Raw genomic sequence first — 72,089 nt, 5'->3', positions numbered from 1 at the left:
ACGGGGAAAGGTTATGGTATTATGGTACAAATGTGTCCATAGGTAACCTTTGATCTTTGAAATTGTCAATGAAGTTCCTTGTCATTCCTCTGTTCTGTAAATCCATCATTACACCAGGGATGCAGCAGGGAAAAGGGAGGAGAGAAAGCAGGAATAGAGTAGAGTAGACATAATGCCATAAATACACAGTATACACTTACTTACATGTAGTTGTACATTGAAGTACAAAAATATAAGCAATTATGTACGTATGAAAATATACAGTATGAATTACTTTAAAATTCCTGTGTCAAACATAAATATTGGAAAATACAGTAGTCATCATGTACATGTCCAGTGCAATTAACCAATAAGCCAGTTTAGTCAGCCTAGGGGGCAAACTGCTGCGTATGGAAGTTAAACCTACACATGTCTCACGCATGCCCATGCAGGAACATGCCCAGGTGGAATATGTATACTGCACACACACAGTTAATATCACAAAATGAGGTCAACATGCTATACAGTGACTTGCAAAAGTATTCATCCCCGTTGGCGTTTTTGCGTTACAACCTGTAATTTAAATGGATTTTCATTTGGATTTCATGTAATGGACATACAAAATAAATAACAGAAAAGTTGTGCATGCATATGTATTCACCCCCTTTGCTATGAAGCCCCTAAATAAGATCTGGTGCAACCAATTACCTCCAGAAGTCACATAATTAGTTAAATAAAGTCCACCAGTGTGCAATCTAAGTGTCACATGATCTGTCACATGATCTCAGTATATATACACCTGTTCTGAAAGGCCCCAGAGTCTGCAACACCACTAAGCAAGGGGCACCACTAAGCAAGGGGCACCACCAAGCAAGCGGCACCATGAAGACCAAGGAGCTCTCCAAACAGGTCAGGGACAAAGTTGTTAGGGTTATAAAAAAATATCTGAAACTTTGAACATCCCACAGAGCAACATTAAATCCATTATTAAAAAATGGAAATAATATGGCACCACAACAAACCTGCCAAGAGAGGGCCGCCCACCAAAACTCATGGACCAGGCAAGGAGGGCATTAATCAGAGAGGCAACAAAGAGACCAAAGATAACCCTGAAGGAGCTGCAAAGCTCCACAGCGGAGAATGTAGTATCTGTCCATAGGACCACTTTAAGCCGTACACTCCACAGAGCTGGGCTTTACGGAAGAGTGGCCAGAAAAAGCCATTGCTTAAAGAAAAAAAGAAGCAAACACGTTTGGTATTCGCCAAAAGGCATGTGGGAGACTCCCCAAACATATGGAAGAAGGCAGAGAGACTAAAATTGAGCTTTTTGGCCATCAAGGAAAACGCTATGTCTGGCGCAAACCCAACACCTCTCAGCACCCCGAGAACACCATCATGCTGTGGGGATGTTTTTCATCGGCAGGGACTGGGAAACTGGTCAGAATTGAAGGAATGATGGATGGCGCTAAATACAGGGAAAGTATTGAGGGAAACCTGTTTCAGTCTTCCAGAGATTTGAGACTGGGACGGAGGTTCACCTTCCAGCAGGACAATGACCCTAAGCATACTGCTAAAGCAACACTCGAGTGGTTTAAGGGGAAACATTTAAATGTATTGGAATGGCCTAGTCAAAGCCCAGACCGCAATCCAATTGAGAATCTGTAGTATGACTTAAAGATTGCTGTACACCAGTGGAACCCTTCCAACTTGAAGGAGCTGGAGCAGTTTTGCCTTGAAGAATGGGAAAAAAATCCCAGTGGCTAGATGTGTCAAGCTTATAGAGACATACCCCAAGAGACTTGCAGCTGTAATTGCTACAAAAGGTGGCTCTACAAAGTATTGACTTTGAGGGGGTGAATAGTTATGCACGCTCAAGTTTTCAGTTTTATTGTCTTATTTGTTGTTTGTTTCATAAGAAAAATTATTTTGCATCTTCAAAGTGGTAGGCATGTTGTGTAAATCAAATTATACAAACCCCCAAAGAATCAATTTTAATTCCAGGTTGTAAGGCAACAAAATAGGAAAAATGCCAAGGGGGGTGAATACTTTCGCAAGCCACTGTAACTGCAAGGTCTCCCATGTTCCTCAGGTACTGAAGACATCGAACAGAAACAGAGGTGAATGAGGGAAACATGATCCAAAGACAAGAGGAATCCAAGTCACATAAGAAGATATATAAAATCAAATCCAATTTTATTTGTCACATGCGGCGAATACAACAGGTGTAGACCTTACAGTGAAATGCTTACTTACAAGCCCTTAACCAACAATGCAGTTCAGAAAAAATAAGTGTTAAGAAAGTATTTACTAAATAAACAGTAAATAAATAAAAAAAAATATGAAAAAAATAACAAATTAGAACAATAGCAAATACTTAAAGAGCAACAATAAAATAACAGTAACAAGGCTATATATAGGGGGTACCGGTACAGAGTCAATGTGCAGGGGCACAGGTTAGTCGAGGTAATTGAGGTAATATGTACATGTAGGTCGAGGTAAAGTGACTATGCATAGATAATTAACAGAGAGTAGCAGCAGCGTATCATCCCTCTATTCAAGGTACAGAGTCAGCTAGCACTTTGAGCTGACCTGCTTTCCATCTCCACTGATCCACCTGAACATCTCTGTCTCTTTCATTCCCTTTAAACCATCTCACCCACTCGCTAAATCCTCTACAGCTAGTGAGGAAGCATGACTGGCGTTCTCATAGTGACAGTCACAGATCAAAGCCAGGAAGTCAGTGGACAAAGACAGGTGACACTGGAGTGTTTTCCCAGTGGGGCCATGCTTCTAGAGGACAGAGAAGAGGACCGAATGGGCAACAACGCAGTCTTTCTACAGGGCACAGGCTACTAATCCAGAACAGGCACAAGAAATAAACTATTCCAGAGACTACTGCCAGAGGCCTCCCATGGTCTCATGAGAGGGTATGATAGAGTAGGTATGGATGAGAGTAGAGATGGGAAAGTTTTAAAAGCAGACATCTCTGGTAAGTCTCTGGACGTCGCACATCCAGAGCACAAATTTATAACAGATTAGAATTGGCAGAATTGTGTTAATGAACTAACTGTAGGGTCTGTTGCCAATTAGCCACACCATTTCAGTGTTCATGAGTTCATCTCGTTGACTCAGAGATTTACAGATCAACACTTTGACAGATTCTCTCTCAAACAGATAGACAACTTGATGGACATTGGTTGTTTAAGGACAGATTTGTGTCCTGTCAGTGACAGACGGAGGACAAACAAGTAGGCACTCACCCAAACCTTCAGACTCAAACAGGTAGGTCTCATCCACACCAATCTTCCGACACCAGTAGAGGAAGTTGGCAGTGTTGTCCCGGGCAAAGAAAGAGCCAGAAGTAGCATCAGCTCGCCAATGAATCACCCTGCGGATGAAGGGCTGGGGAAAATATCAATATCAATTCATTTCTGGGTAACAATTAAGTACCTTACTGTAATAGTTTTCCATTTAAAAAAATCCAAAAGAAACAGAAATTGCTTTTAGCAAAAAAACGATTTCTCAAGCAAGAATTTTGCTAGGACTGTTTGGGAGTGGTTTGAATGGGGAGGGGAAAACTGAAAACTAGCTGTTATTGCCAGAGAGGTTTGGAACTCTCTTTGATATTGCTCTATTAACTAATGTACCGCCTGGTGATGATACCAGGCAGGCCAAAACTCGATCCCACCAAAACAGGCTGTAATTTCAGGCGGTCTTTTCAAACAGCTCTTACACTAAAAGGGCATTATCATCATTTTCATAATTTCACAGTATTATTCCAACCTCATAGTGTGGAAATATATATAAAACACAAGAAAATCAAATTTTTGACTGCACGCCTTTAACTAATTAACTGCCTGGTGATGTCACCAGGCAAGCCAAAACTCCACCCATGCAAAACCTGCTGGTTGGAAGGTCCTGTGTAGATTGTATTTTCAACCAGCAACTATCAGGAAATAACACTGATCACATGTTTTTACTTGTTTACAGTGTTAGTTTCATCAGTTGTTGAACAATATGATAGTTTTACTTATGGGTGGTCCCAGTCAGTATCAGCAGCACTCTGAGAAGGGGTGAGGAGAACCATAGATGGTGACTTCAAAACCAGAGACTCAGTGAAAAATTGTCTACTTTCAAGTGATGGTTAGGTTTCAACATAATTTAAAAATTGCAGATCGTATCTTTAGACTGAGCCACTGATATATACATCCATTTGTGTGCCGTAAGTAAGTTAATGAAAGACAGATATTCTTAATTGTGATCATGTAATGTATGGTGTCTATGGTCATGTATGTTTGTATCCTACCTTGCCGTTGCTGGCTTGGATCATCCTCTCCTGTAGCTCCTGGGCCAGCTGGCACAGCAGAACTCCATTATCCAGCCTGTCCATCAGGCTGTCAGCTGTGACCCCAGAGTCTGTGGCGAGAAATGTCAGTCACCAACACCATGCTAAGCAGGCCACAGAAAGGAGAGCCCATATGACATCAAATAGTGGTACTGTATCATGGTGTGCTTTACATCTAATAATGTTTTATTTACTTATACACTATTACTAAAAAAATCAGCTGTACATGATAAGTGACTATATAGTACAGTGAGGGAAAAAAGTATTTGATCCCCTGCTGATTTTGTACGTTTGCCCACTGACAGAGAAATGATCAGTCTATAATTTTAATGGTAGGTTTATTTGAACAGTGAGAGACAGAATAACAACAACAAAATCCAGAAAAAAGCATGTCAGAAATATTATAAATTGATTTGCATTTTAATGAGGGAAATAAGTATTTGACCCCCTCTCAATCAGAAAGATTTCTGGCTCCCAGGTGTCTTTTATACAGGTAACGAGCTGAGATTAGGAGCACACTCTTAAAGGGAGTGCTCCTAATCTCAGCTTGTTACCTGTATAAAAGACACCTGTCCACAGAAGCAATCAATCAGATTCCAAACTCTCCACCATGGCCAAGACCAAAAAGCTCTCCATGGATGTCAGGGACAAGATTGTAGACCTACACAAGGCTGGAATGGGCTACAAGACCATCGCCAAGCAGCTTGGTGAGAAGGTGACAACAGTTGGTGCGATTATTCGTAAATGGAAGAAACACAAAAGAACTGTCAATCTCCCTCGGCCTGGGGCTCCATGCAAGATCTCACCTCGTGGCGTTGCAATGATCATGAGAACGGTGAGGAATCAGCCCAGAACTACACGGGAGGATCTTGTCAATGATCTCAAGGCAGCTGGGACCATAGTCACCAAGAAAACAATTGGTAACACACTACGCCGTGAAGGACTGAAATCCTGCAGCGCCCGCAAGGTCCCCCTGCTCAAGAAAGCACATATACAGGGCCGTCTGAAGTTTGCCAATGAGGAGGAGAACTGGGTGAAAGTGTTGTGGTCAGATGAGACCAAAATGGAGCTCTTTGGCATCAACTCAACCCGCCGTGTTTGGAGGAGGAGGAATGCTGCCTATGACCCCAAGAACACCATCCCCACCGTCAAACATGGAGGTGGAAACATTATGCTTTGGGGGTGACAGGACAACTTCACCGCATCAAAGGGACGATGGAGGGCCGTGTACCGTTAAATCTTGGGTGAGAACGTCCTTCCCTCAGCCAGGGCATTGAAAATGGGTCGTGGATGGGTATTCCAGCATGACAATGACCCAAATCACACGGCCAAGGCAACAAAGGAGTGGCTCAAGAAGAAGCACATTAAGGTCCTGGAGTGGCCAAGCCAGTCTCCAGACCTTAATTCCATAGAAAATCTGTGGAGGGAGCTGAAGGTTTGAGTTGCCAAACGTCAGGCTCGAAACCTTAATGACTTGGAGAAGATCTGCAAAGAGGAGTGGAACAAAATCCCTCCTGAGATGTGTGCAAACCTGGTGGCCAACTACAAGAAACGTCTGACCTCTGTGATTGCCAACAAGGGTTTTGCCACTTTGCCAAGTCATGTTTTGCAGAGGGGTCAAATACTTATTTCCCTCATTAAAATGCAAATCAATTTATAACATTTTTGACATGCGTTCTTCTGGATGTTTTTGTTGTTATTCTGTCTCTCACTGTTCAAATAAACCTACCATTAAAATTATAGACTGATCATGTCTTTGTCAGTGGGCAAACATACAAAATCAGCAGGGGATCAAATACTTTTTTCCCTCACTGTAGCTAACATACTTATTATGTAGGGCGTTATATGTCATTACACAGGTGTTCTTGTCCTGAGGTTACTACTCACTGCGATGACACAGATGTACTATATTGTTCTGGCATTATTCATGACTAATGATGAGGGTGTTGCTCGGGAGTAATGGGATTTGCATTTTTATTATGCCATTTTAAACTGAAGCATTTTGCCTTGTTAATTGGATCTTATTATTAACGACATCATTCTCATGCAAACTTCCTGGTTGTAGACCTAGAAAATACTTATGTGTGGCTTGCATTGTTGCAAATTGAGCCCTATGTGTGAGTGACGGATATTATCTAGTCATCTCCCCGATCCAGACACACACAGGCTGTGACATGTTCAGGCCCTTCCTGACTTCCTTCCAACAATATTGTTCCCCTGGAATCTTAACAGGGTTCCTTTCAGTGACCAGACATGCAGGGGTATTTCAAGGATTTAAGTTAATGTGTGCCTTTCCAGTTCAGAACACCAACCAATAGCTAGGTCCCCATTATCCAATATAAAAAGTATGATCCAATTTAATATCATCGCATAACCAGTATGTCCTTCGTGACATTTGAAAAATGACACCCTTTATTGATGTTCAGAATCTGCAAAAAATAAGCCTGTTGCACAATAATCTAGCTAAACCCCAATGTATCAGATTATCTTAGTCATAGTCTAGACACCTTCCTTGTTGTGGTCCTCTGTAGCTCAGCTGGTAGAGCACGGCGCTTGTAACGCCAAGGTAGTGGGTTTGATCCCCGGGACCACCCATACACAAAAATGTATGCACGCATGACTGTAAGTTGCTTTGGATAAAAGCGTCTGCTAAATGGCATATTATTATTGTTAAAAGTGTTTTAAAAGCCCCAAACCCCAAGATGGTTACAAGTTAGTTGCAGGTGTTTTGTAACAACATAATAACCATGTGAAGGTCACCCTACCCAGAAACGTGTTGAGCCAGAGAGCCAGGTCCTCTCTCATGGGCAGCAGGCTGGCCTCGTGGCGGCTGGGGAGCCATTTGGTGTACTGCTGTGGGCTCTCCAGGCCAGGCCCATCGTGGCGTTGTTTGGGACTGAGGAGGCAACTTATTCCGAGCCCAGTGAGGTGTATTGGACTGTATTGGTTGTCCTCTCTTTCCACCAGACTGTTCATGGTTCCCTCCTATTTTGCCAGCAGGACAGGAGGAAAAGAAGCTGTTAATGTTGTAGTTCATTCATATTTTAAAACATTTTGTATTGTCACTTTTCTAGATTTGCAACATTTGAATATGTCACTTTAATGGAGGGAGTTGGAGCGCTTATTTGGGGTGAGGCATTTCTATCTGTAAATCAGTTCTTTGTCAGAGTGGCGTCTACCTGTCTGTCAGCCTCTGGTACAGTAGGTTTTCCTGGGGTTTCCATATTTTCTGTACATTTCTAGTTGTATACGTCAGGACAGCCATTCTGTTTAAAGTTTTAATAGCCTACTACAGCAAGAGTTCAACGCAACTCAATCAAGCTCTGGCCTCTAGTTCAGTTGACAGTAAATCTAATGGTGTGGAACTCCCTCATTGACACTAACCAGGCCTAGGAGCGCTCCACACCTTCCTCCCAGAGCAGGGGCCAGGACAGGGGCATACAGCTGAGACAGGAGCCAAGAGTGGGCCAGGACGGGGGGGCCTATGAGAGTCATCAACAGATCACAGTAGGAGGACTGTCCACCAGACTCCCACATGAGCGGAAAGGTTTGGAGTTGGTGGAGGACCGGACAGGAGAAGGTTTTGGCACAGGTAAAACTCGTAATGGTCTTCAGTGTGGAAGCCAAAAGCATTGATGTTCCACATACAGACAACCTACTAACCCACATAAACACTATGGACCATGTATTCACAAACATACAAAATACATGTACTGACACAAGAGATCACACAGAGAGCCCACATACACACAAATCTTCTCACAAACATGAACACACATGCACCAACCTTAAAACATCCAACACACAAACATTTGTCATAACTGTTAGTGTAACTGATGCCAGGGAAGGATTTAATAGACCAACATCTAAAGCCAAGAGCGAATCCCCTGGCACTATTCTATGCCTCATTTCTCCTCTTTCCAGACAAGTATTCATCATAAAGGCCAACTCCATGCAGAGACATACTTCAGCTTCCCGTAATCCCCACAGTTAATCTGCAGGGGTAAGAAAACAACACGCACCGGGGTTGCAGGGAAGGACCGAAGAAAATATACTGTCAACATCAACAAACACTAGAGTGGAGTATTACCATAAGATGACTGGCTTCTATGGCATGTACCTTTTAACATCAGATGTGCCGTTCATTTCAATTGCCAAGAAAATGTGAGTTCTGTTTAAAGTCACAGACTATTGGAAGGTAAAACAAACTGACTGCTGACAGGGACGTAACCCCCACAGACCCCATCACTCTAATTGTACTGAAAATAGCCTTTGTTGATAAGATGCACATGTTCACACAGTATAATTTCAAGGTAATGTCCTATTGTCTTCAAATATTGACCAAGGAGCTGTCATGCTGTCACATAGGCACCCACATGAAGAAATACTACAGTACTTCCTATAGAATTCTACAGTAAACTGAAGTATACTGTATACTATACTACACACTGTAGTATCCCTCGATCGATCATGTGTAGTACTTACTATAGAATGTTGTAGTATACTATAGAATACTATAGTAAATACTACAGTATTATCCGCAATAAAACACTGTAGTAAATACTACAGTAATGTCTGCAAAAACACTACAGTCCGCAAAACACTACACTTTTTAAACTATAGTAAATACTACAGTATTTAATTTGCATAAACCCTGCCCATTCCCTTCCCCATATCACAATTTGTGCCATCCATAAGTGAGAAACCTACATGACAAATATAGACCATATACTGTAAGTTATAGAAAAGAGCAGAAGCGCTGAACTATCCAAGCTTGTAGCGTCATACCCAATAAGACTCACGGCTGTAATCGCTGCCAAAGGTGCTTCAACAAAGTACAGAGTAAAGGGTCTGAATACTTATGTAAATGTGATATTTCTTTTTTTGTATTTTTTTATAAATTTGCTAACATTTCTAAAAACCTGTTTTCACTTTGTCATTATGGGGTATTGTGTGTAGATTGATGAGGGAAAAAAAACTATTTAATCAATTTTAGAATAAAGCTGTAACGTAACAAAATGTGGAAAAAGTCAAGGGGTCTGAATACTTTCCGAATGCACTGTACTATAGTTAACTGTAAATACTACAGTATACTATAGTAAACACTACAGTGAATCATCTTTAAAGTTCGCAAAAACACTACAGTGAATACTATAGTATTTATACCATAGTATGCTATAGTATTTTTTCATGTTGGCAGAAAGGCCTACATGGTTTACGCAACACAAGCCCCAGGTTAAGGGAGACACCTGGGAGATGTGTGGAATCCAGACAGGTAGGAAGGAGGAGGAATAGCTGCTACTAGCTATATAGTCCATTTGCTAGTGAAAGCAGGTAGATGGCGTAGCAAGCACACAACCTACAGCAACAGTAGTAGGTCAATGTACCAACAAAACCCTCAACCATGGACAGATCAGATTGATGATCTTGTAGACTCACGGTCCCTCTATGTTCGTCTTAGTGACCTTAGTAGGGTGGCTTTGTAAATGCACCATACAGGCGTAGGTGAGTAGGCGGAGCCCTGTCTGCCATGTATGTGGTTGTTTTTCAGGCTGACCGCCCCGGGCCTGGGAGCCTCACGCTCTAACAGAACACACAGGTGCCACATTCACACCTCTACTACAGGACAATCCAGGGCTGGGGAAAGAGGGCAAAGGTCGCTGGCCTACCTTTTAGACACAAGGGGTCTTTATACTCAAGTCCAAAAATACATGCACACATACTGTATGTACACCCACACACACATGCACACGTACACAGACACCCACACATGCAACCATACTGTACACAAGTATACACAGACACACACAAGCCCATACCTGCATTGATATTATGTAGGTCTCCACCACTTCATTTATCTAGCCCTACCTAAAATCTCTTTAGCTAGCACAAGACTTCCTTCATTTACATTTTGGAGCCTGTTACTGTTCTGCTTTATTCATTGACTGTGTCTTACTGAGAGGGAACAACCTCACAGGGCAACAAAACTACCCATTAGGGGGAAAAAGTTTGGAATTCTACTGGTAATATCAAACTTAAGAATGTGTGTAGTACGTTCCTGTAATGCAAAAGCGGGCCATTCAAATATGTGAGCATACATTGAAATTGACAAGACTGATTGATGGTCTGCTTCCATTTGCCCTAGCTGGCCCTAACCTGGGCTCTCTCCTGGGGATGGGTCTGATGGCTCTGATGTCTCACATCTGGCACCGGTAAACAAGTGTCCTTTCAACAGGCTGAGAGAATGTTTTCATCTGGATATTATAGTACCTCCTTTCAAGCTTCAAGAGTTTGAGCAGAAAAGACCTCAAACTGACAACTGCTTGTCCTGACACAAAGTCAATTGCCAACGGCAGTGTGTGTCACTGTGTTGTGGTACGTACTTAGAGAGGCCCTTTTCTAAACAGCAATGACTGTCAAGTGGAACTAATTGACCACCAAACAGCCAGAAGGCTTTTTGTGGCAACTATGAACACATATCTATAGATGAGACTTTCAGAGACTTCCCCTGATCTAAATATCAGTTTTCAAAACTATTCAGAGATCAACAAGATGGGCAATCTCAAGTTGATGTCCAACAGCATTGCTGGAAGCTACACCATTCTAAAGCAGCATTTGAACAGAGATCTGGTGTCCCCAAGTATCGAGTCTCAGATCGAAACAGCTTAACTGGGGTAATGCAACCCTACTGAACACTGATATTCAAAGGGTTGGTTGGAGGGTAGGTAGGCTACATCTTGCTGGGCTCCAGCCCCGGTGCATGGCTCTCCCTCAGCTGGTTCCAGACTAAATAAACCCCAGACCGGCAGATAGGATTGTAAGGTCAATTGCCCATCGCTGTTTATGCACCTTGAACAATGGGGCTTTGCTCTAGAATTCCACTGGGAAAAAAAAAAAAGGAAAAAAAAAACTTCCCCACTAAAATCAAACAGAAAAAAAATGATTTTTTGCATTTATAACATAAACATTTTAAATTAATTTTAACGTTTAGCAAAGCAGCTGTCATTTAGCATCTATTACTTAGCCACCACCATCCTCATCAATGACCTTCATTATTAAATATTAATAATATCTTAATCAACTTTTTGCATAGAAATAAAACATTAGAAAGAAAATACTTACAGAGTCAATGAGTAAGTAAAACTGTTCAATAAGTTCCTCCAGTAATAATCAACAAAGAGACTGTGTGTGTCGGCACAGCAGCACCAAACATCACTTACAGGTTATCCTCTCAGGTCCGCTATATGGAAAATGTACAATAAGAGTGTAGGCTACCTCCACTACTCAATGAAACACCCCTGTGCGTCTTGTGAATGCTGCTGGTGTCATCTTACAAGTTGTAGGTGTTCGAAATACCGCTGTCAACGACGTTGTGACAAGGATAAGAAGTTATTCATTTGTCGAGGTCCAATTTCAAAACTTTTCACGACTGTTTTGTTTGATGACTCCACCTTATTGCTAGCCTACATGGAATGGATGTCGCGCCAAAAATCTAAAGACACGAGGTGACACGTCTGAATTTCAAGATACTGCCTGCACATAGTAGTCATAAAGACCACCCACACAAGTAACCCCTGCACGTTTTAATAGCAGATGGAGATTATTAAAGTCTCTGCGGGAAACTTGCTGGTGGAGGACTGATAAAACAGTGGTGCTGAGTGCTCAAAGCAACAATGTTCACTACTCACCATGAGACAGGGAACATCAGCGATGACTAATGTAGGAGTTGTAAAGCATTTATAGTGGATTCCAGGTACAACATAATAGGAATTTGCGCAGTGACTAATTCAAGTCTGCCTTTTCTCTAAGGTCTATGTCAATATGGGTGGAAGCTCAGCTACCCAAGTGAAGAGGAAATTCAACAACTTTTGGACAGTGGAAATTGATTTAAAAATATATATATATATTGTCAAAAATAAACCAACGTGTTTCGTCCCTTTCCAGTTTTACCTATGGGTTTTACAGATTAATGGTGCCATTTAAATATTAGTAAATGGCCTTGTAGGGATTCGGGGACATAGCCGCTGGTTGTAGGGGTGCTGAGGGTGCTGCAGCACCCTTGATAAATCACAATTAAAAACACTCCTGTCAAAAAAAAATGGCAACACCCCCACCCCAAAACATCTTTCCATGTTCATGTTCAGGGACCAATCACAATAGGAATAAACAAATACACGTTTTTTAAATATATATCGTAAGCCTCAATCTGTAAAAACCCTGATGGCAAAACTAGTTGGTTTTACTTAAAGAGAAAATAAAGAAGCATTTTTGTCATCTTCCACTGTCCTCCAAGAGTTGCTGAATTTCCTCTTCACTTCACTTTGCTTGGCTGGAGAGCGAGGTAGCGGCAGTGGGTAGAGCTTTTTAAGTCAACTTGACATGGTGGCAAATTCAAGATACAAGAACCATTTGAACAGTTTACTATTACAGTGGATGAAGGAGCAGAAAGTGCGTGGAGATGTAGAAATGGACAGGGAAGAAGAAGGGAAGGAGCTGAGTGTAGAGGGAAGCTGAGTGTAGAGGGAAGCTGAGTGTAGAGGGAAGCTGAGTGTAGAGGGAAGCTAAGTGTAGAGGGAAGCTGAGTGTAGAGGAAAGGTAAGTGTAGAGGGAAGTTGAGTGTAGAGGGAAGCTGAGTGTAGAGGGAAGCTGAGTGTAGAGGGAAGCTGAGTGTAGAGGGAAGCTGAGTGTAGAGGGAAGCTAAGTGTAGAGGGAAGCTGAGTGTAGAGGGAAGCTGAGTGTAGAGGTAAGCTGAGTGTAGAGGGAAGCTAGGTGTAGAGGGAAGCTGAGTGTAGAGGGAAGCTAAGTGTAGAGGGAAGCTGAGTGTAGAGGGAAGCTAAGTGTAGAGGGAAGCTAAGTGTAGAGGGAAGCTAAGTGTAGAGGGAAGCTGAGTGTAGAGGGAAGCTAAGTGTAGAGGGAAGCTGAGTGTAGAGGGAAGCTGAGTGTAGAGGGAAGCTGAGTGTAGAGGGAAGCGGTGTGGTGAGGAAGATTGGCTCACAAATGTGACCTGATGAGAGTGAGGATGAATTTCCTGCGGTGGCAGGTGCAAGGAAAACCGCAGAGTTCGGGCCTCATCCCGATGATGACAAAGATGATTCTGGCCCAATAGGAGTGAGATTTTTTGGAGAGAATGGATCCTTGCCTTCTGGCTGATCCATATGTGGTGTCAGGATGTGTGGAGAAGAGGGTGGGGACTGTTGAATTGCTGAAGGTATCTGGAAGTGGACTTGTGATGATTTTTTGTGTCTTCCATCCAGATGGAGCAGACGCTACGCACCACGCGCCTCGGGACAAGACCTGTGACTTGGTTTGCTCTCCAGAGCAGGGTGCCGTTGAAAGGAGTGATAACTGGAGTGGCGTTATGTGTTGAAATTGACCGGCCTCAAACTCCAGTACAGTGGGTGACGGTGTAAGCACCTATCAAATTAGTTGCGATCCGCCAATACAAATTTAAAGAAGAAGAAGAACAAGGCAGTGTTCCCTACACCAGCTACCCTGGAAAGTTTAAAAGGTAGCGAAAAGGGCGGCTTTTGACATTAGTTTGAGATATAACATACAGAACGTTTTGAAAAGGTGTGGATGGAGACACAATTAGTAAGCTATTTTCTAAACCATAAGTGTCAGGTAGGTAGGCAACTACAAGGCCAAAATCCTAAAATAATATAGCTCTACTTTTCAACAGTTTTAGCAGTAGAGGGCACTGTTTATCATTGATAACCATCAAGTAGGATGAGATCTATCATATGTCCATAATTCTCAACCAGTTAAGCAGAGCATAGGCTACAGCATTGCATAGATTACTGTACTAATCCACTCAGTTTACACATCATAATAAAGCAAACAGTCTTGACAGTTTGGTTCTTGATTTATCTTGCAGGTCTGTCTGTAGCCTATGACAATTATGGAGTGTACCCACTGTATGCTAGCCCATTATAAACCATTCTCCCAGTATTCCCACCTCCCTGTTTCCTGACGACATCAGCTGGTAAACCAGCTATATTACATCCTCTCTCCCGCCCCTGTACCAGGCTCATTAATATCTAGTTTATTGGTGCTGAAGCAGAGGGGAGGGGGTGCAGACGTAATTGCACTTTTGGCAAAGAGAGGGAGGGGTGGGGGGATACAGCTTAAGGGCAGCTATCCATCAGGTGTGCGCTGAGGCGCTGACATGTTAATCCCTGTGAGGAGGAGGGTGCGGTCCCAGCTAGGGTTGATCCACCACTCCTTCCCAGGGGACAGGTCTCTTGTGCCCATAAAGCCCACCAGACACACCCCTTTCCAGTTGCCACCAGCCCATGCCCTAATTTGCACTGGTTAACATTCAGCCCATCAGACTCCTGTATATGTGTGTGCTTGTTAATGAGAGAGAGAGAGAGAGAGAGAGAGAGAGAGAGAGAGAGAGAGAGAGAGAGAGAGAGAGAGAGAGAGAGAGAGAGAGAGAAACATATTTACATAAACAAATGTTTGTCTGAAAGATTGCTTTGAGAGAGATTTGAAGAAGCTGACCTCATGATGGACAGATTGAAGTTGGGACTCGTCTCATGTGACCTGAGGAATCAATCTGTGTGTGTGTGTTGGCCATGCTGCCAGTGTGTTAAAGGCATGTTAAACCCATTTAACAATGACTCAGAAGCACGAACAGAGTTCATTAACAGTAGAGCGTCTGGAACTCAGCCTAGATTTCAACAGGAAGGCTGCTGTTGTTCTTTCAGTGTACTGCTATGTACAGTATTATACAGTAGAAAATATGTACTATAATACACCTTTTTATATATAACAGCGTGTTTTCATTGTGGATTCCTAAATGTGTTTTGCGAAATGTCCTATGTGAAATCCTTCAAAGTACATTTTAATTTTGCAGTAAAAAATGTACTACAGTATTTCTGCTTCAGATGTACTGTTAGAGGAGAATTTATTGGAAGTGAAACTACCCTGTTAAAAACATAAGCGCATGGTTCTCTGTTTTTACAATGGCTGAGGGTGAACTGAGATTGCTTAAAAAACAATGTTTCAGATACAGGACATGGATCAGTGAGCAGGACCCTGACAGATGGCATCACATGTTGCCAAGACAACCAGAACCATTAGTGTCTCCCCAAATATGGTGTAGGTGGGTGATGGAAATCCAGGAAACCCTGTGCTGTGCATCACTCAAATTGGTCCCCAGGGTCAAGAGAACCCGTGCTCCATCAGATGGGTTCACACGTATTAAGTATAGACCAATGTTTCATCGCTCTGTGAAATTAGAATGGACAGATCTCTTTTTCAGGGGGATATGCTGCGCTCAAGTAATTACATTTTTGCCGTAGAAGTTAAATGTGCAATGTTTTAATAATCATGCATTGTTGTTTAAGCATCTAGTTCCAGATCACCCCATGTAGGATGACTGAGAGAGCATGTCCTGGACCCTTGAACTTGTTAGTAATGTTTCACAGACTAAACACTGAACACAATCAGTGGAAAAACATTGCCATATTAAATGCCAGTCAGAAAGTATTTTCTACAATGTCTGTCTTTGTTAGAAAAAATGAAGAAGTACTTTATTATTTTTCACTATGGCTGTCAAAGGAACTTATTCGTTTTTAATCAGCTTGCTGTCCTCTTCTTAATTAACCAGAGCTTTGGAAAATGCAATCAACCTCGAGGACAGCAAAGGAGTGGGTGTGAGACGTTCATAAAAATGTCTAATGGATAACGTGTCAGTCCTGCCAGACAAATGAACCTGATATTACTGGAGCCTGGGCTGCCAGGGCAGCAGGTCAGTAGCTGCAGGGTACAGTTGTAAAGTAATTACACTGGCTGTCTGCTTTGTCACAGTTTACTGCTGTGGCAGCCTTGGACTGGAAATTACAAATATTTCAATAGGGATCGGAATTTGACAAACTAAACTATCCAATGGCATTATTTTGGTGATTGAGTCATTGTGTTCTGCAGAAATATAACAATATTCTTCTCTATAGCATCTGTAATATATTTTAGATACAGTATACAGTATATGTTCATGATCCTGCAGTGTTTGAACCAGCCGCCAGGGGGAGATATAGCTACTTACTTAGTAGACTACTCAACATACTAGCCAAGAAAAAGGGAGGAGAAATGTCTAGAGGGACAGCAAATGATATCCTGTGTAGAATACAAACAGTTCTGCAAGGATTGTCCATTCCTGCCAAAAGTGGATGTATTGAAATATATTGGTGAATCATTTTAAGTAAGTTAGTACTGAATTACTTCTCTCTCAGTTCTTTCAAATACATTTATCCATTGTGGCTTTCAAGTTCCAGCCTCACCCCACATAGCATTATAATGACTTCATTATAATGGACTATTAAATTGTATGACATTATAATACAACCAACACATCAAATTCAAGTGAAATTTCAGCTATTCCCTTTTCAGTATATTCTTCATCAGAAATTAACCAATCTTTCAGCAAAATAATACAAGAAAAACAAGATTATTGAACCAACCTCTGCATGACTGTTGGTCTCCAGCACCAAGGTTACTCAACAAAAGCTTTACTCCTCCACACTGTGCATTCGTTCATTCATTCAGACATTGGCTGCTCCATGAGCCATTGTATTCTCCATGAGCCTGTTCTCTCTGTCACTGGGATGCCGACCACTCGGTTTTAACAAGATTATCCTGAGAGCGTGGAAGCAATGGAGTGCCACTGAAATGTAATTATCATGTGATGGAGTGCTTGTGATGGCTATATTATCACTCCTCAGTCTCTTAACCCCTGTCATCAGGTGAGGGATTAGACACCTGGTCCTTGTGTTATGACCGATGGTGGAAGCCTGTTTAAACATGTTGGAGGATACCTGGACATGATGAGCAAACAACCACAGGCTCCAGGGAAGGTCCCAGCTAAGCTTCCTCAGGACAGGTGTCTGTGTGCATGTGCATATGGTTGCAACTTGTCCTCTTATCTGCATTCACGCCACTTGGCCTGAGCAGAGAAAGGAAAGCATGATTTCAGCTGTGCCTGTGGTTTCAACACTCTCTGTCGCTGTTGCAGTCTTCCTGCTCTCACTCTCTCACTCTCTCTCTCACTCTCATTCTCTCTCTCTCCTCGACCCCACAATCTCAGAGTATCTCATGACAACCGGATTTCTCCCTTCTGCCTGTTTCCTTTTCCACAAGTGTGTGGTCTCCATGACAACCTAGCTCAGCTTTGGAAAGATGGACAAAAGGTGTATAGAAAAAGAGAACTAGACAAGGACACACAAATATTATACATGCACACATACACACTTAGTCATGTACTGGATGTGTACTGCCATAGCTAATACAGACACACACAGGTATACTGCAGTCTGGAGTTCTGATGAGCATCCCAACACATAGGGACACAGACCCTCACTGAGTCTCACTGAGTCAGGGTTTGTGTTTAAAACTAGACTCCCTCACAAGGTAGAGATAGACGTGTAGCGTTGTGGTGCTTTACAGACACCAGCACATATTCACTTGGTTTTACAACAAACTAGCACTGACTGCTCTGCATCTTCCCAGTCCCCTTTTGTCCACCCTTATTATGTGCTTCATTTGCTGTCCTTAGTCAATGGGGAGGGGGCTGATAGTACTGCACGTACTGTACTGTAGGCACCCACTCTCACAGAAGTACCTAGGTCTGTGGTGACATCACAGCCTCAGTATACGTGGCCAATGGGAGTGCACGCCTCTCTCCCCGTTGTCTCTCATATACTACATGTATGCTGTGCCACAGCCATCTGTTCCACTACATTTCTCACTACTAATTTCCATTATTCTCAATATGTGTCATATCATTTACTATGTTTCTCTGTTTGTCTGTCTGTCTCTCTCTCTCTCTCTCTCTCTCTCTCTCTCTCTCTCTCTCTCTCTCTCTCTCTCTCTCTCTCTCTCTCTCTCTCTCTCTCTCTCTCTCTCTCTCTCTCTCTCTCACTCACTCACTCAATCACTTTCTCACTCATTCTCTCACTCCCTCACTCACTCATTCAGTCACTCACTCACTCACTCACTCACTCACTCACTCACTCACTCACTCACTCACTCACTCACTCACTCACTCACTCACTCACTCACTCACTCACTCTCTCCCTCTCTCCCTCTCTCTTTCCCTCTCCTCCTGCCATCTCTCCGTCTGTTGTCTGTGGTCCCCTGTGTTCCTGGCTCCCAGACGGCCTATTGGTTGGCTAGACTCCAGGGGTCATGTGACGTGGCGTCATGCCACAGCCAGCTACACACGACACAACTCACTTTCATGAGGGAGCTGCATCAATGCTCAGGGAGCAGTCAGACGGACTAAACAGGCTTTTCCTAACCACACTTCCTCCTTCCTCCTTACTTCCTGCTCTTACTCCCTCTCCCTCTCCCATCCATCCTTCTTCCCCCTCCTTGCTCCCCACTCCTCCCTCCTTCCTGTCTCTCCTTCCTCCACACTCCTCCCTACTTCTCTAAATCTCCCCCTTCCATCATCATTTTCTCTCTAAACAGCACAAACATGTCTGCCAATACTCATTCAGGGGACATCATTTTCTCTGCAACAGTAACAAGACAGTTAAGCATTAGGTCTGTGAGAACAGCGTGCCTGTTTATTTGAAGGAGGGGAGTGGCATTATGTAATCAATTTGCGAGGGCACTTTGAAGAGCTTGTGCACCAAGCTGTTAAAGCAACATCAACTGTCCCAGAATGCTCATAATGTCACTGAAAGCTAAATGACGAAAGACTGTCAAGCATTCTTGTCAGGCCTATGTGCAGAACAGTTTTCCTTTCATGGTCACATTCTGTCTGTAGGCAGTGGGCACTTTTATTTGCAATTGAAGGCCTGTGCTTGACTGACTTGCTGAAGCCTTCGAGACCAAAGAAAATACTTTTAAAAGACTGTTTTCACAGCTGACACACCAACCATGCAGTGCTGACTTTCAATTTGAGAGAGAGAAATGGAGAAAGAGACAGAGAGAGAGAGCAGGATGTCTCTGAGGGGAGGCGTGTGGATTGACAGCCTCAGCCAGTGTGGGCATTCATCCTGTGTGATGTGTGGTCAAGGCAGTGTGAAGAGAGCATCATTAAAATCAGTTTATGTATTTATTCAGGTGTCTAGGTACATTGGAAGAGCACAGTCTGGTAATGGAGGAGTTTCTTTGATAAGTACGCCAGTTCAGTGTCCGTGCCAGGCTGTTTGCGGTCGAGCTGCAGGGAAGGGTTGGAAGGAGTACTGAGGGTGAGGCTAAATGCTTGGTGTGTGTGTGTGTGCATGCCTATTGGTGTGCATGCCTGTGGGTAGGCGGTGTGTGTGTGTGTGTGTGTGTGTGCGTGTGTGTGTGTATGTGTGTGTGTGTCCGTGCATGCCTGTAGGTAGGCAGGTGTGTGTGTGTGTGTGTGTGTGTGTGTGTGTGTGTGTGTGTGTGTGTGTGTGTGTGTGTGTGCGCGTGTGTGCGTGTGTGCGTGTGTGTGCGTGTGTGTGTGTGTGTGTGTGTGCGTATGTGTGTGTGTGTGTGTGTGTGTGCATGTGTGTGTGTATGAGCGTGTGTGTGTATGAGCGTGTGTGAGAAAGAGAGCTAGATAATGTCCGGTTGCAGTGTGACTAATTTCATATCATGTAAGACCTAGCAGCTCTGCAGTGTCTGAGTCACCATGCAGTGACAAACAGATAGAGGGGGGAGGGGGGGGGGCAGATGAACAGGGAATGGACATAATGAGAGAAATACAGCGGCAGTGGTCATACGTTATCATATTATATCGATCTGACTCATTTTGATTCTCATCGTGACCCTTTTCTGATTTTGTCACCCACTGTACACATTGTGCTCTGACACCTTTATCTAGCAAGCTCTGTGCTGATTTCTATAGTCCTGTCTTGGTGTCAAGACGCTATATTGTCTTTGTCTATGAGAGAATCAGACTGCACTTCTTTCTCGCTTCAGTAAATGTCAAGGCACTGTCCCTTGTGTGCCTCCCCTTGTATGTGTTCATTTTCTATGGTTTGTTCCCTCTCACTCATAACAAGGTGTCTGCTCTCACACCTTCCGCTCTTAAAGGGACAGTACGCCCCAGCGGTGAACACCATGCTCATTAAAGCAGGACAGAGAAAAAGGAAAGCGAGCGAAAGATTAAAGTGAGTTGAAAACTGAGGACAGAGGAAGAGAGACAAACCAAATGGAATATAAATCCAGAAGAAATTAATGAACATTGATCAGAAAGCTCACGGAATAGCCCAGTGAAAATTGGAACGCACCAAAACGCTCATATTAAAAATGCAAGAAAGATGGAATCATGAAGCTGAAAAGACAGAAGACAATTAAAATCCTTTGGCAGCACATAGTGTATCTGCCAGGAGGAAATAGCTATCCATCTGGTTATCTGAGTGGCTGTAACATTGATAGGATGGTAGGCCAATTGGTGTGTGTGTGTAATCTTACAATGAGTGAAATTACAGGGTTGGTGAAGCCCCCATTCACTGTGTTTAAAGGTAAATTACAGGGTCAGTGACGTGAAGAATGAGCAGTGTTCAAAAGAGGACCACCTGCACTTACATAGACATACACACAACATTGGAAATCATCACTCAGTCAAGTTTGTGGATACAATATCAAACCGTATAATAGAACCCATATACTGTAGAGCCCATTCAGTCCCTAAGTACTACATTGTGCTCCATCCTAACACTGAACAAGATGGGAGACTGTGATACTGTCACTCCTCTTCCTTCTCTGAGATCCCTCCATCTGATGTGTCACCTCACTGTGACTAATGAAATCAGATAGAGAGGTGTGATGACAACATTAAATCAATAAAGCATAGAGGGAGAAAGTGGCGGAAGGGACTAGGGTAGGCGGAGGGGACCAGGGACAGGGACAAGGAGGAGGGCAGTGTTTGTGAGTGTGGGTGGTTGTGTTGGTTGGTTGACAAGTGAGTGGAAAACATTTGTTTGAAAGGAAGAGAAGGTCATTCTATGTGGCCCTGTAAAACTAGTTGACTTATAATGCTGGTGATGTGTAACACAAGTCACAGACAGTCTTGTTTTGTGTTTGTCATGGTAAAATATGGCAGTTTGTAAAATGTCTATAACATTGTGATGCTTTCTTCATTTCATATCAAATATCCTTAAACTAGCTGAGGTTTTTGAAGACCTTTAGTGGATAGAGTGAGTTATGGTGGGGGCAGATGTTTGTGATTGAATCCAATATGCAACCTTTCCCCATGTAGTGTTATTAGAAAGCCTCCTAAAGCCTCCTTCAGCCACTCCTCTCACTTTTTAATGAGATTTGCAGTGTGCCTGCCTGTGTTACCCAACTGCGCTGCCATCGGTGACAGCCAAGAGGACAAAGGGAGGCCTAATGCTAGGGGTTCAGGAGAGGCCCCCCTACCCTCGCGACCCTCCACCCCTCCCTACCTCCCATCTGGTGAAGAGCTACTGAGAGCCTGAGAGGCATGCAGGGCTGAATGAGAAGCCCTTGGCAGTAGACCCCCCCATACACACGTGCCTAAGCTCCATTAATTGAACCCCCCCTTCCTTTCTACTCTGTCTACTTCTCCTGTCATTCTCCATCCCCTACACATAGCTGTTTTTTCCCTTTCATTCCTCAGTTGGCTGTCCAGTGCTGAAACAGATCATTATGCCATCTCCATCACCCAGAAACTTTGGTGCTTTTCTGACATGCATTGGTTGTACATGCAGGTTGTTGTCTTCCATCCTCTCTTCTGTAACATGCTACCACATGGTCATTCCCTTGGCATGAATAATGCAAGGCTGAATGAAGCAGTTCCCTTCTATAGATTTTCAATGCTTTTCAGATGTTATCCTAGAAAACCCTTTTCTGTTTCTAACCATGTGATGCATCCTCTCCTTTTTATTTAGTGGTACATTTTGATGTGATTTTATTTATAGGTCAGGATCATCTCTCACACTGAAAAACATCCCCAAACCCATATTCCCAAACCTGCTGTGCCTCATTCTGAAAAATGAATGCTTCTACCACTGAACCAGTGTCCTTGAATCCTCTTATGAGGACATAGTGCGAAATATTAATTGTCACTTTTACCTTTCCTCTTGAAAAACATGTCCCTTCTCTTCCCTTCTATGTTCTCTTCTATCCTGTACAAATCTCATTTGATGCTACTCTAGGTGCAGGGCTGCACTACAAACACTGGCATATCCTTTGAAGACTGCATTCACTGACATTCTGAAAACAGTACGAGAGACAGTATTGTGTGCAACAATATTACTAATGGAAAACTACGTACAGAGGTCAGTTCTTTGAGCAGGGAGAGGAAAGCACCTGTCCATCTGTGAGCGTGCGTGAGTGTGTGTGTGTGTGCGGGCATGTGTTTGTTTGTTTTGATGCTTGTGGGCAGACAGGTATTGTTTATATGTGTGTGTTTGTGTGATATTAGGCAGGTCTTGTACAGTGTGATCTGAGAGGGAGCCAGACGAAGCGGAGAGCGTACGTCTTCAGCCCTCTAACCATTATCGTGCCACGCCCCAGAGACTTCCCCTCGGCTTCGTACCTGTGACGCACATCTCATATCTCACACAGATGAGGTGGGGCCAACACCTACCAGCTGGGGTGATGCAATTCAGCAACACGTGCCAATCCCCTTCACTCTCTATCACGTTGCCAGAGCCAGAGGCGGGTTCTCACCCAGCCAATCCAGGCCTCTCCCCTGCCAAATATGCATCCTGCCTTACTATGATCATTCATGCAACACTGTGAAAAAGTCACGTGGCCCTTCATGACTGAAGATGGCTGGGGAGAGGACATGCGATATGCTAGAGGAAACCGGGACATTACACTAATAAGATTCTACATTCTATTGTTCCAGTCTGGAATCTAAACGACAGAGTTCATTCAATTAAAAATCATTTGCTAGCTTCGTGTTTTATTGCACCAATGTAATGAAACCTCCAAATGATAGATGAGATCTGTAGCAGTGGTCTATTGGAGAGGGTGTCTGTGTGGGTTGGACTGTTCATGGCGCTTTACTACTGACAGTTCATTCATTCATTCATTCATTCATTCATTCATTCAGTGTTTTATGCACAGAGGTGCTGAAATGCATGATAGCTGTGCTTCTCTTTATCCTCTCTGGAGGTGTTGTGTCCTGGGACAATGATTTCAGTAGCTCCTCCCTGTATCATGGAGGCTGTATGTGGAGAACAGGGTGTTATTTATGAAGCCCAGAGGGTCTCATAGGCTCCAGTGCTGCCCCAGTCATCAAAGAGTGATTTTGGCTTCACATAGCCTCCCCTCACGGTCCCCTGGGGCCCCTGTATCACCTGCCCCCAACCCAAAGATGAGCAGTCATCTTTAAACCACTGAGCATATGGACGTACACTCTCTTATGTAGCTACACCCTCTGATATGCACTAACACCACACACACACACACACACACACACACTTGCATAATGCATACATGTACATTTACACACCACGTACACACACACACAAACAAACCCACACAGACACTTCCATTTTGCTCTCTTGCCTTAATAATCATATAGGACAGAATAGGGATAGACAGTGTAGGTATAATAGATGGATTGATGGTCACACGGAGGGTTATGGGTCAGTTCCCCTGTTTGCTATGAGATGAGAACCGTGACCGTTCTGGCTGGTTGGCTGGGAGAAAATATAATTTAAGGGGCTGGTGACACATTTATCGAGCCTGTCAAATTAACGAAAGCAATGGGCTGAGCCAGGACATGGCTCATGGTGTAATTGCAGGGTATCTGTGTCTACACGCTCCCTCCCCCTTGATTGTTTATCCTCTGCTGATCCAGAAGGTGCCATCAATCACCAAAGGAGCTCCGCCCCCATGGCTTCTGCAAACATCCTGCTGTTTAGCAGAGAAACCAGGAAATATGCCTCACAGAGCCACCAAAAAACAGACATCACTAGTGTTGAAAAAACTCTCTAGTCCTGTTCCTGTGTACTGGTACCTTTCATCGGGTGTTAAATGCTATTGAGCAGCAGCTGAAGATATATTTGATTTAAAGGTAGCAGTTTGGTTTGCTCCAAGGCACCAGTCAACAGTTGACAATGTGACAAAACTACGTATTGACAGCTGCCGAACTGTAGGCCTATTCTATTTGGAATTAGTTTATCTACTAAATGGAAACAAAGCCAGGACAACAGCGGAATGTTAACACATAGTTTTACCTTTGTTGAGTTTAGGGGAAGGGGCATGAATAATGAATTAATCACAGTTAATAAAGTTGAATTGGGAGTTAGTCATCTCTTCAGTTGTAAATGAGTTGGTGAGTAGAAGGTAGCTAATTCAATTGGCATGACAGGGTGACAGGATTCTCTGTTAATGCACAGGCACATGCTGAGACAAAGGGAAGTCTAACAGAGACAGTAACCTTTCAGTTTCTGCCAATATTGATTTGAACTGAAGGTCATCTTTTTACTGACTGCTGGTATCAATTAGCAGTGAATGCAAGAGGAAAAGCCCTCAACAATTCATCTGTGCCTTCTAAGCAACCATGCTTAGCAATCACGCTGGTCTTCAAAGCAACCTTTTAACAATCACTCGATCTATCAATTTAACAATCTGTAAAAAAAATATATAAAAACTTGGTGTACCAGTTTAGTGATGAATGTTACGAATGAGGAAATATGTCCTGCACCTGTTTCATAAAGAGTGTGGTGGGTCTCCCACCATGAGGGGGGCTTCAGTCCCAAGGGTCACTCTGAATCGAGCAGTTCCTCCAAATAGCCCTATAAGTGCTGCTCCTCCCTCCCATCTCCATTAAGAGGTTAGAACAGTCAATACTACGAGGGACTGGTCCATTGATTTCACTGCAAGTCAAAGAAGGAGAATAGAGAGGGAGGAAGGAAGGGTCCTATAGTGGAGAGGGGTCACCATGTCCTGTAAGCTTTGTGCAACACAGACTCTGGTCATATGCAGACATCATGCAAGGTATACCATAAAGCAAATTATCTTGGAGAGAGGGCTCTCTGGAGCAAGCATGTAACTCTGAAGGACCATTGTATCGATGTTAGTAGTCAGACACATTAAGCACTTTCCCCTTTGGAATCCTAAATACAGCAGTTGGACTTAAAGCCGGGCTTCTTCATCTGCCTATACAGACATTACTGATTGAGCTGTACGATTGTGGATGTGTTCACACAAATACATACACATACAAGTTATGTTTTGTTCATTAGTTTTTTTATAAAATGGATATATAGAGCATTTCATTTTGACATCAACAAATCTCTCCATTGACACAGCAAAATAAGCCATAGAATCACACTGTAACTTCACTCAGAGGCACAAAACAGGAAGAAGGTACCATTACTTCATGTTATACATCTGCCATTTTTGTAAATGTTAGATCACCTTTACAGACAATCTTCACGTCATTGAATATTGCAACAATGGAAGGGGGTTAGGTAGTTAGAGACAGATGGTTGAAGGGGCACTAGGGGTCCAGCCACTAACAGAACACACATCAATCAAACCAACAGGGTTTAGAGAGAGAGAAAAAACTGAACAATAGCACACCCTCCAAAACGACCACTGGAAACTGTACAGAACAACAACGGATGCGCAGACACCAACAGGAGTGGAACCATAGAGATATGGAGAAGGACATCATCCATGTCTCAGGAATGGCCCAGGGTATCATTCTCTTCTGGTGAGCAGTCCCCTCACAAACTCCTTGCATTATCAGCATGTCAAAGAGCTGTGTGGAGGACTCTAACTACATAGATTTTATATTTTTACAAGTACTTGTATTTGTTCTTTTCTATATTTGATATCACAAAAAACACGACTTGAAACGTAAAAGAAACACTCTAGTTACATATGCTAGTGTTTTACATTTTTCAATGGTTGACAACAACTGTTACCATGGATTTATTGCTTTGTACACTGAGTATGGTTAGCGCCACCTGGAGAGGCCTACAGAGGCCTTCACTGCAATGTCCAGCAATTCCCTTAATATATAGCCCTCCTGTTCAAACCCAGCTCGACACGTTACCTTTGGTTAATTGTGCAAAGAAATTGACACATTAGTAACAGTTTGAGAGACAAAATACATTTTGTGAAATAAATAAAAAAGTAAGAACATTCAGACTACGGCTTTGTTCCATGCATAAATACATTTCCATAAATACATTGTGAAGTGCTGACTTTAGGTCTCCACAGACAGACAGTGAAAAGCAGGTTTAGGTCCCTGACACGCTACTGAAACCAATGATGTATATAAACCCTGGATAGCTGCGCTTTGTATTGGCCAATGAGAGGCTTTGAAGCCACCGGTCGGCCATATTGGCAGTCCTCCATAGGAATGAATGGAATTCTACAGTATTTCAATTAAATGTTTTGAGGCCAAAATTACATTTATTTAAGTATTCTTTGTTGATGTAGCGGGGACAGTAACGTTAGAACTTTCTAAAAATTATATTTTTAAGGAAAATGTTTTTAGATATATATATATATTATTATTTTTATGTTTAGCTCACATAATATAATTTAAAAGTATGCATTAAGATTTCTGTAATAGAATAAACATGGCAAAAACAAATGTAGACATAAAAAAATGCATTTCTATAGCTTCCAAAATATGTTCTTTACAACGTGGGGGAGTGCCAAGATGGAGGCGCGGTGGCTTCTAAACAGAGCCCCGTTAGTCATCTAGTGTATATATAAATCATTGACTGGAACCCAGTATCTCTACACTGGTCATTCCCACTCTTTACACACTGGCTAAATCATGTCTTGCTGCTCTTTTGATTGTCTACCTACTCTTTTAGGAATGGTAAACGTTCAATGTGACATACATTATTCAGTAATGCTCTAATGTTTTTAAAAGTAGACGTAATATGAATCTCACTCACCAACTGGCTAATTGTCCTCCTGGACTGGCAAGGTATAGTTTTCTTTAACAACATTGTCTGTCTGGATCACTATCCCAGTCTAAAAATTTTCCCTTTTCATTAGCAAAACATATCTCCTGCTGACTCAATCCATTTGGACTGTCTGTACAGTAAATATACTGATTGGCTACTTCTGGATCGGCTGGCTGGTCTTTCTCTAGTCTAAATGCTAGCCTGAATTGTCTTTCTCTGCATTGCACAGGCCCTTGATAGTGCCGGGCAGCATGCCGGCAAAATGGTACTTCTCCTGGAAAATATGGCAATTTCTTTATATTGTCCATGTGCTCTTATACATCATAGTTCTATTTCTTTAGTCACCATAGACAAACATTACCTTTAAACAACAACAAATCTCATTGAAATGCCTTGAAATGACTTGGAATTGACCAGACAATAAAACGGACATAATGATCATAAGTATTACATAACTGAGTTATGAACGTTTGTAACCTCCAATCCTACACTTTTAACAACTGATGTAACATTGTTATAGGCATGAAATCGAGAGCTTGGGACTACAAGGTTCTATCTGCAAAAATATGATTCTGAGATAATTGGCTTCAAAGTTCCAAACCCTCATTGGTTTGAATGGTGTCAGCAACTTTTGAACTCAACAACAGGAATTGGAGTATTTAGAGTATTATATGGGTAGAGAACATTGAACAGAATAAGGCTATGTCACTAACTCAATTTGACAAAAATGGAGATAGAACCATATAGTCCCAAGCTCTCGAATTGGTACTGTAAACACATGAGCAACGCTTCATCATTTCTTTCTTTCATGCATCTTAACAGACTTTTACATCAGCTGGTGAAAGTGTTATGTCGTTCTTCAAAACGTTATTGTATCTTTATGCCTCTTTGTGTTAAAGACCCAGTTTTACAAACACATAATAATAACAAAATAAAATGATATTGTGCATTAAAAGGACACACTACTTTCAGTGCATTCAGAAGAGATACTGTACAACCTAAGACATACAGTCTCATTCCTGGTTAAGACCCCTTTTCACACTGCAATGGCTGGCTCATGAGGAGTTGTAACAAGAACCAGTTAGGCATGATGATCCAGGATGCCAGTTAAATATTGTCTGATCGTACATAACAGGCTTCTACAGAATGAAGAAGCTCAGATTGATGAGGTGGAAATGGTTCACACTTACACACAATTGCACTCCAAATAAATATATCTATAATTTCTATGCATATTACATTTACAAATAGATCTGCCAATTTGATATGTGTTATATCTCTATAGTATTTTTTTATTTGTACAATAAAATTATCTTTTGAAGTAATTTTATCTTTTGAAATAATGACTTGAATTTGTGCAAACATACAACAATGGATTGTTATCTTTTTTGTTTGGTTTTTGACTCGTTTCGTCTAAACTGGTAAACACTACAAAATAAGTCTACCGTGTGATGGTCAGTGTGTCTGCTGTCTCTAGGAGTAGTCCTGGTCCTGCCTGTAGCCGTACGGCCCTCCCTCTGCCTCTTCCTGGACAAACTCCTCCTTCTTATCCCAGCCATCGGCCCAGCCCCCGTTCTGCGTAGTGGCACCGTACGTTTTGGCCGGACCGCCACCCAGGGCACCGTAACTCTGGGTGATGTCGCCCGTCTCCTCTGCCAGCTCATCCTCATCGATGAAGCCACACTTCTCGTCGCTGGTCAGCTCTGGGTCGGCCCACGGCTGCTTCTCTCCAGAGGCAAAGATGCCATAGAAGATGACTCCCCCATAGTGAACCAGAGCAGCGATGAGGAACACCCACTGCCACTCTTCTCGAGTCTGCATGGGGACAGATGGAATATAAAGTGTTTTATACAAAGTCACAGAGATTTGTAATTCTATCCGATAATGAATCTACATTTAATCATAATGTTTTATGGACTTTCCAAGGGTAACAGAATGTCTTACCTTGTTTTTTGTCATGGCACCTACGATCAATGGGCATACCATGCCAGACAGGGTGCCCACACCGTTGGATATGCCCATAAGGATACTGGCATAGCGTGGAGCAATGTCTAAGTGATTGACGTTGAATCCTGATGGAAAGAACGATCAGAATGAAATACAAGGTTTTAAGTGTAAAGTTACTCTCTATAAGACAGATCTCTAAGACAACAATTGATTAGCACTTGATTAAATAAAATCAAGGGATTATAGTTCTTGTGGTTTAACTAATTTCGCTATAACTTAGACCTCGATTCAATCAGTTTGAGCGTAAACCCGCTTTGGCCGACATCCGCATAGCGACTGTTGTTGGAGGTGTAACTTTAGTGTCACAAACCACCCCCTTCCTTATTATCCCCACCGTGTTAGAAGTTCAACACAGTGATATAAAGTTTAGGCTTCTAATGCATGTTTCCATGTTCATTTGGATGGGGGATTCATAGCCTATCAGTCTAATCGAGGTGTAGACAATAGATCATCACGCATTTGAGTGTTTGAACTTGTAACGCAGCTGCATGAACTTCTAATTATAAAGTCGTATTATAAAGTCGGTTGGTTTCGTACTTGCATCCAATGGCAGTGTCCACGATAAGCTAATGCAAGGAGCCGCTTGTGGATTTGACAGTTCTAACGCAGTTCTACCTCCGACACCGCCAAAACAACCGCTATGTGGGTGTCGGCTAATGCAGATCTGATTCTAGAATCTAGCCCTTAAGGTCTCTAGAGCTTTTGCTCATTCTTGGTAGGTATTAAAAACTACCATTAGTAATGACCTTTTCTCTTTAATTAAGAACATGTGTCCCTTAATGGAGTACTAGTATGTGGATGTATCAAAACTACTGAAATATCCAAAACATAATATAAATGTAATGGAAATGAAATTGCGATGAAAAACAAAGCACCATGCAGCCATCTTGTTGCAAAGGGAGTAGCTAGCCAGCCAATCTCCTCCCCCACACTGAGTGTCCTCTGTAGCTGCACACAGCCAGCCTGTATGGCAGCTCCTCCGGGACTTGCGCTGAATTATTAAATACTCCAGGAGAAAGCCCAAGAAAAATGAGTAGTAGTGAAACCAAGGTCTGCCTTGGAGCCACAAGCATCAGCTGGAATAGATGCTTGAGGAATGTGAGAAATCGTCCTTGTTCCCTTTGTAGCTGGATATTACTAATTGCAAGTCCTTAACCACACTGCTAACCCTAATGCCTAACCCTAACCTTAAATTAAATCCAAAAAGCTACGTTTTGTTTACTTGAATTTTGACAATAGCCAATTTTGACTTTGCAGCTGGCCCATCTAGAGAAAATCGCTGGCAAGATTCATGACAATAAACGTCAACCTGCAATAAATAGTGGCCATTCTAGACAGAATCTACAGTGTAGTTTGGAGATTTGTTCTCTTTCTACACAGAGTAAGGGAGGAGTCTCCTACAGGCAGCTGTGATCTATACTGGCAGACTCTCTGATACCATGTATTTAACAGGCACTGACCTGATATTGCAAATCCACTGAAGCCCACAGCAAGGACCAGGAAGGAAATGGCCACCGCTTTGGTGTGGGAAAATCCCACTACCAGCAGCAACGTAGCCTCCATGCCAAACCCTGCAGAGACAGACAGTCACACACATGCTACAGTAACCCAGGGTCTATGGGCAATCACAGTTGCAATTTAATTACACAAATACACAGTCAGTCCCAAACAGAATTGTTTTGCTACAGTCATTGTATCACGATCATACAGATTGTGTAAAAACATTATTATTCTATCAAACACATTTGGATATACAGTTGAAGTCGGAAGTTTACATACACTTAGGTTGGAGTCATTAAAACTTGTTTTTCAACCACTCCACAAATGTCTTGTTAACAAACTATAGTTTGGGCAAGTCGGTTAGGACATCTACTTTGTGCATGACACAAGTCATTTTTCCAACAATTGTTTACAGACAGATTATTTGACTTATAATTCACTGTATCACAGTGGGTCAGAAGTTTAAACAGCTTGGAAAATTCCAGAACATTATGTAATGGCTTTAGAAGCTTCTGATAGGCTAATTGACATCATTTGTGTCACGATCGTCAAAAGGAGCGGACCAATGCGCAGCGTTGCGAGTGAACATGATGACTTTATTATTTAAAGCAACCACTAAGAAAACAACAAATGACGATACGTGAAGTTCAAATACTGATACAGACTAACAGCAACACGGAAACAATAACCCACAACACAAAGGAGAAAACATACAGAATATATATGGCTCCCAATCAGAGATAACGAGCCGACAGCTGACACTCGTTACCTCCGATTGGGAGTCATCGACCAATCACCACATGACACAAACAAAATGAAACTCACCCATCCCCAACACCACCAAATGAAATACACCCAAACACATGAAAATGAACAACCCTGGCTCAATATAAACGTCCATAGAGCCAGAGTGTCACAGTACCCCCCCCTAAAGGTGCGAACTCCGGGCGCACCAACATCAGGACTAGGGGAGGGTCTGGGTGGGCGTCTGTCCATGGTGGCGGCTCTGGCCCCGGTCGTGATCCCCACCCCACCACAGTCACAACCTGCTTCGGTAGCCTCCTCCTAATGACCACCCTCCAACTAACCCCACCTGGACTAAGGGGCAACACCGGACTAAGGGGCAGCATCGGCCTAAGGGGCAGCACCGGGATAAGGGGCAGCACCGGGATAAGGGGCAGCACCGGGACAAGGGGCAGCATCGGGCTAAGGGGCAGCACCGGACTAAGGGGCAGCACCGGACTACGGGGCAGCACCGGGCTAAGGGACAGTACCTGACTAAGGGGCAGCACCGGACTAAGGGGCAGTACCAGGCTGAATGGCGGATCCCGGCTGGTCGGCTCTGTCGGATCCCGACTGGACGGCTCTGGCGGATCCCGGCTGGACGGCTCTGGCGGATCCCGGCTGGACGGCTCTGGCGGATCCCGGCTGGACGGCTCTGGCGGATCCCGGCTGGACGGCTCTGGCGGATCCCGGCTGGACGGCTCTGGCGGATCCCGGCGGGACGGCTCTGGCGGATCCAGGCTGGACGGCTCTGGCGGATCCCGGCGGGACGGCTCTGGCGGATCCAGGCTGGACGGCTCTGGCGGATCCTGGCTGGACGGCTCTGGCGGACCCTGGCTGGACGGCTCTGGCGGATCCTGGCTGGACGGCTCTGGCGGATCCTTGCTGGACGGCTCTGGCGGATCCTGGCTAGACGGCTCTGGCGGATCCTGGCTGGACGGCTCTGGCGGATCCTGGCTGGACGGCTCTGGCGGATCCTGGCTGGACGGCTCTGGCGGATCCTGGCGGGACGGCTCTGGCGGATCCAGGCTGGACGGCTCTGGCGGATCCTGGCGGGACGGCTCTGGCGGATCCAGGCTGGACGGCTCTGGCGGATCCTGGCTGGACGGCTCTGGCGGATCCTGGCTGGACGGCTCTGGCGGATCCTGGCTGGACGGCTCTGGCGGATCCTGGCGGGACGGCTCTGGCGGATCCAGGCTGGACGGCTCTGGCGGATCCTGGCTGGACGGCTCTGGCGGATCCTGGCTGGACGGCTCTGGCGGATCCTGGCTGGACAGCTCTGGCGGATCCTGGCTGGACGGCTCTGGCTGCTCATGGCTGGCTGACGGATCTGGCTGCTCATGGCTGGCTGACGGATCTGGCTGCTCATGGCTGGCTGACGGATCTGGCTGCTCATGGCTGGCTGACGGATCTGGCTGCTCATGGCTGGCTGACGGATCTGGCTGCTCATGGTTGGCTGACGGGTCTGGCTGCTCATGGCTGGCTGACGGGTCTGGCTGCTCATGGCTGGCTGACGGATCTGGCTGCTCATGGCTGGCTGACGGATCTGGCTGCTCATGGCTGGCTGACGGATCTGGCTGCTCATGGCTGGCTGACGGATCTGGCTGCTCATGGCTGGCTGACGGGTCTGGCTGCTCATGGCTGGCTGACGGATCTGGCTGCTCATGGCGGGCTGACGGATCTGGCTGCTCATGGCTGGCTGACGGATCTGGCTGCTCATGGCTGGCTGACGGATCTGGCTGCTCATGGCTGGCTGACGGATCTGGCTGCTCATGGCTGGTTGACAGATTGGCTGCTCATGGCTGGCTGATGGTGCTGGCTGGGAGGCTGGCGGTGGAGGCGGACCCCAGCCTCGGATTGCAGTCATCACCTCCAGCAGGGCGGCTCCCATCTGCAGGAGCTGCTCTTTCTGGTCCCGAACCTGAGCTTCCAGTCTAGTATGGGCTGCGTCGGCTCCTGCTGATTCCATAGCAGGTGTATGATTCTGTCTGGCGGCAGGCTCTAGCGGCTCCTGTCTGGCGGAAGGCTCTAGCGGCTCCGATCTGGCGGACGGCTCTGAAGGCTCATGGCAGACGGACGGCTTTGCAGGCTCAGTACAGACGGGCGGCTTATGCAGCGCTTGGCAGACGGGCAGTTCAGACGCCCTAGGGCAGACGGCCAGTTCAGGCGCCGTTGGGCAGACGGCAGACTCTGGCCGACTGGTGACGCACCCCGTAGGATTCGTGCGTGGAGCAGGAACAGGCCGGGCTGGGCTGGCGACGCGCACCTTATCCCTGGTGCGAGTGGCCGGAACAGGCCGGGCCGGGCTGGCGACGCACATCGTGGACCTGGTGCGTGGAGTAGGAACAGACCGGTCCGTACCGGGAACACCCACCACTGGCCTTAACTGGGGATCAAGAACGGACCGGACCAGACTGGGAACACACTTCAGTCTCTCATGCCGTGCCACAACAACTTCCCTCCTTCCACTCGCCAATGGCTCCCATACTCCGTTAGCCTTCTCTCCTTTTCTCCCTGTGGCAGCCTCCTGCTGCCCAGCTGCCCAAGCCATGTGCCCCCCCCAAAAAATTTCTTGGGGTTGCCTCTCTTCCACGGGCTTCCAGCCTTGCCTTCGCGCTGCCTCCTCGTACCACCTCCTCTCGGCTTTGGCTGCCTCCAGCTCTTCACGAGGGAGGCGATATTCTCCCGGTTGTGCCCAAGGATCCTTTCCGTCCAATAACTCTTCCCATGTCCAGACCCTCGGCTCCTGGACACGCTTGTTACGCTGCTTGGTCCTTTTGTGGTGGGTTATTCTGTCACGATCGTCAAAAGGAGCGGACCAATGCGCAGCGTTGCGAGTGAACATGATGACTTTATTATTTAAAGCAACCACTAAGAAAACAACAAATGACGATACGTGAAGTTCAAATACTGATACAGACTAACAGCAACACGGAAACAATAACCCACAACACAAAGGAGAAAACATACAGAATATATATGGCTCCCAATCAGAGATAACGAGCCGACAGCTGACACTCGTTACCTCCGATTGGGAGTCATCGACCAATCACCACATGACACAAACAAAATGAAACTCACCCATCCCCAACACCACCAAATGAAATACACCCAAACACATGAAAATGAACAACCCTGGCTCAATATAAACGTCCATAGAGCCAGAGTGTCACAATTTGAGTCAATTGGAGGTGTACCTGTGGATGTATTTCCAGGCCTACTTTCAAACACAGTGCCTCTTTGCTTGACATCATGGGAAAATCAAATGAAATCTGCCAGGACCTCAGAAAAAATATTGCAGACCTCCACAAGTCTGGTTCATCCTTGGGAGCAATTTCCAAACACCTGAAGGTACCACGTTCATCTGTACAAACAATAGTATGCAAGTATAAACACCAAGGGACCACGCAGCAGTCATACCGCTCAGGAAGGAGACGCCTTCTGTCTCCTAGAGATGAACGTACTTTGGTGCGAAAAGTGCAAAGCAATCCCAGAACAACAGCAAAGGACCTTCTGAAGATGCTGGAGGAAACAGGTACAAAAGTATCTATATCCACAGTAAAACAAGTCCTATATCGACATAACCTTAAAGGCCGCTCAGCAAGGAAGAAGCCACTGCTTCAAAACCGCCATAAAAAAGCCAGACTACGGTTTGCAACTGCACATGGGGACAAGGATCATACTTTTTGGAGAAATGTCCTCTGGTCTGATTAAACAAAAATATAACTGTTTGGCCATAATGACCATCGTTATGTTTGGAGGAAAAAGGGGTTGGCTTGCAAGCCGGAGAACACCATCCCAACCGTGAAGCACGGGGGTGGCAGCATCATGCTGCGGGTCTGCTTTGCTGCAGGAGGGACTGGTGCACTTCACAAAATAGATGGCATCATGAGGAAGGAAAAGGAGGTGGATATATTGAAGCAACATCTCAAGACATCAGTCAGGAAGTTAAAGCTTGGTCGCAAATGGGTCTTCCAAATGGACAATGACCCCAAGCATACTTCCAAAGTTGTGGCAAAATGGCTTAAGGAAAACAAAGTCAAGGTATTGGAGTGGCCATCACAAAGCCCTGACCTCAATCCTTTAGAAAATGTGTGGGCAGAACTGAAAAAGCGTGTGCGAGCAAGGAGGCCTACAAACCTGACTCAGTTACACCAGCTCTGTCAGGAGGAATGGGCCAAAATTCACCCAACTTATTGTGGGAAGCTTGTGGAAAGCTACCCAAAATGTTTGACCCAAGTTAAACAATTTAAAGGCAATGCTACCAAATACTAATTGAGTGTATGTAAACTTCTGACCCACTGGGAATGTGGTGAAAGAAATAAAAGCTGAAATGAATCATTCTCTCTACTATTATTCTGACATTTCATATTCTTAAAATAAAGTGGTGATCCTAACTGACCTAAGACAGGGCATTTTTAATAGGATTAAATGTCAGGAATTGTGAAAAACTGAGTTTAAATGTATTTGGCTAAGGTGTATGTAAACCTCCGACTTCAACTGTAATTGTGCATGATGTGCTGAAGGGGCTCTCTCACCTCCACAGTTCATGATCTTCCTGACTGTAGTGGTAGACAGAATGTTCCTGCTGCGTAGGTAGTCAGCCAACTGCCCTCCGATAGGCACAATGATTGTCATCACCAAGTGGGGCAGGGCAGACACCATGCCAACCTGAGGACAGGAACAGTTGCAATGAACATCAACATAGAGGTATTAAAAGGTATTTAAGTCAGATAGAGCCTAGCACAACATTTTCACACATCCCTCACCTAGGCCTTGAGTACCATACCCCAGCAACCCTGTTTGGTTAGGCTGGTGCCCTATCCTGGGAACGCTCCACTGGTCTCACCTTGCTTATCTCAAACCCAAACACCTCCTCGAAGTAAGCCGGCTGACTGATAAGCAGTAGGTAGAAGGTCCAGCTTCTGCAGAAGTTGGCCACGATGATTGCATAGACAGGCATGGAGGTGAAGAACTTTTTCCAGGGGGTCTTAAATTTCTACGATGGAGCAAAAGGGAGGAAAATACATGAGTTACCGGTGAAAGGGTAGCAGTGGTGAGAAAGAGAGAAACACAACATGCATGCAGTCTATAGAGAGTGCCTGTCCGCATATTCTGCAAGATTGATTGTATATTTGAAACAATTTAAAAGTAGGCTAAATTCTACAGCCCACACTTCTATGCAAAATATGAATTGTTGTTCAATATTTAGTTTATCAATAGATTATTGGGTTTTGGAAAGTATTCAGACTCCTTGACTTTTTCCACATTTTGTTACGTTACATCCTTATTCTAAAATGGATTAAATCGTTTTTTAATGACAAAGCAAAAACAGGTTTTTAGACATTTTTGCAAATATATTAAAAATAAAAAAACAGAAATATTACATTTAAATAAGTATTCAGACCCTTCACTCAGTACTTTGTTGAAGCATCTTTGGCAGCGATTACAGCCTCGAGTCTTCTTGGGTATGACGCTACATGCTTGGCACACATGCATTTGGGGAGTTTCTCCCATTCTTCTCTGCAGATCCTCTCAAGCTCTGTCAGGTTGGATGGGGAGCGTCGCTGCACAGCTATTTTCAGGTCTCTCCAAAGATTCGATCTGGTTCAAGTCTGGGCTCTGGCTGGGCCACTCAAGGACATTCAGAGACTTGTCCCGAAGCCACTCCTGTGTTGTCTTGGCTGTGTGCTTAGGGTCGTTGTCCTGTTGGAAGGTGAACCTTCGCTCCAGTCTGAGGTCCTGAGCGTTCTGGTGCAGGTTTTCATCAAGGATCTTTCTGTACTTTGCTCCGTTCATCTTTCCCTCGATCCTGACTAGTCTCCCAGTCCCTGCCGCTGAAAAACATCCCCACAGCATGATGCTGCCACCACCATGCTTCACCGTAGGGATGGTCCCAGTTTTCCTCCAGACGTCACGCTTGGCATTCAGGCCAAAGAGTTCAATCTTGGTTTCATCAGGCCAGATAATCTTGTTTCTCATGGTCTGAGAGTCTTCAGGTGCCTTTTGGCAAACTCCAAGCGGGCTGTCATGTGCCTTTTACTGAGGATTGGCTTCAGTCTGGCCATTCTACCATAAAGGCTTGATTGGTGGAGTGCTGCAGAGATGATTGTCCTTCTGGAAGGTTCTCCCATCTCTACAAAGAAACTCTGGAGCTCTGTCAGAGTGATCATTGGGTTCATGGTCACCTCCCTGACCAAGGCCTTTCTCCCCGATTGCTCAGTTTGGCTGGGTGGCCAGCTTTAGGAAGAGTCTTGGTGGTTCCAAACTTCTTCCATTTAAGAATGATGGAGGCCACTCTGTTCTTGGGGACTTTCAATGCTGCAGACATTTTTTGGTACCCTTCCCCAGATCGGTGCCTCGACACAATCCTGTCTCAGAACTCTCCGGACAATTCCTTCAACCTCATGGCTTGGTTTTTGCTCTGACAGGCACTGTCAACTGTGGGACCTTATATAGACAGGTGTGTGCCATTCCAAATCATGTCCAATCAATTGAATTGACCACAGGTACACTCCTATCAAGTTGTAGAAACATCTCAAGGATGATCAATGGAAGGATGCACCTGAGCTCAATTTCGAGTCTCATAGGAAAGGGTCTGAATACTTATGTAAATAAGGTATTTCAGTTTTTTATTTTTAATACGTGCAAAAATTTCGATAAACCTGTTTTCATTTTGTCATTATAGGTTATTATATGTAGATTAATGAGGATTTGTTTTTGTAATCAATTTTAGAATAAGGCTGTAACGTAACAAAATTTGGAAAAGTCAAGGCGTCTGAATGCTTTCCAAGATTAAATAGGCTATGATGTTACGCTCCTATCACACAGCAATACTGTAGCCTACCCATACTATCAAAATATTTTACATAAGGCCTCCCGAGTGGCGCAGCGGTCTAAGGCACTGCAGTGCTTGAGGCATCACTATAGATCCGGGTTCGATCCCAGGCTGTGTCACAGCCGGCCGCGACCGGGAGAACCCATGAGGTGACGCACAATTGGCCCAGCGTCGTCCGGGTTAGGGGAGGGTTTGGCCGGCCGGGATGTCCTTGTCCCATCGCGCTCTAGTACTCCTGTGGCGGGCAAGGTGCATGCACGCTGACGCGGTCACCAGTTGTATGATGTTTCTCAGACACATTGGTGTGACTGGCTTCCGGATTAAGTGAGCAGTATGTCAAGAAGCAGTGGCTCTCGACCTCTACCGAGTCCGTACGGGAGTTGCAGTGATGGGACAAGACTGTAACTACCAATTGGGGTATAAAAAATATATAGAGTAAAGAAAATGGCTGCTGTCAAAATTATCACATTTTATTGATATCGATATTGAAAAGAAGTGTGTGTAATTATTAATTATCTTTTTTTGTGAGTTTGATTTTCAAATTGTTTCTAGTAAGTGAATTTCTCAGGAATAGTTAAGTGAGTTGTAATATTTTTTTATAAATAAGAGCTTATCAAGAAATGTAGTGGACACCCAGATGCAACTATGTTTTTCCCCATTTGTTCATATTTACATCCTAATGACCACTACAGAGGACAAATGCACACTTACAATAAAAGATAAATAACCATATAAAAAAATACATATACAGTGGGGAGAACAAGTATTTGATACACTGCCGATTTTGCAGGTTTTCCTACTTACAAAGCATGTAGAGGTCTGTAATTTTTATCATAGGTACACTTCAACTGTGAGAGAAGGAATCTAAAACAAAAATCCAGAAAATCACATTGTATGATTTTTAAGTAATTCATTTGCATTTTATTGCATGACATAAGTATTTGATCACCTACCAACCAGTAAGAATTCCGGCTCTCACAGACCTGTTAGTTTTTCTTTAAGAAGCCCTCCTGTTCTCCACTCATTACCTGTACTAACTGCACCTGTTTGAACTCGTTACCTGTATAAAAGACACCTGTCCACACACTCAATCAAACAGACTCCAACCTCTCCACAATGGCCAAGACCAGAGAGCTGTGTAAGGACATCAGGGATAAAATTGTAGACCTGCACAAGGCTGGGATGGGCTACAGGACAATAGGCAAGCAGCTTGGTGAGAAGGCAACAACTGTTGGCACAATTATTAGAAAATGGAAGAAGTTCAAGATGACGGTCAATCACCCTCGGTCTGGGGCTCCATGCAAGATCTCACCTCGTGGGGCATCAATGATCATGAGGAAGGTGAGGGATCAGCCCAGAACTACACGGCAGGACCTGGTCAATGACCTGAAGAGAGCTGGGACCACAGTCTCAAAGAAAACCATTAGTAACACACTACGCCATCATGGATTAAAATCCTGCAGCGCACGCAAGGTCCCCCTGCTCAAGCCAGCACATGTCCAGGCCTGTCTGAAGTTTTCCAATGACCATCTGGATGATCCAGAGGAGGAATGGGAGAAGGTCATGTGGTCTGATGAGACAAAAATAGAGCTTTTTGGTCTAAACTCCACTCGCCGTGTTTGGAGGAAGAAAAAGGATGAGTACAACCCCAAGAACACCATCCCAACCATGAAGCATGGAGGTGGAAACATCATTCTTTGGGGATGTTTTTCTGCAAAGGGGACAGGACGACTGCACCGTATTGAGGGGAGGATGGATGGGGCCATGTATCGCGAGATCTTGGCCAACAACCTCCTTCCCTCAGTAAGAGCATTGAAGATGGGTCGTGGCTGGGTCTTCCAGCATGACAACGACCCGAAACACACAGCCAGGGCAACTAAGGAGTGGCTCCGTAAGAAGCATCTCAGGGTCTGGAGTGGCCTAGCCAGTCTCCAGACCTGAACCCAATAGAAAATCTTTGGAGGGAGCTGAAAGTCCGTATTGCCCAGCGACAGCCTCGAAACCTGAAGGATCTGGAGAAGGTCTGTATGGAGGAGTGGGCCAAAATCCCTGCTGCAGTGTGTGCAAACCTGGTCAAGACCTACAGGAAACGTATGATCTCTGTAATTGCAAACAAAGGTTTATGTACCAAATATTAAGTTCTGCTTTTCTGATGTATCAAATACTTATGTCATGCAATAAAATGCAAATTAATTACTTAAAAATCATACAATGTGATTTTCTGGAATTTTGTTTTAGATTCCGTCTCTCACAGTTGAAGTGTACCTATGATAAAAATTACAGACCTCTACATGCTTTGTAAGTAGGAAAACCTGCAAAATCGGCAGTGTATCAAATACTTGTTCTCCCCACTGTATATTTTCTTTCACCCCAAACACTTGTTATGTTATGTAAAAAAGAAAATAGGAGGCTAATGTAACGTAACATACCATTGTAAATAGTGTCAGTGTCAGAGATTGCCCTGAGACCATGTTGTGTACTTACAGTAGCCAACATAGGCCTACTTCAATGTAAAATATCAACTTTCGACTATATATTATAAACCGTGATGCCAATGGGATTACAAAACTTGAAATATATACAGTGCATTCAAAAAGTATTCAGACCCCTTCCCTTTTTCCACATTTTGTTACGTTACAGCCTTGTTCTAAAATTACATTATTTTTTCCCTCATCAATCTACACAGAATTGCCCATAATGACAATGCAAAACAGGTTTTTCAAATTTTTTTGCAAATGTATACAAAATAAAAAACAGAAATACCTTATTTACATAAGTATTCAGACCCTTTGCTATGAGACTCGAAATTGAGCTCAGGTGCATCCTGTTTCCATGATTTGGAAAGGCACACACCTGTCAATATAAGGTCCCACAGTTGACAGTGCATGTCAGAGCAAAAACCAAGCCATGAGGTCGAAGGAATTGTCCGGAGAGCTCCGAGACAGGATTGTGTTGAGGCACAGATCTGAGGAAGGGTACCAAAAAATGTCTGCAGCATTGAAGGTTCCCAAGAACACAGTGGCCTCCATCATTCTTAAATGGAAGATGTTTGGAACCACCAAGACTCTTCCTAGAGCTGGCCGCCTGGCCAAACTGAGAAATCAGGGGAGAAGGGCCTTGGTCAGGGAGGTGACCAAAAACCCAATGGTCACTCTGACAGAGCTCCAGAGTTCCTCTGTGGAGATGGGAGAACCTTCCAGAAGGACAACCATCTCTGCAGCACTCCACCAATCAGGCCTTTATGGTAGAGTGGCCAGACGGAAGCCACTCCTCAGTAAAAGGCACATGACAGCCCGCTTGGAGTTTGCCAAAAGGCACCTAAATGACTCTCAGACCATGAGAAAAAAGATTATCTGGTCTGATGAAACCAAGATTGAACTCTTTGGTCTGAATGCCAAGCGTGACGTCTGGAGGAAACCTGGCACCATCCCTACAGTGAAGCATGGTGGTGGCAGCATCGTGCTGTGGGGGTGTTTTTCAGCATCAGGGACTGGGAGACTAGTCAGGATAGAGGGAAAGATGAACAGAGCAAAGTACATAGAGATCCTTATTGAAAACCTACTCCAGAGCGCTCAGGACCTCAGACTGGAGCAAAGGTTCACCTTCCAACAAGGACAACAACCCTAAGCACACAGCCAAGACAACGCAGGAGTGGCTTCGGGACAAGTCTCTGAATGTCCTTGAGTGGCCCGGCCAGAGCTCGGACTTGAACCCGATCGAACATCTCTGGAGAGACCTGAAAATAGCTGTGCAGCGACGCTCCCCATCCAACCTGACAGCGCTTGAGAGGATCTGCAGAGAAGAATGGGAGAAACTCCCCAAATACAGGTTTACCAAGCTTGTAGCGTCATACTCAAGAAGACTCAAGGCTGTAATCGCTGCCAAAAGTGGTTCAACAAAGTACTGAGTAAAGGGTCTGAATACTTATGTAAATGTGATATTACAATTTTTAATTTTTAATAAATGTGCAATAAATTATAGAAATCTGTTTTTGCTTTGTCATTATGAGGTATTGTGTGTAGATTGATGAGGAAAAAATAGAATTTCATCCATTTTAGATTAAGGCTGTAACGTAACAAAATGTGGAAAAAGTCAAGGGGTCTGAATACATTCCGAATGCACTGTATAGCCTATCTTTTTGGTAGGCTACTAAGTCCAATTCAATGAGAGATGCGCATGGTAATTTGTTGTATGGCTACTTCAGGAATATGAACCCATCACGGCTAGATAAGGTGAGGAATTTATTCTGCAATGGATATGAAAATAAAATAAATAGGAAACTGATTCCTATGTCTATATGTTAGATTAAACAAATAAAACACATAGATTTTCACTCCACTAGCAGAGATGCGCATACGCATGGTCTAAAGTTTGCAGGGAGGTGAGCACATTCTCACAAGTTAGATTTTTATTAATGTCAACTTTTTTGGTGTGAAACTGGCGCATGCGCATTTAGGGGTATATTTTGTACTTACTAGCGGTTCATACATGAGGCCTCAGGCGAGCAGAGATCAAAACACGCCTAAGTAGAAAGTGGGGTATAGCACCATCTCCCAATTTAATACCATAGGAATTGATTTGAGGAGAAGTGGACTTTGAAGACTTTGAGAACTCTGTTCTAATATCACTCAGAAAATATATTGGCCTACTATAAAACTTTGTCAAATTTTCACACTGATTTTGATTATTTCACTGAAACAGAGAAGCAGGGCATGAGGTTAGTTGAGTGAAAGTTGTTTGAAACCCTTCAAACAACTTTTATTCAACCAACCTCAAGCCCTGTCCCTCACCTCAGCAGGGCCCATGAGCTTGGCACTCTCCCCGATGCTCTCCTCTATGTAGACACGTTCCTCCTGGGTGATGGTAGGGTGCACAGCAGGACTTTCATACGACACCAGGATCCAGAACATATACCAGAAGATCCCAAAGCACCCTGCACAGTGATATTGAGATTGTTACACAGGATAAATAAAATATGGGTTGTGGATTATGTAACTATTCCAGTCATTAGGGGTCCAAGCACAAAGCTACAGAAACCCTATTATAAATGTGTATTAATCGTGTCATTGTTGTATGTGGACACGTGAAAAGCTTAGATTGGCCTATATGAAAACATGAAATTCTTAACAGGCAGCCTGATCTTTCAGAAATCCCCCAAAGACTAAACCCCAGACAGAAAGGCCAAATTCATCTAGTCCAGGGAGAGATGGAAAATTATTGGAGAACAGACACACCAAAACATTGGGGAGAAATCAATGGTCTGGACGTCTGAAAGCATCAGCAACTAGCTTTAAAATCTCCTGAAGATGATGTACTATACTCAACATATTTTCAAATAGGTTGTTGGTTAAAATGTGATGAAGATTTTAAAAAAGAATTTAGAAAAGATTGGAAGCTATATAAAAAAAAAGAAAGAAAGTTGAAAACTCTATATATGCTCCCAACAATTGAATCGGTAAACCTAACCAACGTTTTGGCACGCAGTGCCTTCTTCAGGATGGGTGTGCATCAGCTCATGCTTTTTCCATTTGGAAGCTATAACATCGGCATGGAACTCTATCATACCATAGAGATAGAATACAGAGGACCAGCCTGAGTACTGCACCAGGATCCCTGCTAGAGGCATGGCTATGACAGCACCAGCATAGGAACCTGCAAGAGGAAATGGTAGAGAGGGGTAAGAGAAGAAGGAAAAAGGACATCTAAATAGTCAGCAGTACAACTACTGTACCTCTTGCTTCACTACCATAGTGTGACAGGTAAGATAAGATACTATTGAAAATAATATTTACCACAGAAGGAGGTGGTAGCCAGGCGACTCCTCTCCAGAGGGGGAGCCCACTTACTCCAGATCCCATGGCAGGCTGGGTAGGTCACTCCCTGGGTAGGTCACACACACCACAGAACCATGAGCAACTAAGAGTAGGTAACTGGTTTAAACTAAATAAATAAATAATACTGCTGCTATTATTATGAAGTTATAATTAATAAGATGGCCAGAAAATTCTGATGATCCTGCTCCTTATGGCAATAGTAATGGATTCTAGCGACACTGCTTAACACTTAGTTTTTAGCATTTTATTAGGATCCCCATTAGCTACTGCTAAAGCAGCAGCTACTCTTCCTGGGGTAAACACAAAACATAAAACATGACATAATACATGTACACAAGTACATCACAAGGACAGAACTACATCCATTTTAAGTATACACGCTTTCTTACATTTATGCCTTCATAATCATGTGATTCATAGACACTATTGAATGCAAGTGCAAAACACTAAAATGGAAATGCAATAACAAGGAGGTGCATTGCAAATAGGTTGACACTTTTCGTTAAATTCCCCTGATGTGAATATAGCAACCTTGTTCTGCTAAATTCCCTTGACGTGAACAAAGCTACCTTGTTTCTATAGTTACCACCCTTAATAATGGATATCCTGGGGTAAAGCTAAGCATAGACTTTTTACAGTTACAACACACAATGGGTTAAAACATCTAATTAAAAAATAAGAATAAATGTTTTATTTGTCACATATAACTGCAGTGAAATGTGTTGTTTTACAGGGTCATAGTAGTACGGCGCCCCTGGAGCAAATTAGGGTTAAGTGCCTTGCACAAGGGCACATCGACACCTTGTCAGCTCAGGTATTCGAACCAGCGACCTATCGGTTACTGGCCCAACACTGTAACCGTTAGGCTACCTTTCCTGGGATAACATGTCATCTCTTAAACTGGTAAGCCTTTTGTTACAGTTACCACCCGCTATGGGTTTCATTAGGTAAAATACAACATTTATGAACATGAAATAACCATGCACTGAGCACAGACATCAATTCAACATCTAGTCCACGTTGGTTCAAATTACATGGAAACAACGTTGATTCAACCAGTGTGTGCCCAGTGGGCAGGCCTTAAATCTTGAGCCTTATTACAGTCTATCGCCCTTAACGAGATAGCTGAGATATAGTGTAATGTGTTACTGTACCCACTATGGGTTTCATTAAGTAAATGCAACATTCATTTGTCATCTTAACCTTGTCTTCTAATCTTTCTTCACATGTCCTTCAAATACTTCCCCCATTTTGGCTCAACTGATTAATACATATACATTTTTTTAAATAAAAAACACGAGGTTGCACAGAACCATTTTAAAGACTAATTGTAGGAAACTGTGTGATACAAATAGATGGTTTCAAACATAGATTGTCACAGAATAATGGGACAAATTGTAAACATAAGACATACTAATAATAGATTGGCCTACACTGAGCTGACAATCACTTGAGGAGATCCTACCAGATATGAGCTGGCATGGTTGTAAATCAAATATGATCACAAACAAAAACCAACATTCTCTTTTCATTGCCTTTTTGATTAACATTAATAAGAGACGCAGTGCGCTGAGCTAACTGATGAGCCTCTCATAACACTGACAATGCTGCTGCCATTAAATGTTAATTAGCTGCTAATTGGAACAGAGTGTGCTATTGGAAAATGCAATCTGCATGGACATGCTAGGAGGAGATTTCTCCTAGCTATCCACTGAACTGATCTGAGATCACTATACAGTGTATGGATCACTTTTAGGTCCTCCTGTATGCACATGGAATGTATACCACTCCCAACTTAATTCATTGTGCACAATTTACTGAATATATCCAAAACACTGAAGCCTTTCCTTACAGAGACAAAAACAAGACATAACCAGATTAGCCTTTGTCACCTGATGGCTCATTCAAATCAAGAGACAGACGTGGGCACTGGGCACAGATGTGAATTCAATGTCTATTCCACGTTGGTTCAACGTAATTTCATTGAAATGACGTGGAAACAACGTTGATTCAACCAATGTGTACCCAGTTGGGAGCTACTGGCCCAGTTTCACCTCAGCCATCAATGCCAAACATGTAGATGTGCTGTTGTTATTGAATTACACCATTCATTATCACAAGACATTCATCTGAACCCTATGTATATTACTCACAGCCAATGCAGCCTATAGCCAATTATTTTAAAATAATTATTGCATTGAAAGTAGTTAGTAATGAGTCAGGGCTGTGAGCATAAATACACATTTCCATTCTCTGCAAGATAATGGACAATAAAGTATTATTCTAAAATTCCATCTATGGTGTTCAAAATGATTCTCAATGGTTGGCTCTGCTGCCAGGATGGTGTGTCGGTTTAGCTGGATGTGTTGTAGCCTGCCCTTCAGTATCAACACGGCATCATGTTTTACTATACAAGGCAGCAGCTGCCAACATCTCATGTTTCACTATGCCTACTGGACAGTGGATTTATGAGCTGCTGATGTATCAGCACATTGTCTTTGGGAATCTGATTCTGGCTAGACCAGCATTTTCTTAACTGTGGTGTTACTACCAGAGAGCAGAGCAGATATGTTTCAACAAGTTTATTGGTTTATTCTGATCCCTATTAGCTTTTGCCGAAGCAGCAGCTATTCTTCCTGGGGTCCACACAAAAACATAAAACATGACAAGTAACAACCCACCGGGCACACACTGGTTGAATCAACGTTGTTTCCACGTCATTTCAATTAAATCACGTTGAACCAATGTGGAATAGATGTTGAATTGACGTCTGTGCCCAGTGGGAAAACACTGATACACTGATAGACAAGAACAGGCACACAAATGTAAAATACAACGATATACAAACAATACAACTAAATAATAATGTGCGTGTTAGAGTGTGTGTGTGTGTGTGTGTGTGTGTGTGTCATTTCACAGTCCCTACTGTGCCATGAGATGTTGTTTTATCCATTTATTTAAAGGTAATTTTGGTGTTTGCTTGAGTAATTGGAGATGGAAGGGATCATGGCTCAGGATAATACTGTGCATTGCCTTCAATTCGTTTAGGACTTGGGGACTGTGAAGAGACCCCTGGTGGCATGTCTTGTGGGGTATGTATGGGTGTCTGAGCTGTATGTTATTTGATTATGCAGACAATCTGGAATTTTCATCACCGTAATATTTCTCATAAAAACTAGAAGACAAGCAGTTAATCTCTCGTCAACTGTCAACTAGGAAAGACTGGCATGCATGTTGTTGATGTTAGTTGTGTATGTGCAGTTAAGGGCAAGGTGTGCTGCTCTGTTTTGAGCCAGCTGCAGCTTTGCTAGGTCTTTCTTTGCTGTACTTGACCATATTACTGGACAGTAATCAAGATGGGGCAACTAGGACAGTTAATTTTTGTGTCAAAAAAGCAGAACATCTTTTTATAACAGACATAGAGGAGAGGAAACGACAAATACCCAGCTGCAGATCAATACAACAGTCTCACATTTCCCCAGGGTGCATTCTGGCTGTTGTACTGACTCTATTCCATTGCCTCTGATATACTGTAGCCTAATCATAATCGAAATGCCACAAAGGAAAACTGGCTATTTTCGAAAACGGTGCTATTGACAGGATAGGCCTACACAGGTTCTATTACAATTTGCATATCAAAAAGAGCTCTCCAGAAATGTGACTTTTTAATTAAAGAAGCCCTTACCTCCACCAGCCCTTGCAATATCCTCACAAAGATGACCAGTCCATAATGCGTCCGCGCCGCAGAGGGGATTAACATATTGAGCGTCGAGGTAAGGAAAATGGCTAGACCGAAAACCCTAAAAGAAATAAAAATATGAAAACATGCATATATAGTATGTCGTAGGCCTATAGATAATGTTCATAAACAATGTATCCAGTAGACCTAGCGATTTATTTTAGGTTTATTCATGTTTTGCCCAATTTATTATTCAAAGCGGGAAACAGAAATAGCATAGGCCTAGGCCTCTCATTGACTTCATGTTTAATTTATTAATCGCTGATTTTTTTATGGCCATTCTGGTTATATTCAGCAGGGACCCATCGAACATATCACAGTCCACACTCGGTTACTGGCTTACTATCAAAAATTGACTTAGTCCTATTCGAATAGGCTATTCAATATAATTTCTCTATCCCTTTTTCTAACGGTTATATAAGGCCTATATTCGGCCGGTTGGTTTTATTCTTCTAATCAAATTGCCAATCTTACGTCCAAAATATATATAATTTTCTTGCATAATTACAATATTCAAGACTAGGATTTTTTCATGTCAAGCATTAGCTAGTGCACCGTTAACTTTTCTATTTAGGTTAGATAGCAATAATTAAATTGGAGAAAGAAATTAAAGCGTGATGACAGGGAGTGCCGACAGCAGACTGCATTGGTTTGAGCGCAGCTGAGCCAGTGGAGGCAATCCCTAATGAATAACACGAACCATGGTTTTTTAAATTTTTGTCACGTTTTGTACACACCCCGAGACCCCGCCCCTCCCACAGGCACGCGGGGGGCAACCTCTAATCCGATTGAGGCAACTCGCTGGCACGAGACAGGTTGATTCGATTACATCTCAATGTCAATCAAGAAAGCATATAGACAATAAACATGTTATACATTATACAAATGGAATATATCTTACATATTTAAATAGCCTGCTCAACAAATAATAATATTGTATATACTCAACAAAACATTTTATGTTGCTAAATGGATTGTTTTTCTTCATGTCTATTAAGGGTATGAATTGCGATCACCAAATGATTATGGATACTACTATTATGAACAGTGGACCAAATATCCACTAAAATATATAGTCATTAAACCTAGATTTCCTATTATAATATCCTATATTTAAATGCTGCTCAGGTCTCATGTAGGCTAGGCCTAAACCTTATTTATAAGCCATGTTTAGTGTGCACCGTGCATATGAGCGTGAGTAAGCCTTTGGCGACGAGGACCGGGCTGGTCGCCATGCCCCCAGAATGCAGCAAATTAGACACGGCTCCCCCCGAGGACCTCATTAACAGGTGGCAGAAAGCCCTGTGGACCGGAGCTACACGGTCAAATCTCAATGGCCCTGCCAACGTCGGCGACTGAGCGTCTCCCTCCCAAATTAATTCCCCATTAATGGCCTTCTCCATTGCAGTCACAGTGTCACACTGGTTACTAGGCCTACCTACTGTCTGTTAAACCTTGGCTCGCAATATAGGCCTGTAAATCCTCCCTCTCATTCACAATGAAGTACGAATTTTCGTAAAGATTTGAAACGTCCAAGTAAACGGCCAAATGTAGCCTATCCTTGTGGGATGCCATTGTGTCTGCAACATTTTCATACCATTAAAATATAGATTTTGTTTGAAAATTCGTTTATCACATAATTTATTCTGACGGGAAGAGGTGTGATAATAACAAGATGAAAACCGAGAATATATCCAGGCTTCAGTAGCCTGCATCCACATCATCATCACCACAGTTTATCGGAACAAACATATTGGTTACATCTCTTTATGACTAAAATAAATCAGACCTATTTTCATTTTTTTTCTTGAGGGTCGTTCATTTCATGGTGATACATTTTAGTAATCAATTGAATAATAACGAATAAATCCCATTTGAGACTGTGAGAAGGAAAGCGAACTTTTGTTTAAAAAAATATACATATATATATATGAATGTAGGCCTGCCTACCTGTTAGCTGCCAGTCTCGAGCATATGTACCCTCCCGGGATCTGCGTCACTATATAGCCCCAGAAAAACGAACCATGGATCATACCGACTGTCTCTGGGTCCCAGTTGAACTTTGCTTTCTTTCCAGTGAAATAAGAACAAAGACAATAAAATAAACCATTAAAAATCGATGAAACATCAAAATAAATCCTCTTCACATTCATAATTCCATTGTAATTCAATATAATAATTCACAAAACGTATAATACCGTATAATAACCTTAATAACCAAAGTCTATGGCTCTCATATCATAACAGGAAATAGGGATATACCGGTACACCATTTCGATGTGTAGGATACACAGGCTAAATGCTGTGTTATTATGGGATACAGTAGTTTAGTTTGGTTGTGGCATACCTATCATGGCTGCACTGAAAAAGCATGGAGCAAAATTAATCTCGCTATCAAACCCATACATTAAGGGTAATGTTCCTTTGCTTATTCTTTCTTTGCAATACAAGGTCAGGTCAAATGTGAGAATATTAAGAGATCTCCAACGACTATTTTTAGGGCCGACAAATTATGGAGCAGGAGGGCGGTGACACGATGTTGACGTCAGTAAAGTGTGCACCACACACACCTCTGTGATGATGATCTTCCCATCTTTGTGTATCGTACTGTTGTTGACCATGCCCACGATGGCCACGCCCAAATTGCATCGGATGCCGAAGGAGATACAGAAGCCTAGACCGCTCATGATGGCGATGATGTATCGGCGGGGCAGCCCAAAACACGTGCAGTCGCACAGGGGTGCTTTCTTCTCCTGGGCCTCAGAGGGCCTGCCATCCTCTGTTAGTTCGATAACTTCACCAGTTCCCTGTCGCTTCTCCATCACCCTGCAAACAGCCAGATTAAAAATAAAATAAAATATCATCCAATTTCCTCGGTTGATCAGCCTCAAATTAATAGATTAGCCTACGTTTGATATTTGATTGTTATGCATAATAAAGGCATGTTAGTTTAGCAAAAATTCAGGCCTGTAATTATGTTAAATTATAGACCTACAGGCCTATATATTATAGCCTGTAGCCTTCAAAATATGGCCTGCATTATGTCCAATAATAGTATTTAAAATGTAGACGTTTTAGTAAATAAGGAAGGAGACTAATTTATATTTTAAAACCATCTTCTTCGGATAGCGTACTAAAATATCATTTTATTAGGTTATCTAGGTCTACATTAAATATCTTTGCCTATTCAATCCGCTGTTTTATGAGAATAGTGTATTCGCCCCAACGACTGGGGGCGCTATTTGATGAATCATAACCAACACGATTCAGAACATGACAACTAACATGATCTAAAACATATTTTAGATTTTTTCATTACACGAAAAGTCTACTTTAGCAAGGTAATTAAACATCTATTAATAGAAAATAGCGCTGTATGTTAGCGGAACCAGGTTCAATTTAATCAAATGCCAAAAAAAAAGCATCGTACACTGGAGCACGAAGCAACTGAAGATGCGTCCACCGCATTGCAGCAACCGCTCACCTTCACCCTCATTTGCATTCACGGATTGGGCAGTTGCTCATCTCTCCAGGCAAACATTCATGCAGCGGTTTCAAATGTATTTATGGCCATATGCACAATTAATTCGTTTACCAAAAATAAGCCCAAATAAAGCTTAGGCTCCAGTTCCAGTATTAGGCCTTTACCTAAAATGTTTTATGTGAAATTGGCATAAGGATAAAATGACAAGGAACTCTCTATCTTATTCACAACGGCACTATAACAGTGAAGATAGCTAATTAAGCACTCCTGTTTAGAATATACATTTGGAATATCAAAACTACTGCCCATAATGTGTCATTATATGAATTACATTAAGGTGATCATTTCGTTATGCCCAACGAAAAATACATATTTTTTACGCAATAACATGTAACTGTTATTTCATACAGCCTAAGTTTAAAATGGGATTTGGAATCCAAATAGGCCTATCGAAGGAAGTAACAATGAATCGAAAAAAGAATATCCAAACCAAAACGAAATATATTAATTTAGAGCTTCAACAATACATTGATTGACAGTAGGCTACAACTACAAGCATCAGAATAGATGTCTGAATGAAGCCCTTGCCACTTAGCAAGAAAAATCAGTTAGACGTTTAGGCTACTAGTAATAAATCGATACCCATCCCGTAAATAATGAAAGCGATAATAATAATAATAATAATAAAGAGATACCCTCACACAACTACAGGAGGTTTTCAGTAAAATATTTAAAATATTACAGGGACCCGGTCACAAGCCAATTCCAAACGAAGATAACACTCCGTGGATTTTTATCTAATAGCATACATCCTAGGCTAGTTCACGGCAAATGCATTTCACAGCTATCTGTTTAATGCATAAATGTGTTATTGACTTTTTCCACATGCATCAAGGTCCTTCCTGCGCTTTCACGAGGTTATGCAGAATTGCAGAATTTTCCCACTACGTCTATTAGAGGCGTGACCATGACTGCAAGCTGTTTGAGATAAAAGTAACACACTTCTCGGCATGGGATAGGAACGTACAGTACAGTAGTGGTCTACTACCATTACACCACCATATTACACCACCATATTGTAGGCCTATCACTTGAAAATACAGAAATCATAACCAGCCCCATGTTTAAACATGGGCTAACCTGCATATAAAACTACATTTTAACACCTACTTGTACATCTGCCCCAGGGTCTTCGCCCCAAATTCCTTCATTCCCTCTTTGGCTCTCATCTTGACGGACTCCATATCCAAATGTGATGTTTTTCTCAAATATGTCTACTGTTTAAGCTTCATGTTACGGTGCAATGTGACCGAACAAACCCGTGGAGCAAGCGATGTATCTGATTCTTTGAAAAGAAAAGCAGACAAGATCTGTAGCCTATCACGCGTCGATCGCTGTAAAAACGCCTACATATGAGAGAAATCAGATGAGCTCTGATTCCCCATTCAGCATTATAAACTCATCGTTCGCATCGCGTACAAGTGCATGCAATGCCATCGCGATGAAAATCAACAGATCATTCCTAAAGCGAACGAAAGAGAAAAACGTTAGAAGCGTCTACGGTGATAACCATATAATTTAAAACAAAAAACAACCAGTAGAAGCGGGAACTAGCGGTGTGTGGAGTTGCTTCTGTAAACCACAGAGCTGGGCTCACGCGTCTCATGTGGAGAGCGCCAGCTTTTCTGACGTCGTGAGAACCTCTGGCTGTTCAGCACCAAGGTCAGCGACAGCCTCTTGCACACTATCTGCGCGTGGTGCACGCAGCATCTCCATGTCAGATCACCAGAGCAATGTTCAATATAGCCTACTGTCCTGAAAGCTATTGTTGTTACACTGTAGTCGACTGTTTTAGGGAGTGGTTCAGGCTGGAATAAGAAAGGACGGTTAGATGGTTTAATTGCATTTGGAAATCATAACCCTACAAAGTGTGAGGGCTATGCATGGTGACATACACACGCAAGTCAGTTTCAGTTTTACAACTTTTCCCAATATTTGTTTTTATATCAGGCATGAAGCCAACATGTAGCCTACATAAAAGACTGTCTTAGCCTCCGGAGGGCGGTGCTATGGAAACCAGATGAGGGTGGATTCCCATCGAATGAGCTCTCGTGAAAACAGTAATCCATCAATAATTTAGGCATCCCCCCACATACACTTTCACCCACCTCTCTCTGCTTGCTCTCTCTCTCTCACACACACACACACACACATTACTGTAACTATAGCATCAAAGGGTAGAAGGGTAAAATATGGAGGCTACTCCATGCGTATTCATTGGAGCAATGTTGCAAATAAGTCAAAAAACAATTAATCCACGTTTTCTGACTATTTCTTGAGACTTGCGGCTCCACCACAATTCATTCTGAAGTTGGGTCATTGTGAAATAATAAAATGTGAGAGCCAGACACCTTTGAGAGACACATGGAGATTCTGAAAAAAGCTGGCAACTACCTTATGCTAATACAGTATAAATGGATTGAGGCACTGACGCCATCTGGCGGGCATTTAGCGTAATTCTGTCAGGTTTTTGCATTAGGCCAGTGAGACGTCCTCGAAGTACAGTACATTTTACATGCAGTACTGGCTGCGATGAGATCGTGATGATCAGTGGAGGAAAAAGTACCCAATTGTCATACTTGAGTAAAAGTAAAGATGCCTTAATATAAAATGATTGAAGTAAAAGTGAGTCACCCAGTAAAATACTACTTGAGTAAAAGTCTAAAAGTATTTGGTTTTAAATATACTTAAGTATAACAAATAAATGTAATTGCTAAAATATACTTAAGTATCAAAAGTAAAATTAAAAGTATGGATCATTTAAAATTCCTTATATTAAGCAAACCAGACGGCACAATTTTATTTTTTATTTATGGATAGCCAGGGGTACACTCCAACATTCAGACATACTTTACAAACGAACAGTGGTGGAAAAAGTACCCAAATGTCATACTTGAGTAAAAGTATAGATATCTTAATAGAAAGTAAAAGTGAATGTCACCCAGTAAAATACTACTTTAGTAGAAGTTCTAAATATACTTAAGTATCAAAGTAAAAGTAAAAGTAAAAGTATGAAACATTTCAAATCCCTTATATTAAGCAAAGCAGACAGCACCATTTTGTTGTTGAAAAAATTTACGGATAACCAGGGGTACACTCCAACACTCAGACATCATTTACAAAAGATGCATTTGTGTTTAATGAGTCCGCCAGATCAGAGGCAGCAGGGATGAACACGTGTTCTCTTGATGAGTCCATGAATTGGACCATTTTCCTGTCCTGCTAAGCATTCAAAATGTAACGAGTACTTTTGGGTGTCAGGGAAAATGTATGGAGTAAAAAGTATAATTTTTTCTTTAGGAATGTAGCGAAGTAAAAGTAAAAGTAGTCAAAAAATATATATAGTAAAGTAAAGTACAGATACCCCAAAAAACGACTTATTAGTACTTTAAAGTATTTTTACTTAAGTACTTTACACCACTGGTGATGATCAACTTTATAAAATAAAAAAACATGATATTGACTGTTCTTTGTCAAAGATTTGAAGTATTTCTCATATGAATAGGCTGCTTTTGTCATGCCTGAATTATTCTATTCTATACATGTTTGTTTGACAATGTTTTTGAACAACTGTAAATAAATGTGAATTTGAGATTGCTTAGTTATACAGTAATTGTAGAGTGCACACATTTAAAATCCTGAAATATTTTATTTTATTACATTATCAAAATGTTGTTTAAAAGGTCAATGGCCTTTCATGCAAAACAAGCAAGACACAACATATTTAGACAACACAGACTATGATATTAAAGAATATGAGTTGTGAAACATGATTTGGAATAGAACAATACAAAGTTATTGTTTTTGAAGAACATCCCAAAAAGTAAACATAGACATTTAAGGCATTGGTCTACTGGTCATGTACTATGGCTTGCACTCTGCATGCAAGAAGGACATGAGGAGTCAAGAGTCTCCCAAGGGATTTTGTCTGTATGGCTGAGAGTGGTGTTAGTCAAGCACTGGAATATTGACAAGCCTGAGATAGAGATCTAGCATATGACTTTGAAGTTGAAGGTATACCAAGGGTATAGTTTCCACCATCAGCATGAGAGGCTATTAACATTTACAAAACAGATTAGCTCAAAACAGATGAACCTAGAAAAAGCCTACAAATAAAATCTGATCAATAAATTACAGAATTAACTGCATTATAAGACCTAATCTTACATTGAGTAAACTATATTTTACAAATGTAATCTGTACAGCAATCTAAATAATAAGTGAAGTTTGTTTACTGAAATGAATGTGAAAACTACTGTACATATCCCAACATTCTTCATGTGTATACAGGCTGTGATAAAATAGTGAGAATTGATTGCTGTAAAGGGGACAGTTCACCCAAGTTCTTAAATTATGTATGTTTCCTTACCTTGAATGTCTATGGGACACAAGAGATTCTGATGCATACTCTGAGTCTATATACTGTATAGCTAACACCTCTGTTTGCACAAGTCACATTACAGTAACTTGAAATCGATTCAATAAGCTGCAGTCCCTTTTGAAGTTGAATAACAATTGCTTTGAAACATGTCATCTAAAGTCAACTTTCCTTTTAATATGAGACCATCCAGACATGTTGGAATGATTGACATAAAACACTGATAATGTAGTGGAGTTTTCTGTCTGAAAGACTCATTTGCTAAATAAAATCAGTCCCATATAAGTGCTCTGTGCTAAAACCAAATTAAAAAGAGAAGGCCTCCCATTGTGCTACTGAATACAGACACAGAGTGTGACAGAAAAAGCTGATAGGAATGAGCAACTTAACTTAAGTGAGTAATGACTAACAGGGCTGAGGAATCTGATTTTCCTGCTTACAAGGAGTTTGATAAGTGTCAACATAAAGAGCAGATAGATACATGTGCGAGTAACACAGGCAAAAACACATTTTGGTCCCACCCCAGAAGAAATCACACATACAGTTGCATATCTCGCCATAAATCTAAACAAGAAAGAGGAATGCGACCCCAAAAACAGGGCTAATATTTTGTCTGGTATGACTTAATATGCCACTCAAAACATTTCAAACTGAGTGTAGATTATATCCATTGGAAATAGCTCTAACAGACACAACATATATACAGTAGATGTATGGTTGCATTACCCTCTTGGACCATTACAGCATCTCTATCTATCATTACCCAGCTGGGAGAAACTGTTTTTAAAGACTGTCAAAATGCTGTTTGTCCTGTGTTTATATCACAATTGTACAACAGATGATGAAACTAACATTCGAAAAGCGTGAAAAAATGTGATCAGTGTTATTTCCTAATAGTTGCTGGTTGAACATACAATGTTTGTATGGAGATAAAACTGTCCACTTTGAGTGTGTTTTGCAGCTTGTTCCAGTCGCTAGCTGCAGCGAACTGAAAAGAAGAGCGACCCAGGGATGTGTGTTCTTTGGGGACCTTTAACAGAATGTGACTGGCAGAACGGGTGTTGTATGTGGAGGATGAGGGCTGCAGTAGGTATCTCAGATAGGGGGGAGTGAGGCCTAAGAGGGTTTTCTAAATAAATACAATACTCAATAGCATTTAACTGAACACTTAACAAGTTGGCACATACTTTTGTAGGATTCCATAATATCCTATCACAATCAACACTGGCAGTGAATGATTGATTCACTTACAAGAAACATCATTCCACAGAGCACATGAATCAAGCTGAACAATAGGAGATTGCATTGCAACAGCATTGGAGGCTGAGAAAAGGTGACGAGATGTGGTCATCGATCAAATTATTCCGTCCCTGCCTCCAATGCAAGTCCTAATATAGGCGAAAAGGTTGAAATCTGCTAGCTGCTCATTAGAAAATTAACAAACAACAAAACAAAACAAAGAGAAACAGTTGATAGGATTGCCCCACTGACAGAAGCCCTTTACTGTATTTACTGTATTTCTGTTTACCATCAGTGGAGGAGAGTTACTGACTGGGGGCCTACAGGCACTCAGATAACACGTCATGTTTGTCGGTGGCAGTGCAGACCTCAGGTTTGGGTTCAATGATAAAACTCTGACTCAGCTGGATCTTGAGCTTCTCAACCTCGTAGCTGTGCAGGTATTCCTGGATGAGGTAACGTTCCCGTTTGATCCGAGCCTTCACCTCGGACGGCACATCCGGGATCAGCCAGGCCACAAAGAACTTCACCACAAACACCACGTGCTGATGGGAAAGGAATAGGGTTTTTACAGAGCATACCATTATCACACACTCACCTTATGAAGTACAGATGATAACATGTTGAAAGACAGTGATAGCAAAGACTGGGCTCTGGAGCATACTGGATGTAATGTAGAGAGCACCTGCTGGTTTAGAAGGGAGAGATGTGCTGTGTTTGATAGACATATTTTGGATGGCTTACCTCCATGATAATGATGAAGGCCAGTTTGGCTGCCAGGATGTGCCAGAACTGCATAGTTTGGGAGTACTGCCTCTGGTGGCCTGGAGGGTAGCGGTAGTCACGATACCTGAGACAACATATAGGGCCAATGTCAGGACACAGCAACTACATTCAATACTGCTAAACCCCAAGCATTGACCTGTGCAGTCCTCGGTAAACATCTGGATGAATACAATCAGAGCTCCATAGTCAAGACTTCAAGGGTGTATAAAATGTGCATGTGAGTGGCCTGGCATTGCGGTCTCTACCCACCTGCAGGTGGTGATGAAGGAGCTGTTGAACCAGGCAGGAATTGCCCCATCCTCGGGCGTACTGAGGAGAGGGATCTGGGAGATGTCATACACTGACAGGCTGCTGTTGATGTAGCCACTCATGGTGGCTTCAGAGCCAGGGTGGTAGGCATACAGGTAGACCAGGCGGGGGATCATGTCTGAAGTAAAGGCCATGATGAATGCCTGGGGAGATGAGAGAGCATGAGATGGGATCAGAGACACATTTAACTATTTATTTATGTATTCTGATTATACAGTATATATGAATGATAAAATGGGCCTGTTCAACAATAAAGACATAGATTTGAACACTTGATAACAACAATGATGCAACCAGCTTTACTCCTACTCACATTGGTGACAACGGACAAGATGGCCACCACATTGAGGATCTCCTGCCAGGCTCCGATGTTGTGGGCCTTGGCCGCCACAGGCCGGCGGAACTGGGTGGTGAACTTCCAGGCGTCCACTCTGACCTCCAGGATGTTGTTACAGAGGGCCAGCAGGGGGGCCAGGGGGAAAGAGGCCACAAACAGAGTGATGAAGCCAAACTGGATTACTGCATTGAGTAGGAGGGAAAGAGAGAAAGAGAGCATGTTGATGAACAGCCCTACACAGTCTCCTGTCTATGTGGGAAGAGAGTGAAGTGGGTTAGGGACCTTCTTACCCATCTCCAGGTACTCATAGAAAAGGCCCAGCTGGCTGAAGTTCTGCAGGTCGTGGTCCTGCTCCCAGCGGCTGTACTGGTTTTTCCGGGCCTTCCTGCTGCACCACCAGTTCCTCAGCAGCCTGACAGGATACAACATAGATCGAGAGAAAATTGAACTCTGAGGAGGGCACATGTGTACAATTTACATACTGAATGTCGTACATCTTTAACAAGTTCAAGCTGGTTCACACCCCATGGTGGATTACATATGCAACTGAAAGGTGATCGAGGTACATTTCGCAGTCTATCAGAAGTTGGTGAGAGGTCAGTGTAACTCACGGCAGTAAGGCCTCCTGGATGTTCCCACACAGCTGCTTCCCTGTCATGATGATCACCAGCTGGGTGGTCAGCTCAATCAGACAGCCTCCTGGGTCACACTGGGACAAGTTGCAGTGGGTGTTTAACAGTTAGGTTTGACATCAAAACATAAATACTGTAGTTCATTCTTCAAAAGTGAGTTTCATATAGTAGAATGATGTGTTGATATGCTGTAGATGCTGTATGAAAAAGCTCACCTCCTCGTTCCTCAGCCTGCTGTATTTGCCAAACATGTAAGTGTAGTTGCCAGGGTAACCCACAAATTTGCCCTTGAAGAAGGCCACGTAGAAACATGAGGAATAGTAGTTGACAAACTGGAAGAGGAACATCTTCATTGTCAACTTGTTTTCATACTCCAGATGTGTCTTGGGAATTTCTGTTGAATCAAGTAGTAGGAGGTCAGAGGCATACACTAATGGGTGCAACGTATTTCTGAGGTATCAGTGAATATTTATAGGAGAGAAAATGTTTTTAAAATAATGAGTAGGAAATGTGACTTGGGGTAAACATCACTTTAACTTGATGTGCCAACTGTGTTCCATTTCCCTGCATTTCCTGCTCCTCCTGAGATAATCATCATGATAACGATCTTCTCCTCCTCACCCATATCAGTGATCCAGATGGCCACTCGCTCATAGAAGAAGTTGAGGATCATAATGATGACAAAGTTGATAAAGGAGGCGGTGACAGAGGTAGCAAGCTGCGGGGTGATGAGAGAGCCCACCAGATGGATCTTTTTAGTGGGGCTGTCCTTCATGATGCTGGCGAAGGCTGCATACACAGCCAGCCTGTAGACTATCACCCCAGTGATACAGGCCACAATCAGAAGTATCTGTGGAGAATACAAAATCCACATGCACATACAGTATACTGCACAATGGCGAACAAATGCTTGCAGACACACAGAATTAGTGTAGTATGTTGGCTTACCCAGAACAGAACAGTAACCCCGGAGAGGCAAAAGCGACCACACTTTTTGGGGAGGGGTAGGTATGGCTCCATTTCCTGCACAGTAACAAAGAACAGAAAGCCCAGTCAGTAGTTTACATTGAATACTTTAGAATTTTCACAGTATTACAAGTAGTGTGTATTAACAAGTTGTCAGCCCGTACCTGGGTGATCCGGTTGAGTCTCTGGTCAGTGCACCTGGTCTCAAACTCCGGGCGGATCTGGAGCTGCTGCTGCTCCTCCTCGAAATCCACCAGGTCCCACTCATATTCCAACTGGGCCTGCCGCCGCTTCCAGAACTCCAGGAACAGAGTCACTGCAGAACCGACAGGGAATTGGCGGGTCATTAAACTCTAACAGTAACAGTCTGTCTCCCTCACAGGGGATGTACTGTAATTCTCCAACAGGTTAAATAGAGCAACAACAGAGTGGACAGACACTTACCCCAGATCCCCATAAACATAGCAAAGAACACGGTCCCCTCGTTATCAAACAGATGGGATTGCTGGAAGAGGGAACACAGCACAGGATGAGCTCCTAACCACCCAGACAAAATGACATGCTGTGCTTTGGCCACAGCAAGATGACATACTGCACCCTCAGCATGGGAGATCTCACTGGCTTTGATTGACAGGCTGGTTTAAACAATATAAGAATAAGCTAGTCATGCATAATATTTACACAGACATTCTTTTTAAGTGTGAGGAGCCATCAAGAATTAGATGTAATGGCTAATCATCAAGAGTTATGATTAGCCATTTGAGGAAAGATTACGTTATGACAGAATAAACTGTGTATGTTCCCTTACCCAGGATGAGAGGCACGTGGAGTTGAGCTTCCAGTAACTACACTTCTTATCACACAGCGGACACATCACAATACTCCCTCCAATGCTGGGGTCACAGATCTCCTTACTGTGGGAGAGATAAAGAGGAAGAATAGAAAGTGAGAAAGAACATTAATACATTTGATATGACGTGATTAAACATGTCCTGTACAGACTGACACAGTTGTGTGATTTAGTGTACTGTTGGATGTGCAACAACAAAGATGTATATTTTTTTACATAATAATTATTATTATATTGAATACACACCATCAGGTGTGTGTGTGTGTGTGTGTGTATGTATGTGTCTATGAGAGCCCACTTGGGCATGATTCAAAGGCTGTGTTTAAACAGGCAGCCCAATAATTTGTATTTTGACCAATGAGATCAGATCTTCTGCCAATAATCGGGAAAAATATTAGAATTGGGCTGCCTGTTTAAACGCAGCAAATGAAGTGTTTTCCTATTTTTCAAATAAGGCACCTTTCTGCCCCCTGGTGGTACTAACCTTGTTAAATTGTCATCGTAGCTTAGCACACCGTAGGTAAAACATATGACGCCCATGACCGCAGCAATGAACAACATCTCTGTGTAGAAGCCCAGCCAGGCAAAGTAGATCCCAATCTTCTCCCCATAATACTTCCTGTTAATAATACAGAGCTAATTCAACTTATTTGACATTAGGGAGTAGGGACACTTATTATTTGCATGGTCTTATAGACCAGGGGTTCCCAACATGTTTCACTCGGGGCCCCCCTTCCAGCATTGGGGAACATCCTGCGTCCCCCCTGCGTGTGCACATGTGCCATGTCTATTTCTATGGGCACAAGCACTGTTCATGACATAAACTGTTCACACCCCTCTTGTTGGTGGAGAGAATGTTGCAGGTTATTTCCTGCAATTCTACACATTTTGTCATGGGGTGCAAAGAACATTTTGCAGTTTTAAAGCTAATTTTCTTGCAATTCTATACATTTTGCGATGTGTAATGTGTATTCATGTGATATTTGAGTAACAACAATTATTACAACAATATCTATGGGCTAAAAAACCTAAATAAAAAAACATTAGCTGACATGGGTTAGTTGATCTGGACATTTATGACAAGTTATAAATAGCTCTCTAAGGTATGCAATGACTAACATGACAAGAGGAACTGATGATGCACTATCCAATTTCGAAATTGCACCTTGTGCATTCTACTATTACAACTTTGAAGAGTAAGTTTAAAGCCCCCCCCCCCCTGTAGATCATTGCGTCTATGCATGGGGGAAATGTAACCGATGTCCAGCCGATGTTGTCTGACCTGATGAGGTTGAGGGGCTGCTCCTTGTAGAAACAGAGGAACCTAGCCCAATTCTTATAGAGGTGGTAGCGTTCGCTCTCACACTGGTCATTTGTGTCCCTCTCCCAGTATCGACACTGACAGCATAGGAGACAGGAGCATAATCAGTTCTAGTTTTAGAACAAATCTGACATCATCACATTAAATCTACTGTCCTTATGTAAACGTGCAGATGTAGGTAGGGCGTCACGTGTTTCTTACATCATGAAGTGGGAAGGCTGAGGTGTAGGTCCCGTTGTTCAGCAACCGCTTGATACCTTTCTTGTCTCTCTCCTTGCGGTCCTCTTTATAGTACGGACAGCGAGACAGGATGTAGTACACCTGACAGGAAGGGACATCAGATCAGTGTGTGTGTGTGTCTCTGTGGATTCTGTGTTAAGATACTGTACTCACTATTCTGTTGCGTGTGGAGGGGGGAAAGAAGGTGTCTCGGTTGTTGATGAGGAAGAAGTCTATCTTGTCCTTATCAAATGGAGAGGTGAAGTAGTCAGGCTGTGGGCGCATCACGCTCTCTGGCAGGCGGAACGGTCGGGAGAGCCACTCCAGTGGAACGTCCTGTCCGTGGGGGATGTCACTGGCCTTAAAGGGAACCTTGATCTTCAGCACGTCAGCGTAGGTGGCCAACACCTCCCACGGGGCGTGGATCTTCAGGAAGTACGTTTTCAGATCATCTGAGTCCTAAGAGGAATGAGTTGAGAGAGAGGACAGAGCGAGGCAATTTGACTGACCATATATTTAAGCACAAAATAGAGGAATCGTTTAAAAGATTGAGTAAATGTACTAATTTTCTAAATTTTCCATTTGAATATAGTACTCATTTTCACCTAAAAGGCTGAAAAGAAAACATATAGAAACATACACTGAGTACACCAAACATTAGGAACACCTTCCTTATATTGTAGCTTTCACCTGGATTTCACCTGGTTAGTCTATGTCATGGAAAGAGCAGGTGTTCCTAATGTTTTGTGTATGTTAGACACCCATCTACCACTGAGGAAAGAAGACTGTGGAGTGGAATTCCCCTTTAAGAAAGCTCTGCTGAGATATTCCCCACTTTGCAGTAATGTGATGTGCTGCTGCATGATGCCCACTAGAGGACACCAGCGTGCTACGGATGGGTAACTCACCGATTTGTCCTCATTCTCAAGCTCCAATCCAGCCTTCTTAAGGTTGGCCTCAAACTCCCTCCTCCTCTCCTGTACAAATACACAGAGACAGACACACATGCACTTTACGCAATAGCAAGGACCATGGCTGAAAAGCATTTATCCTTGTATCTCCCTCCCCTTCTATCATTGCTGCTATCACTTTATCCTTCCATCCGTCCTTGTATTCTAACTTCCCCATTCACTCTCATCATTTATCCTGGGGAGGATCCATTCTGTTCTTGTAGAGGCTCTGTTGAAAGAATGCCTGGCACCAGTCACAGCATTCTCAAAGTCCAAAAATCAGAAGCTAGAGGGCACAGGCATCATAGCCTTGCAATAGTGAAACTTGGTTTGTCCATGGTCTGTCTGTGGCATGACATCTTTGCCTCTCTGTCAATTTCCCCAACAACAAAGTTTCAACCACTGGCAACTTGTCAACCACTTCCTATTAGCCACCTTCTCCTCTTAATACACTGATTCAGGCTGGTCATGTGGTCAAAGCAAGCCTGACCAATCCAAGGTTAATGCACTGTGCTGTCATGTCCGTGTTTATAAACTGTCATGTGTCTCTCTGTAACCACACAATGCTCTCTGTCTCTGTGTTGATTATGGTGCACTATGCTGCCCACCTGCTTCTTCTCTCCATCCTTGTCATCTAGGTAGGACAGTATGAAGTCAATCCTGCGAACCCCGTCCCTGAAGAACACAGTGTCTTTGTTCTGCTGTAGTCTGTCAGTCTGGAGGGCAGACAGAGAAGAGTGTCAGAAAACACACAGACTATTTCTCTCCTCCTCCTATGAACAGAGAACATCTGTTTACTGAATGTGACGATGTACGTTAAAAGCACGTTAAAAGTACATGGTAGTAGTTTAGTATATAGTTTAGGACACGCCCAAAATGAAATAAACAGATTTATTTTTGTAATGAGTGTGGACCTTCTCTCTTTGTGTGGTTTGTCTTATGTAACTTGAATAGGAGTTAAGAGGCAGTGGATCCTGGACATCTTCCAGTGACTTGCAAAAAGTCATGTCTATCATTATACTAAACTTAGCCCTCAACTATGGCAAGCAAAGAGGTACATACTGCACTAGGGCCTGAAATGAACTTTCTGGTTTTTATAATAACGTTACACCTATCCTTGATATTCTCAGATCATCCCAGACCAGTATACAGCCACTTCTTGATTCAAGCCCCAAACCTGGCACTGACAATACTCTTCAATCACAACGCTCCACTCTCCAGTTTGCCAGGGTTGCAGCTACCCTCAGTTCAACGCTCCACTCTCCAGTTTGCCAGGGTTGCAGCTACCCTCAGTTCAACACTCCACTCTCCAGTTTGCCAGGGTTGCAGCTACCCTCAGTTCAACACTCCACTCTCCAGTTGATTTATAAGCATATTAAGCATGTGCAGGAGAAAGTCTCAGTATAGAGAAACTGCACCATTGTCAAAAAGTTAAATGCTTGTGAAATTCAGGAGATTGTATATACAGTGGGTTAAAGGCTGTTTCTCAACTAGGTTTGTTTACTCCTGGTGTTATTCCACCTGAGGGGTATAGCTAAGTATGTACAGTGCTATGCCCTGCAGTCAGGACGACACAGGGGGAAAAACCTTATCGACACAGCCTTGGACCTGGATCCAATCGGCTAAGATTATGTTCACCGATTCCAGGTCTTACATCATCTTTTGAACTTAATTTGTGAAGAAGGATTGCCTGTGTGGGGTCTGTTTCACCGTGTGACTAGGAGGAAAAGCACTTCAGTCCAATTAGCTTTGTGTGCGACAAAGCATAGGTGGATCCCTATATAAAGCAGTATCCTGGTTCTGGAGGACACACTGTGATCAGGAATAGAAACAGAGCCCCTCCCCTTTTCGTTTATCAGCCCCCACACCCACAAACAGGGAGGAAGGAAACAGGGTGTGGATACAGCATACAATTCACATGATCATCAACAGAATTAAGTTGGAGAAAGCATATTAGAACAATTTGAAATGTATGGCCTTCCACCTTTATGTGTCAAAGCATGCTTGAATATGAGTGAGGGAGAAAGTGTTCAAGTTCCCTCGTCCTTGAACAACAGATTCCTGCTGGATAGAGAACACCGACACAGACACACTAATATTCTCTCTGTAGGTAGCATTTTAGTTTGTGCTTATTGCCTGGGGAGCACTAATCTGATAAAGAGAGGAGCTCTCTGAGAGACACTGAGGTCTTGTGACTGAACAATGAGAACAGTAGTATAAAGAGGTCAGTTGTTTCCAATGTAGGCAAGGTAGACAAAGGCATGCAAAACAACCTCTTTTCAATACACACTCACTATTGGTCAACAATATTGATCATGGATGAGGTTTGATCAAGCATGTGGAGGAAGACTAAAAACAAGCACATAATCATACATTTCGTACAGCCATATACGCACATAAGTGCAAAAATGAATCTACTAATCCAGTATACCTTCAGAATTGCGTTAACCTTTATCATGTAAATAATCTGATGTGTTGTTGTTGTTGTTGCTTTCAATGAATTTGCCCGTTGCATTGCAGAACACTGCTGCATTACAGCACAGAGAGCTTGGGAAGTCAACTAGGGCAGGGATATGTTCATGTTGAGGGAAAGGACAGGGTCCAGGCAGGTCAACATGGGGTCATGGGACTCACCTCTATGTGTCCAGGTAGCTGTGTCCCTCCGTCCTCTATAGAGTTATTATGACTGTGGCCATTATATTCCTCTGTGCGGAGAAAATAAACAGGAGCAGAGATTCGTTTAAAGGGGCAATCTGCAGTTGCTACATCCATTTTTGGACTTAGGATATACAGTACAGTATAATGATATATATGAGCCCATTGATTCTTGAAGAACATAACTTATAAATGCATGATGAGGTTAGTTTAACTGTCAAACCCCATCAGAACCCAAAATATAAACTCGTTTTAATCCAATGTTTGTAAACATTGTAAATGTAAACAAACACTGTTTAGCCTCAAAACATGCTTAAAACTATAATTTTGATATCTTGGAAGGTCAGTCCTTGCATCTATCCCACTGGGCAAAAACTGGTTGAATCAATGTTGTTTCCACATCATTTCAATAAAATATAAAAATGTGATGACATTGAATCATCGTGGAAAACTGATTGGATTTGTAAAAAGTCATCAACGTAAGGGAATTCCGTCTTTTTTCACCCAAATTTTTACCTAAATCCAATGTCATGGTGAATTCACGTTCGTTGACAACTCAACCAAATGTAAATAAAAAATGTACGTTGAACTGAGGTCTGTGCCCAGAGGGATAGGTCTAAGGATTGCCCCTTTAACAGCAAACTATTTACAATGTACAAATGACATAGTAATATGTGTACAGAAATGTGTATCCACTCATTTAATTGAGAGAGAGAAAGCAATGGGTTATTTGTCTTTGAAATATTTTACCTCACTAGTCCAGAAGCATAATTATTCCAGCCTCATCACATCAATTAGCATAATAGGTCTTAATGAGACACAACATACAATTGATATGAAAATGTCAAACCTGTTCACTGTGGTCATATATGATAGCTTCACTACAATTGGCTAAATTAATCCTAGAAAAATAAAGCTATGTTATTTAACTAAAATGACTTTGTAATGTCATCAGATACACTACTGGAAGCCCCTGAAATCCCATGACCGATCACTCTGTTTCCACCCACATTCCTTTTCTACAGATTTGCCAATGATTTTGCAGATGATCGAGTCATTCTCCCTCCTATTACGTAATAGTTCTATATTGAGGACAGGGATTGCTGATGTGAAGAAAACAGCATTAGTCAGTCAGTGGAACTGTGTTGTGGTCAGATGTCAGAACACCCCCACACAACACTGTGTTGACATGGACTGCCCTCAGGGCAACAGCATGGTGATATATGCATGAAGACACTCACTCTCTCAAGAGCTCTCAGAGATAAAACCAGGGGAAAGAACTCAACACATATACCTATAAAGACCCATGAAAACTAGCACAAAAGCACACTTTCCATCTAGACACACACAGACAGAAACACACAGCATTCCAGCAGCAGAGCAGAATACTCCCCCAGCCCGGTAGACACTGCTAGAGGGAATGTGCTCATGTTGCAGTGCTACCTGCTGCCTGGTTATTTCTGAATGCTGGGAAACAAGCACTTCCCGTGGGGGAGGTTAGGCCTCCACGTGCAAGGAGGGATGGGGGAGGGGCTGCAGCTCAGTCAGAGGCCATGTGGTTCCCTCAGACATGCCACAATCTAGCTTACTAAGGAAGGACTCCTTCTGCCCTGAGCCTTTCTTTCATTGGATGAGGGGGATATTTTTTTACGAACAAGAGGTTTGACTGAGTGCTTTGCAAGCCAATGAGAGGCTTGAGGGAGCCGCCCTGTACAGCTGAGAGGTAAATTATAGAGACAACTCATGAGCTAGGAATGATGTTGAGACTGACAGCCAGCCAGATGAGTCTGAGCACAAGCATCCCTAACCCCTATGAAGGTCAAACTAGCAGAGTGGTTTTCCACAGAAGCTGTGCCAAGCTGTGAGGATTGTACTGCTAACTGTCTTTTGTCTAGTGAAGCACAGTCATTATCAGTCCAGAGCTGAGCAAACACAGAGAGAGAGGGAGTGTGTTACCAAAGACGAACAAGGCCACTTTTATGAGACGTTTACAGATAGCAGCACATACACACATATGCAGAAACACACACACGCAGGTATGCATGCACACACAAACACACACACATTAACAGTATAGTATACGCATAGTATACATACGTTCACATACACCTCAGCACCCAAGCAACACACATTTTTCTATGTTTTCAAAAATGAATACAATGGGAAACACATATTGTCAAATAAAACTACCACAGTATGGTTTAACACAAAAATACACATATATATATACATATTCATACATACAAAAGTATGTGGACACCCCTTCAAATTAGTGGATTCGGCTATTTCAGCCACACCCGTTGTATAAAGTGTATAAAATGGAGCACACAGCCATACAATCTCCATAGACAAACATTGGCAGTAGAATGGCCTTACTGAAGAGCTCAGTGACTTTCAACGTGGCACCGTCATAGGACGCCACCTCAACCCTGGTCAACTGTAAGTGCTGTTATTGTGAAGTGGAAACGTCTAGGAGCAACAACGGCTCAGCCGCGAAGTGGTAGGCCACACAAGCTCACAGAACGGGACCGCCGAGTGCTGAAGCGCGCATTATCGTCTGTCCTCAGTTGCAACACTCACTACTGAGTTCCAAACTGCCTCTGGAAGCAACGTAACTGTTTGTTGGGAGCTTAATGAAATGGCCGAGCAGCCGCACACAAGCCTAAGATCACCATGTGCAATGCCAAGCGTCGACTGGAGTGGTGTAAAGCTCGCCGCCATTGGACTCTGGAGCAGTGGAAACGAGTTCTCTGGAGGGATGAATCACGCTTCATCATCTGGCAGTCCGACGGACTAATCTGGGTTTGGCGGATGCCAGGAGAACGCAGCCTGCCTCATAGCATAGTGCCAACTGTAAAGTTTGGTGGAGGAGGAATAATGGTGTGGGGCTGTTTTTCATGGTTCGGGCTAGGCCTCTTAGTTCCAGTGAAGGGAAATCTTAACGCTACAGCATACAATGACATTCTAGACGATTCTGTGCTTCCAACTTTTTGGCAGCAGTTTGGGAAAGGCCCTTTCCTGTTTCAGCATGACAATGCCCCTGTGCACAAAGCGAGGTCCATACAGAAATGGTTTGTCGAGATCGGTGTGGAAGAACTTTACTGGCCTGCAGAGCCCTGACCTCACCCCATCGAACACCTTTGGGATGAATTGGAACGCCAACTGCGAGCCAGGCCTAATCGCCCAACATCAGTGCCCGACCTCACTAATGCTCTTGTGGCTGAATGGAAGAAAGTCCCTGCAGCAATGTTCCAACATCTAGTGGAAAGCCTTCCCAGAAGAGTGGAGGCTGTTATAGCACCAAAGGGGGGGACCAACTCCATATTAATGCTCATGATTTTGGAATGAGATGTTCGACGAGCAGGTGTCCACATACTTTTGGTCATGTAGTGTACCACCTCCTGGAACTAGATACACATTCAGATAGTAGGAGATCCACTTGTGAAGCTGTACATCTAAATAACACCCACTTAGGCCTACTGTCTGCAGAACACCCACTTACTGTAAACACATCTGTAGTCTCCAGCACAGTCTAAATTAAACTGACATCGATAACCCCATTGGTGAAGTCCTAGAAAACATCTCGTCCTACTGTAGCTGACCTACCAGTACCTTCAGTGGGCAGTCTGGAGGGATGAATATCTCACATTGTCATGCACATCCATTTAAGCAATAAGGCCCGAGGGGGTGTGGTATATGGCCAACATACCACAGCTAAGGGCTGTTCTTAGGCATGACGCAAAGCAGAGTGCCTGGATACAACCCTTAGCTGTGGTACATTGACCATATACCACAAACCCCCGAGGTGTCTTATTGCTATTATAAACTAGTTACCAACGTAATTAGAGCAGTAAAAATAAATGTTTTGTCACTCATACCTGTGGTATACGGTCTGATATACCACGGCTTTCAGCCAATCAGCATTCAGGGCTCGAACCACCTAGTTTATTTTATTTCTTAGATGCTGGATAAAAGCACAAAGGTTTATGCACTCAGTGCAGGTGTTCTTTCAGCATCTGCTAGGAGTGTTGGCCTTAAGCCTTGGCCCTAGATCTTTATAAAGGGAGAGATGTGGCAGCTTTCTGCTCATGTTTACCTTTCTGAAATATCAAATAATCCACAGTGAGATGCACAGATGAAATTATCCCAACAACATCACATGAAAAAATATATTTTAAATGTTAAATATGGTATAGGTAAATTCAATAAATGTAGCGTATTGGATTTGAAAGGTCATTTCCTCGATCCACTGGTAAACCCAGGGCCTTGGCACTTACTCACACATGACCAGGGGATGCAGAGTAGCATAGGGCTGGGTTTGGCGCTATGAGGAGCCTGGCTCTGCAGCCGCTGGCATGAAGGGAGGGAGGCTGAGCAGAGAGCAAACAGCACACGCCCCAGAGTAACCAACAACAGTACACACAGCCACAGACACAGCCACAGACACAGCCACTGACTAGGAGGGGAGGTTTGGAGAGGAGAGGCACAGCCACAGACACAGCCACTGACTAGGAGGTGAGGTTTGGAGAGGAGAGGATGAAAGGATGGACAGACAGACAGGCGTCACATTAAGCCTTTCATCTGCCCGTACCTGTTAATAGGATCATCCTGAATGCTGTCAGCACAGCAGGGCCATCTTCTTCAGAGGAGAGACAGACAGGACAAAGGGGTTAGTCTGCTTATCAAAGTGCTGCTCGACATTGATAGATGGATTTATAATATCACAGATACACAAATTCTTCTAGAATTAGAATATCTAGAGTAGCAGAAAAACTATCTGTTTTTGCACCCACCACTGACACAGACACGCTAGCCTCAAAGAAACAGGCCAGCTGTTAAATATGTTTGATATGTTCCCTGTTTGGTTCAATCACAGAAAGTGGCAGTGTGAGGACAGGAATACATTATTCCATGTTTTACTTGTGCCATAAAGAAGCTGTCACCTGGATGCTGGTGAGGACCTGCTACACACCGGTAGCACCTGTCTACTCTCCAGTGACAGTCACAGTACCCTCCTGATTGTCTATTGTTTCGGCCAGATAAACCTTTAGAGAGCCTGGTAAATGATGTATTTCATCAGACCAAGCCAATCTGGTTAGTGATTTAAATGGTAAGCTGTAGCTACTTTCCTCTGATGAACCTCCTCCTCTTCTGTTTCAGCTACTGGGCTTCCCCTGTAATTAATGTTTCAAGTTGTATTAGTCGTATGTACAGGATACACATGGAATAATAATAATATGCCATTTAGCAGACGCTTTTATCCAAAGCGACTTACAGTCTTGCGTGCATACATTTTTACGTCCCGGGGATCGAACCCACTACCCTGGCGTTACAAGCGCCATGCTCTACCAATTGAGCTACAGAGGACCACAATACAACGTCCAACAAAATGCTTACTTGCAGGTTCCTTCTAGACAATGCAACAACAATGAGAAATAATAAAAGATAAGAATATGAACATAAAGTAAATGGCTCAGTAGAATATAATAAAATGTTTAGCATAAGTATAATACAGGAAGGCACAATTTATCAGCAGCAATTGTGATGTGTGTGTAGTATGAATTTATGTGTGTGTGTGTGCGCGCGTGTGTGGATGAGTGTATATCTGTGTGTGTGTGTGTGTGTGTGTGTGTGTGTGCGTGTGTGAGTGAGTGAGTGCATGTGTGCTAAGGTGAGGAGAGTCAGTGCAGGTGGTCAGTCCAGTTCAAGTGTTCAGAAGTCTGATGGCTTTTAGATAGAAACTGACTGAGCCTGTTGGTATCAGACCTCATGCTCCAATACCGTCTGGCCAATGGTAATGAGGTGAGGAGCTCATGGCTGGGGTGTGTGGGGTCCTTGATGATGCTGCAGGCCTTCCTCAGGCACCATTGTGAGTAGATGTCCTGGAAGGGTGAGAGCATGGTTCCATTGATGTGCTGGACTGTCTTCATCACCATCTGAAGGGCCTTGCAGTCGTGGACGGAGAAATTCCTGACAGTACCAAGCCGTAATGCAACCGGTCAGGACGCTCTCGATGGTGCAGCAATAATATTTGGAG

At 43.1% G+C, this 72,089-nt stretch overlaps 3 protein-coding genes across 3 annotated transcripts in view; all 3 read right to left on the bottom strand.

The window, feature by feature from the left end:
• The window catches only part of gas2b (growth arrest-specific 2b), a gene marked incomplete at both ends in the record, with an annotated part of 14,255 nt that extends 6,955 nt beyond the window's left edge, over positions 1-7,300 (bottom strand). Inside the window, 3 exons of the mRNA XM_084154537.1 lie at positions 3,240-3,381; positions 4,286-4,395; positions 7,090-7,300. Coding sequence (XP_084010663.1) covers positions 3,240-3,381; positions 4,286-4,395; positions 7,090-7,300 — 463 coding nt within the window. The remainder of the gene's footprint in view (positions 1-3,239; positions 3,382-4,285; positions 4,396-7,089) is intronic.
• Positions 7,301-28,638: 21,338 nt separating this feature from the next.
• Positions 28,639-52,594, bottom strand: slc17a6b (solute carrier family 17 member 6b; the record flags this gene model as incomplete). Its single annotated transcript, XM_084154536.1, has 12 exons — positions 28,639-28,980; positions 29,110-29,237; positions 30,633-30,743; positions 35,994-36,126; positions 36,305-36,454; positions 43,084-43,226; positions 43,859-43,945; positions 44,086-44,173; positions 47,813-47,927; positions 49,817-49,935; positions 50,437-50,692; positions 52,521-52,594. The coding sequence occupies 12 exons, from the start codon at positions 52,592-52,594 to the stop codon at positions 28,639-28,641; spliced, it is 1,746 nt and encodes a 581-aa protein (XP_084010662.1).
• A 2,604-nt stretch (positions 52,595-55,198) lies between these two features.
• LOC311111722 (anoctamin-5-like) overlaps positions 55,199-72,089 on the bottom strand; it is a 23,310-nt gene continuing 6,419 nt past the window's right edge. The window contains exons 2-20 of the mRNA XM_084154531.1: positions 66,032-66,102; positions 64,006-64,113; positions 63,356-63,424; positions 62,622-62,906; positions 62,430-62,549; positions 62,190-62,305; positions 61,392-61,526; positions 60,866-60,971; positions 60,502-60,562; positions 60,222-60,373; positions 60,040-60,114; positions 59,713-59,941; positions 59,307-59,485; positions 59,071-59,168; positions 58,750-58,871; positions 58,436-58,641; positions 58,063-58,265; positions 57,772-57,877; positions 55,199-57,572 (exon numbers count right to left, since the gene is read on the bottom strand). Coding sequence (XP_084010657.1) covers positions 57,348-57,572; positions 57,772-57,877; positions 58,063-58,265; positions 58,436-58,641; positions 58,750-58,871; positions 59,071-59,168; positions 59,307-59,485; positions 59,713-59,941; positions 60,040-60,114; positions 60,222-60,373; positions 60,502-60,562; positions 60,866-60,971; positions 61,392-61,526; positions 62,190-62,305; positions 62,430-62,549; positions 62,622-62,906; positions 63,356-63,424; positions 64,006-64,113; positions 66,032-66,102 — 2,666 coding nt within the window. The 3' untranslated portion in view covers positions 55,199-57,347. The remainder of the gene's footprint in view (positions 57,573-57,771; positions 57,878-58,062; positions 58,266-58,435; positions 58,642-58,749; positions 58,872-59,070; positions 59,169-59,306; positions 59,486-59,712; positions 59,942-60,039; positions 60,115-60,221; positions 60,374-60,501; positions 60,563-60,865; positions 60,972-61,391; positions 61,527-62,189; positions 62,306-62,429; positions 62,550-62,621; positions 62,907-63,355; positions 63,425-64,005; positions 64,114-66,031; positions 66,103-72,089) is intronic.

The sequence above is a fragment of the Coregonus lavaretus genome (assembly GCF_964263955.1).
Source record: "Coregonus lavaretus genome assembly, chromosome: 37".
Taxonomy (NCBI): Eukaryota; Metazoa; Chordata; class Actinopteri; order Salmoniformes; family Salmonidae; genus Coregonus; species Coregonus lavaretus.
Note: the sequence above shows the minus strand (reverse complement) of the source record. Positions and strands in the feature narration are given on the sequence as shown.